This window comes from Ranitomeya imitator, chromosome 1 (genome assembly GCF_032444005.1).
Source record: "Ranitomeya imitator isolate aRanImi1 chromosome 1, aRanImi1.pri, whole genome shotgun sequence".
Taxonomy (NCBI): Eukaryota; Metazoa; Chordata; class Amphibia; order Anura; family Dendrobatidae; genus Ranitomeya; species Ranitomeya imitator.
This window is the reverse complement of record NC_091282.1, coordinates 70,563,810-70,635,898: the sequence shown is the minus strand read 5'-3', so window position 1 is coordinate 70,635,898 and position 72,089 is coordinate 70,563,810. Positions and strand designations below refer to the sequence as shown.

The 72,089-nt window shown below is 42.3% G+C and overlaps 1 protein-coding gene across 1 annotated transcript; it reads left to right on the top strand.

Moving 5' to 3' along the window:
- Positions 1-20,727: 20,727 nt before the first annotated feature.
- On the top strand, positions 20,728-63,827 carry LOC138662205 (aquaporin-3). Its single transcript, XM_069747529.1, has 6 exons — positions 20,728-20,900; positions 49,920-50,046; positions 52,519-52,656; positions 59,094-59,212; positions 61,197-61,414; positions 62,381-63,827. Exons 1-6 carry the CDS (start codon positions 20,793-20,795, stop codon positions 62,547-62,549), a joined length of 879 nt encoding a protein of 292 aa, XP_069603630.1. The 5' UTR covers positions 20,728-20,792; the 3' UTR covers positions 62,550-63,827.
- Positions 63,828-72,089: the final 8,262 nt, after the last annotated feature.

The following is a 72,089-nucleotide window of genomic DNA, read 5'->3' as shown; positions in this document are numbered from 1 at the left end:
CCTCATAGGGATTGCGATTGTGCAATTAATTTGATTCCTGGTAGTAAGTTTCCTAAGGGCCGATTGTTCAATTTATCTGTGCCAGAACACGCCGCTATGCGGAGTTATATAAAGGAATCCTTGGAGAAAGGCCATATTCGCCCGTCGTCATCACCGTTAGGAGCAGGGTTCTTTTTTGTGGCCAAGAAGGATGGTTCTTTGAGACCTTGTATTGATTACCGCCTTCTTAATAAAATTACAGTCAAATTTCAGTATCCTTTGCCGTTGCTGTCTGATTTGTTTGCTCGTATTAAAGGAGCTAGTTGGTTCACCAAGATAGATCTTCGAGGGGCGTATAATCTTGTGCGTATTAAACAAGGCGATGAGTGGAAAACAGCATTTAATACGCCCGAGGGCCATTTTGAGTACCTGGTTATGCCATTCGGGCTTTCCAATGCTCCATCAGTATTTCAGTCCTTTATGCATGACATCTTCCGAGAGTACCTGGATAAATTCCTGATTGTGTATTTGGATGATATTTTGGTCTTTTCGGATGATTGGGAGTCTCATGTGAAGCAGGTCAGAATGGTGTTCCAGGTCCTTCGTGCGAATTCCTTGTTTGTAAAGGGGTCAAAGTGTCTCTTTGGAGTTCAGAAGGTTTCATTCTTGGGGTTCATTTTTTCCCCTTCTACTATCGAGATGGACCCTGTTAAAGTCCAGGCCATTTACGATTGGACTCAGCCGACATCTGTGAAAAGCCTGCAAAAGTTCCTGGGCTTTGCTAATTTTTATCGGCGCTTCATCGCTAATTTTTCTACTGTTGCTAAACCATTGACTGATTTGACCAAGAAGGGTGCTGATGTGGTCAATTGGTCTTCTGCAGCTGTAGAGGCTTTTCAGGAGTTGAAGCGTCGTTTTTCTTCTGCCCCTGTGTTGTGCCAGCCAGATGTTTCACTCCCGTTTAAGGTTGAGGTTGATGCTTCTGAGATTGGAGCAGGGGCTGTTTTGTCGCAGAGAAGTTCTGATGGCTCGGTGATGAAGCCATGTGCTTTCTTTTCTAGAAAGTTTTCGCCTGCTGAGCGTAATTATGATGTTGGTAATCGTGAGTTGTTGGCCATGAAGTGGGCATTCGAGGAGTGGCGTCATTGGCTTGAAGGAGCCAAGCATTGCGTGGTGGTCTTGACAGATCACAAGAATTTGACTTATCTTGAGTCTGCCAAACAGTTGAATCCGAGACAGGCTCGATGGTCGTTATTTTTCTCCCGTTTTGATTTTGTGGTTTCGTACCTTCTGGGCTCTAAGAATGTGAAGGCTGATGCCCTGTCAAGGAGTTTTGTGCCTGACTCTCCGGGTGTTCCTGAGCCGGCGGGTATTCTCAAAGAGGGGGTAATTTTGTCTGCCATCTCCCCTGATTTGCGGCGGGTGCTGCAAAAATTTCAGGCTGATAGACCTGACCGTTGCCCAGCGGAGAAACTGTTTGTCCCTGATAGATGGACTAGTAGAGATATCTCTGAGATTCATTGTTCAGTGTTGGCTGGGCATCCTGGAATCTTTGGTACCAGAGATTTGGTGGCTAGATCCTTTTGGTGGCCGTCTTTGTCACGGGATGTGCGTTCTTTTGTGCAGTCCTGTGGGACTTGTGCTCGGGCTAAGCCCTGCTGTTCTCGTGCCAGTGGGTTGCTTTTGCCCTTGCCGGTCCCGAAGAGGCCCTGGACGCATATTTCCATGGATTTTATTTCGGATCTCCCCGTCTCTCAGAAGATGTCGGTCATTTGGGTGGTTTGTGATCGCTTTTCTAAGATGGTCCATTTGGTACCTTTGTCTAAATTGCCTTCCTCCTCTGATTTGGTGCCATTATTTTTCCAACATGTGGTTCGTTTACATGGTATCCCGGAGAACATCGTTTCTGACAGAGGTTCCCAGTTTGTTTCAAGGTTTTGGCGATCCTTTTGTGCTAGGATGGGCATTGATTTGTCTTTTTCCTCGGCTTTTCATCCTGAGACAAATGGCCAAACCGAACGAACTAATCAAACTTTGGAAACATATCTGAGATGCTTTGTTTCTGCTGATCAGGATGATTGGGTGTCCTTTTTGCCGTTGGCTGAGTTCGCCCTTAATAATCGGGCCAGCTTGGCTACTTTGGTTTCGCCGTTTTTCTGCAATTCTGGTTTCCATCCTCGTTTCTCTTCAGGGCAAGTTGAGTCTTCGGACTGTCCTGGTGTAGATACTGTGGTGGATAGGTTGCAGCAGATTTGGACTCATGTGGTGGACAATTTGACATTGTCCCAGGAGAAGGCTCAACGTTTCGCTAACCGCCGGCGCTGTGTGGATCCCCGACTTCGTGTTGGGGATTTGGTTTGGTTGTCGTCTCGTTATGTTCCTATGAAGGTTTCCTCTCCTAAGTTTAAGCCTCGTTTCATTGGTCCGTATAAGATTTCTGAGGTTATCAATCCTGTGTCATTTCGTTTGGCCCTTCCTGCTTCTTTTGCCATCCATAATGTGTTCCATAGGTCGTTATTGCGGAGATACGTGGCGCCTGTGGTTCCATCCGTTGATCCTCCTGCCCCGGTGTTGGTTGAGGGGGAGTTGGAGTATGTGGTGGAGAAGATTTTGGATTCTCGTGTTTCGAGACGGAAACTCCAGTACCTGGTCAAGTGGAAGGGTTATGGTCAGGAAGATAATTCCTGGGTTTTTGCCTCTGATGTTCATGCTGCCGATCTGGTTCATGCCTTTCATTTGGCTCATCCTGGTCGGCCTGGGGGCTCTGGTGAGGGTTCGGTGACCCCTCCTCAAGGGGGGGGGGGGTACTGTTGTGAATTCTGTTGTCGGGCTCCCTCCTGTGGTCATGAATGGTACTTCGGCTGGTTCTGTCCATGGACTTTCTCTGGTGGCTGTGGGTGTTTCTGAGTTTCCTTCCACAGGTGACGAGGTTAATTCGTTAGCTGCTGCTCTATTTAACTCCACTTAGATCTTTGCTCCATGCCACCTGTCAACGTTCCAGTATTGGTCTAGTTCACTCCTGGATCGTTCTTGTGACCTGTCTTCCCAGCAGAAGCTAAGTGACTGCTTGTTTTTCTCTGGTTTGCTATTTTTCTGTCCAGCTTGCTATTTTGATTTTTGTCTTGCTTGCTGGAAGCTCTGGGACGCAGAGGGAGCGCCTCCGCACCGTGAGTCGGTGCGGAGGGTCTTTTTGCGCCCTCTGCGTGGTCTTTTTGTAGGTTTTTGTGCTGACCGCAAAGTAACCTTTCCTATCCTCGGTCTGTTCAGTTAGTCGGGCCTCACTTTGCTAAATCTATTTCATCTCTGTGTTTGTATTTTCATCTTTACTCACAGTCATTATATGTGGGGGGCTGCCTTTTCCTTTGGGGAATTTCTCTGAGGCAAGGTAGGCTTTATTTTTCTATCTTCAGGGCTAGCTAGTTCCTTAGGCTGTGCCGAGTTGCATAGGGAGCGTTAGGCGCAATCCACGGCTATTTCTAGTGTGTTTGATAGGATTAGGGATTGCGGTCAGCAGAGTTCCCACGTCCCAGAGCTCGTCCTTTATTATCAGTAACTATCAGGTCATTCCGTGTGCTCTTAACCACCAGGTCCATTATTGTCCTGACCACCAGGTCATAACAGGTTTGTACTCTTTACTTTACTTTTCATGGTGTACTTTACTCACTCTGGAATCTTTCCTTTTTCAGCACACTTTCCCTTTTGCAGGTAGTTCACACTCTGCACTGCCCTCTGATTCTATATGAGGAACATGATGTGCTCTATGGTCTTGTAGGCTATTTGGATCAAAGCAGCCATATTCTAGTCTGTGGTTAGGACAATATCTGTTGATGCAGGAACCAATAGGGACTATGAGTCAGGATTTCTAGGGTGTTGGTGGGTCCCCCAGGAGTGCCCCATTTGGTAACTATATCATTACTTTTGTTATATATTCATGTGTTACAGCTATTACCTTATCATTTGTCTGCATATTTTGTACATGGTCACTTGCACATTTATTTACTTTTTTGCGTCAAAATATGATTGGGTTGATGTTTATATGATGTTACTACTTCATGGGGCTCATATCTGGGTTGCCCGCCTATTCCTGTGCTTTGGTGTATTTCCACTGTATTTTATATGTATATTTTTTATTCTTTCGATTGGTTAATAAAGTTACTTCAGTTTTACTGACCTTGTGTGAAGGCGGTTTTTTGGTGGTATAATTATATTCCTTCATGGTCTTTCTTTGGTGGATATATTTTTGGTGTTGTGCACGTTTTTTTCATGGATAACACTCGTGTCTGTGATAGTCTATGGGGCCATTCACGTGGCGGTCTGCTAAAGATCCTGGAGACATATCTGATTTTGATCCATTTAATACATTCTTTTACTTACGTTTTTAACATTAACATGTAATTAACAGATCATGTGATTCCAAGATTTCTCTTAGTTGTAATAAGTTTGCAACGAAAAGCACAATTCAGATTAACAACTGTGATTTTTAACACAGAGAAAAAAAAATGGAGATCTATGGGAGAAAAATGCCATAAATGGTTATAAAAAACATCATACAAGTAGTTTCGGATTACCAATGGTAGGTGCATACAAGATACAAACTTTCGCAATTTTCATGTTCTAACATGACCCCCATAATATACATGGTGGAATGTATGAGTTTCTAGTTTCATCATTGCCCACTGAAAATCCAAACGTCTGCACAGACATGTCATTTTTCACTGTCCTCCCCGCGTCACATTATCATCTTAACTCAGACATCTGTGATTTTTTTTTCTTATGTAAAATAAATATAATAAGTATGATCAGTGTTTGGTCCTTGTGTCAGTTTTTTATCAGCAGAGTTGATCGGTGATTTTTGTGTATGCAAATAATAAATTACAAAGATTCTCCTAGTCATTGCAATTTTGAAAATGGGCAGCAGCACACACATTACACATGGATGGTCGGTTCTAAAGAAGCAGGATTCCCGATGTGGCCCTTAAAAAAAGACGACAAATATGCGCTTGGTTTCGCTTCCATCCTGATGAGCCTGAGAAGGGTTGTGTTGCTGCCTGATTAACTTCGAGCTCTGGATGAGATTGTTCTTAAATACAATCTGACATTTGATGAAGCTGGCCATCAAGTGTCCTGGTGTATATCGATGTGCTTGACTGAATGGTTACCTCTCACTCATCTTGACGCTATGAGGGATTGACTTTATATACAAAAATAATTTTAGCATCTCATGGCAAAGTAACGTACATGTTTTCTCACCTGGTATCACAATCCTGGAGTATTTATGTGTTTGTGTGGCTGGACTTTTAGTGAATAATTTTAATTGCTAGATTAAAGGTTATATTTTAATAATCCCATATTTGCTATTCCTATATCATTTTCAGTTTTTCATAATTGAAAACTGAATTGCTATATTTAATTGTATTGGAACAAGACAAAATAACATAAATAACTGCAATCAATCGCTTCCTCTGACCATCTACACCTCTCAACTGGAATTTTGGACCACTCTTCGTTTGCAAACTGCTTTGAGGTCTGGGGTATATTCGATTACTCTCCTTCATGTGATATTAACATTTATCAACAGTAACCGCACACAAGGTACTAAGTTTTACAGTTGTCATGTTCTAACATGAACTGGTAACGAGGAAAAAGAAAGGAGGGCACTCACCGGTCAGAAGTTTGACTTGACTTTATTAGAAATCCATTAAAATTTTCATGGCCGGGAGAGTGAACAAGGAGTTCATGTGAGCAGGATAATGACGACGGCCGTTTTGTGCACTCTCTGCGCTTCCACGGGTCTACAGGATACAGACCCGTGGAAGCGCAGAGAGTGCGCAAAACGGCCGTCGTCGTTACCCTGCTCACATGAGCTACTTGTTCACTCTCCCGGCCATGAAAATTTTAATGGATTTCTAATAAAGTCAAGTCAAGCTTCTGACCGGTGAGTGCCCTCCTTTCTTTTTCCTCGTTACCAGTTGATTTTCATGCTATTCTCTGGAGGAGCACCCGTTGGCTTGAGGTGGAATTGGAACTGCTGATGTGAAAGCACTCAAACGTGCATAGGAGTCGGAGGTCTTAATGTGGAGGGTGGTGCCGTCCCTATTTCTGTTTCTTTTCTTTTTTTGGTATCATGTTCTAACATGACCCTCAGAATTTTTGGGATGGAATTTACTGGTTTCTAGATTCATCATCGTCCACTGGTAAAGTAACCTGCTACACAGACATGTCATTTCACTGTTCCTCCTGCTTCGTATCATCAACCAATCACAGACTAACTTTATACATGGACTATGTGACTTCACTCCACTCATTCTGTGACATCATCATCATCATCAAGTTATAAACTAAAGCCTTATTCAATCATCTGTGATTTTTCAGTTATGTGGAAAAATGGACTGATTTTCATCAATGTTTGGTCAACGTGTCACTTTTTACTATCAATGATTTTCTTGTTTGCAAAAAAACAAACAAAAATGAAAGCTTCTTCTACCCATTACAGCACATGGATTACACACAGATGACATCCGGGCACTGTCCAAGATTTCCACTGATCCGTAGACTTGTAAGGGTAATCTTGATTTGTGACTTGGATCAAAAATGGATATGTCTGCATGATTTTTTTTTTACTAGCACACAGTTTTCAAAAAAACATAGATATGTGAACAACTTAATAAACTTTGGGTGAGTTTTCTACCTGTGCTAAGATTTAAGATGCGAAACATGCTAATTTCCACTTCAACCAAGAAGGGGACAGCAGAGATTCTTCTCTGTAGGTGGCTCCTTTTTCTTCTCTATGATGTTGCCCAATCACAACATTGCAGCGTCATATAGGAGGGAAAAAAGTAAATGCCACCTCTAAAGGTGAAAGCAGAAATTTTCAGTGTGACCTGGTGAAACTGACCATGCTAAGAAACTCTTCACGACTGTCGCTTCCTGCTGTTATAGCACCAGGAGAAGAGGAGAGTTGCAGCAGGGAGCAACAGAGCTTTGAAGATCATCATGGGAGCAGGCTGGGAGCTGTGTTTATCACAACTCTCTGTAACTACGACACATAATAGGGAATAAGAAGGTTGGTGTGCCCCCATACTTGTAGTGCATCCAGAGCGTTGCATATGACAAATGCTGCTCCCAAGATGATCTTTTCTGCTCTACACTGCTGCCCTCCTCCTCTCACTATATTCGCTGGAAGCAATAGGTGTGAGAAGTTGTCAGTGTGGTCAAGTGAATACATCAAGTCTCATTAGATCACACTGAAAATCCCTGTTTTGACCTTCTATTAGGCATTAAACTAAGAGTAGGGCATTAGCTTTTTTTCTCCCTTGTATGAAGCTGCCTTCCTATAACTGGGCAAAATCATAGAGAGAAAACATAAACACCCCTAGAAGAGAATCTCTGTTAACACCCCTTTGGTTTGTAAGAGGGTGGTGCTGTTATGGACAGTAGGGAACACGCTGTCACTTTAAGAGGCTGCACCCCCTTGTCTGGCGGGATGGAATGTCCTGCTTCTCCCCTGCGATAATCATTGTAATGAACTAGTCGGTGCAGAGTGCAGGTGTGGAGCTGGAGCAGCGTGTGTGAGCTGAGGCTGCTGCAGAGAGGACTTGTGCTGATAGCTGAAAGAGAGAAGAACTGTGTCCTGATATAGCTGCAAGAGAGCCACGAAGATACAGAGAAAGGGATTTATAGTTTCCAGGAGCATCCCTAGGATCCAGAAGCAAGGAGAAGACCACGTTTTACAGAGCTGACAGAAAGCCGTGCGCACCACCGTATTAGACTGCTGGGGGCCCCCCTGGGACTGGACCTGATTCTCCAACATCACCGTGAGTTTGTTCCTGTTTGGTGCACCTGTTAGGGCCTAGTGTAGGCTTCAATAGTCAGTATATGGGAGCCGTGTCGCCTGCTATATGTAGAGTAGCATCATCACTCATTTATTGTTTAGATTTGCTTGCTAGACATATTTTGAGTCTGTTGTAGCTGGAGCACCGTGCTATTTTACGGAAAAGATAAAGTTTATTACTCTTGTAAATTGTCTTTTGCCATTGTAAACCCCTGTTTGCATCTTCCTCATTCCCTTCATTCCTTGCCTTCCAATAAATTTACCCTTTGTTGCTTGCACCTCATCTTGTGTACAGTAGTCTTCCTGCACCGTGGTGGTCCCCCCGCCATCACTTCAGGTTGAAAGGGAACTATGTATAGATCCATATCTCCATAATACAATGGAAAAAAAATTAATACTTTGTCAGCTATTTTGCCCCCTTTTAGTGATCTATACTGTACAGTTTAAGAGATAGTGAAAGGGCCTCTACAACAAAAAGCACACATATGCAACACGAATGATACCTGTCTGGTATATCAAGGACGCATTCTGTTTTTTCTCACTGACAGCACACAGAGCCATTATATTTTATGGGGCTGTTCACTTGTCTTCACGCTGACTAACTGACTGCATAAAAAAGGAGACATAGCCTATTCTGGTCTGTTTCACAGGTGACATTTGCCCATTCAAGTGAAAAGATTCTGATAAAAATGGAACGGACAACACATGGATGTCATTCTTGTTGCATTCTAGTCGTCTGATTTTTACTGAATGTTTGCTAGGACAAGCTCCCACCCTTTCTAACCTCAAACCCTGCGCCTTTTTATCTAAAAAAATTATCTTTGACTGAGAAAAATTATGATGTCGACAACAAGGAATTGTTGACGGTTAAGTTGGCCTTCGAAGAATGGAGGCATTTTTTGGAGGGGGCCGTCCATCCCATTACAGTCATCACGGATGATAAAAATTTGACCTATGTCGAGTCCGCTAAAAGATTGACCCCCAGACAGGCTCGGTGGGCACTTTTTAAAATTCATTTTATCATTACATTACGTTCTCACCAGGGTCTAAAAATGTAAAGGCAGATGCCTTATCCCGAAGTTTTGATTCTACATCCCCTCCAGAACCTCCTTCCTCTATTCTTCAACCGGGAGTGGTTGTGGCAGAAGTCTCATCTGAGTTACAGAGAGAGATTCTGGAAGCACAAGTACGAGCTCCCAGGAATACCCTCCCTCCCCCCCCTGTAAATTGCTTGTACCCAAACATTTCCGTCTAACACTCCTGCAGGAGTTTCATGATGCTGTGTTAAGTGCACATGCAGTGCCCCAGAGTCCTGGTCATTGCAGGGATGTCGTTCTTCCACCAGGGGGAGCGATGTTACGTCTGATGGCACCAAAGGAGTTCACGCTGCCAGGTATCACAGCCACACACACACTTCACACGCCGGCCACCAGGGGGAGCAAAAGGTTCTATCTATTAGGCCACTCCTCACACTTGGGTAAAACTGGGGGTTGGTTAGGAAGTGAGAGAGAAGCTGGCTGGAGTGAGTCAGGAGAAGGAGCCAGGAGGAGGAGAGGAGCAGACTGGGCTCGGCTCAGGAAAGGGAAAGAAGGACACGGAGCTGCGCCTGTAACCCATGCGGCAGTCTCCTAAGAAAGGACCCAAGAGGAAGTGTGCCTATGGTAGCTAATGGAAGTAGGGACCTACTACGTTACTGTGCGCAAGGGGTAGGCTACTGATTTCCACCTGGATAAGGGGACTCTGGAATTGCCATCAGACCGGCCGGACTCTGCCTACCCTGTCATCTGCACTCTGGACTGTGGATGCTGAAGCCTTCAGTAAAGGTAAAGAGACTGCACCCATTGTGTCCTCGTTATTCACCGCGCCCAGCACCATCCATCATCACTATCTACACTTCTGGGAAGCCCTGGGGATATACTTCACCTGTGGGAAGGTATACCATCTAGCTGCCATTCCATCACCCCAGCGGACCCCTAAGCAGCGTCGGTCACCCTGACCGAATACCACAGGTGGCGTCACGAACACTACCGTTATCTACGAACTTTGCCTTTTATTGGGCGCCCCTCATAGGGCCACGGTCCGGGTGGGGCCACCGTGACATCCCCGCTGAGGGAATTGAAGGACCCGGTACCGAGTGCCCCATTGACCTTACGTGGGGGCGATCCAAATCCCCTGGGATTGCAGCTACCCAGGGGGCAGTGGCTAAGGATTTTTGGTGGCCCTCTATGGTTGCTGATATCAAAATGTTTGTGAGTACTTGTGGGGTTTGTGCTCGCTCTAAATGCTCTCAGGTCTGGGGAATTGGTGCCTTTGCCAATTTCGGATAAGCCATGGACGCATCTGTCCATGGACTTTATCACTAATCTTTCTCCTTCCAAAGGCAATTCAGTGGTATGGGTGGTGGTTGATAGGTTTTCTAATCAAGCCCATTTTGTACTGTTACCGGCTGCTGAAACCTTGGCCCACTTATTTATACAGCACATAGTTCGGTTGCATGGGGTACCGGTGAATGTGGTGTCGGACAGGGGTGTGCAATTTGTGGCCAGGTATTGGAGAGCGTTTTGTAAAAAGTTGGGAGTCACGTTATCGTTCTCCTCTGTTTATTTTTTCCTTGCAGATTTGCATCAGATTAAAATCTGCATAATGTCAATTCTTAGAGTGTACTTCACCCGTACTAATGAGGAAAAATACGTAACAAAGGCATGTAAAAAAATGGAAAAAAGAAAATATTTTATCCAACTTTTTTCCTGCCAACACATTAGAATATGCAGCAGAATTTTCTCCTGCAAATCATGAAGTGTGCACATAGCATTAGTCCCTGTCCTGTGTCCACATCATGCACTATAATTACTTGATAGCATCATTATGAATTTGGGGGTGAGAAGATGCCATCAGGTGCTGAGCATCCTCCGCCACCTCCCAATTCATTACAAGTCCCTGCCAGCATCTTCTCCCACCTTTATATGGATACACCGAAATAAAATGGGGATGGTTGGTGATATCAACTTCCTGTTTGTGGCACATTAGTATATGGGAGGGGGAAAACTTTTCAAGATGGGTGGTGACCATTTCAGCCATTTTGAAGTCAGCCATTTTGGATCTAACTTTATTCAAGCTTATTGAGAATTTCACAAGAAAAACAATGGTGTGCTTGGTTTTAACTTAACGTTATTCTTTCATGAGTTATTTCCAAGTTTATGACCACTTTTAAAATGTGTTCAAAGTGCTGCCCATTGTGTTGGATTGTCAATGCAACCCTCTTCTCCCACTCTTGATACACTGATAGCTACACTGCAGAAGAAATGCTAGCACAGGCTTCCAGTATCCGTTGTTTCAGATGCTGCACATCTTGTATCTTCACGGCAGAGACAATTGCTTTCAGATGACCCCAAAAATAAAAGTTTAAGGGGGTCAGAGGGAGACCTTGGTTAGCCATTCGACTGGCCCACGATGACTAATCCACTTTCCAGGAAACTGTTCATGTAGGAATGCTTGGATCTGACACCCATAATGTGGTGGTGCACCATCTTGCAGGAAAAACTCATGGAACGTGCCATCTTCAGTGCATAAAGAGGGCAACACATCCTCATGTAGCAATTTCAGATATCCAGTGCCATTGAGGTTTCCATGGTTGAAAAATGGCCCCACTATCTTTGTACCCCATATACCACACCATACCATCAATGTTTGTGTTCCAAGAGTCTTGGATGGATCTATCCACTGTGGGTTAGTGTCAGACCAATAGTGATGCTTTTGTTTGTTAACTTCACCATTCACAAAAAAATTTGCCTCATCACTGAACATAATGTTCTGTTTAAACTGAACTGTTTTGCCCATTCTGCAAATTCAGCACGCTAATCTGGGTCATCCTCGTTAAGATGCTGCAGCAGCTCGATTTTGTAAGGGTGCCATTTGTGAGTATCTAATATCCGCCGAAGGGATGTTCGACTGATGCCACTCTCCAGTGACATGCGGCGAGTGCTACGCTGTGGGCTCTTGCTGAATGAAGCTTGGACAGCAACTGATGTTACTTCATTAGTGACAATTTTCTTGAGTCAACATTTTGGCAAATCCAACACTGAACCTGTTTCATGAAATTTGGCAAGCAGTTTGCTAACTGTAGCATGGGAGATGGGTGCTCTCGTAGGGTGTCTTGCATTGAAATCTGCTGCAATGACCCGGCTACTGCCTTCACCAGACATCAACACAATTTCTATTCGCTCCTCACGTGTTAACCTCGGCGATATGTCAATGACTGTAAACAAAGAGAAATTTGTAAATAATTCATAAAAGAATAAAGTTACATTAAAATCAAGCACACCATTGCTAAAACCAAGCACACCATTGCTTTTCTTGTGAAATTCTCAATAAGTTTGATGTGTCACATGACCCTCTTCCCATTGAAAAAAATAAAGTTGGATCCAAAATGGACGACTTCAAAATGGCCGCCACGGTCACCACCCATCTTGAAAAGTTTCCCCCCTCCCATATACTCATGTGCCACAAACAGGAAGTTGATATCCCCAACCATTTCCATTTTATTTAGGTGTATCCATATAAGTGGCCCACCCTGTAAAGGGTCCTATGCACCTTATCGCCTCCTCTCCCACTCCCCAATAAATTTTAAGTCCCCGATAGCATCACAATGAATTGTGAGATGGAGAAGGACACTATCAGGGGCTTTGCACTCTCCTCTACCACCCAATTCATATTACATCCAAATCTAACGTCCTCCTCCCCTGCCCCTGTTCCTAAGTTTCTTGCAACCTATTTCACCCATACTAATGAGGAAAAATACGTAACAAAAGCATGTAAAAAAATGGAAAAAAATTAATGTTTTATCCAATTTTCTTCCTGCCAACACATTAGGATATGCAGCAAAATTTTCTCCTGCAAATCCTGAACTGTGCACATAGCCTTAGTCCCTGTCCTGTGTCACTATAATTACTTGACAGCATCATTATGAATTTGGGGGTGAGAAGATGCTATCAGGTACTAAGCATCCTCCGCCACCTCTCAATGCATTACAAGCCCTTGACAGCATCTTCGCCCACCTTTCAGTTCATTATAAAGGGTCCTATGCAACTTATTGCCTACTCTCCCACTCCCCAATAAATTTTAAGTCCCGATAGCATCACAATGAATTGTGAGATGGAGGAGTACATTATCAAGGGCTTAGCACTCTCCTCCACCATTCATTTCATTTTACATCCAAATCTAACGTACTCCTCCCCTCCCCCTGTACATAAGTCCATTATAAGTCCCCCTTCCTCCCATCCCAGTCCCACACCCTGCATTGTCCTCTTCTCCCCGCATCCCATCATTGCCCTCTCCATCATTGCCTTTTCCACCACCCCCATCATTGCCCTCTCCACTACCCCCATCATTGCCCTCTCCACCACCTCCATAATTGCCTTCTCCACCACCCCAATCATTGCTCTCCCCAATCACCTCCATCATTACCCTCTCCACCACCTCCATCATTACTCTCTCCAGCACCTCCATCATTGTTCTCCTCCTCCACCTCATCATTGCCCTTTCCACCAACTCATCATTGTCCTTTCCACCACCTCCTTCATTGTCTTCTCCCCACTACCCCCATCATTTTCCTTTCCACCACCTCTATCATTGCTTTCTCACCCACCACCCCATCATTGCCCTTTCCATCACCTCCATCATTGCATTCTCCCCACCACTCCCATCACCTCTATTATTGCCCTCTCCATCACTTCTATCATTGCCTTCTCCCCATAACTCCCATCACTGCCCTCTCCATCACCCCATCATTGCCTTCTCCCTCACCACCCCATCATTGCCCTTTACACCACCTCTATCATTGCCTTCTCCCCCACCATCCCCTTCATTGCCCTCTCCACCACTTCCATCATAGCCTTCTCCCCCACCACCCCCATCATTGCCCTTTCCACCACCTCCATCATTGCCTTCTCCCCCACCACCCCATCATTACCCTCTATATCACCTCAATCATTGCCCTCTCCATCACCTCCATCATTGCCTTCTCCCCCACCACCCCATCATTGTCCTCTCCATCACCTCCATCATTGCCTTCTCCCCCACCACCCCATTATTGCCCTTTCCACCACCTCTATCATTGCCTTCACCCCCACCCCCCATCATTGCCCTCTCCATCACCTCCATCATTGCCTTGTCCAACACCACCCCATCATTGCCCTCTCCATCAATTCCATCACTGCCTTCTCCCCCACCACCACAATCAATGCCCTCTCCATCACCTCCATCACTGCCTTCTCCCCCACCCCCTTCATTGCCCTCTCCATCAATTCCATCACTGCCTTCTCCCCCACCACCCCCATCATTGCCCATTCCACCACTTCCATCACTGTCTTCTGTCCCACCGGCCCCATCATTGCCCTCTCCATCACCCCATCATTGCTCTCTCCACCACCTACACATTTACATACACATCTCTCTGAAAGTTCCCCCGCAGACGCGCACACACACCACTCACATCTCTGCACATTCCCCAGGAGCTGCATACACACACACCACTCACCTCTCCGTATGTTCCCCGCAGCCTGCGGTAGCTTTCTATCTGACACAGCTGCGTGCTGAATGCTTACGTCATCCAGCCGTGCTGCTGTGTCAGACAGGAAGCACGGCCAGGAAGCGGAGGATAGATCCCTGCAGCTCTGCTCTGCTGCCATTTTCTCCTCCTGTATGCAGGGGAGGTGCAGGGATCGCTCCCTCCCCCCTGCACATGAGGGCAATCTGGCCAGGGGCCCCTCGGGCCCAGATAAACAGGCCAGATTGCCCTCGGTGTTAGCCGCCCTGCATGGGCCCCCCTCCACTTCCGGACTCCGGTGCATTCGCACTGGCTGCATATGTGGTATGTCCGCCCCTGTTCTACGGTCTCACCCACACACAACATGATGCCCCCACATTCCCAACACATAGTATGATGCACCTACAGTTCCCAACACACTGAATAATGCCCCCACAGTTTGACCCACACAATAATGCCCCCCACAGTTCCACCTACACAGTTATGACTTCTCTCATTGTATGGAGTCTGGGCAATGCTCTGTTTTATTTCACTGCACTGATATACTGTAGCAAAGTATTAGGACAGTTGGGAGATTTGTGTTTTGTGGAAGTCTAAGAGTGGATGTCAACATTAAAGGGCAATTCTGTCTAAAATACAGTCATCTAAACCTCCAGGTGGTGCAGTCACTTAGGGGTATGTCTACTTTAGGGTATTGGTGTGACAAAACAACTGGGGTTCCTGGCACTAAAAAGTTGGCTTGATTACATTGCCTATTCAGCTAATCAAAAATTATATCCCCCAGTATGTCTTAACAGAGTCTGCTCCCTGTGACCCTCCCTGTAGGGAAACTACAACCTTGGCATTCCTTGACTAGTATTCAGGGAATATTGGGAGTTATAGCTAGGAAAACACAGGTTGTTGCCCAATGACATGCACTAGTGCCAGGGGTTTCAAACACTCTGCCTTGGGGCACTTGAAGAAGTTTTTATATTCTCCAAAAGGAGGAGTTTGTAGTATAGTTCTTCTGATTTGCTATGTCACTTACACCATGTGCAGGGCATTGCAGTAACTTAAGTATCCATGCTTAAAACCAATCATATAGTGACAGTTTGTTAGATGTTAGTGTTAGTAACCATGGATACTGTACCTAAGCTACTGCAATGCTCTGCTAATGGAGTAAGCGACATACTGAATCAGAAGAACTATACTTAATTTCTAATTGGAGGTATTTGCTAATATTATTATTGTTACACCTACTACATATTGGGATAGGATCATGGAGATGGGAATACCCCTTTAACCCCTTTCCGAAGTTGGACGTAATAATACGCCCATGTTGGAATGACCTCCTTTCATGTTGGCTCCGCGTTGAGCTCACATCTTTCCTGGCACATGACAACTGTTTTGAACAGCTGACATGTGCCTCTAACAGCCGCGGGTGGAATTGTGATCCACCCGCGGCTGTTAACTCACACTTACTAGAAGTGCGCCGGAAATTCCGCCCATCAGTGAAACCATCACATGACCGCGGGTCAACGATGGGTTGCCCTCCCAACCATATGTCTCCAGCAGATCTCTATGATTGTCATAGCTGGATTGCTATGAGCGCTACCCCGATGGTCAGCACTCATAGCAAGTGAGCATTTCTGCTACACACAGGCAATCTGATCATCGCCTGTATGTAGCAGAGCTGATCAGACAACTGCAGCTTCTAGCCTCCCATGAAGACTATTGAAGCATGGCAAAAAGTAAAAAAAAAAAAAGGTTTTAAAAATATTGAAAAAATAAAAAATATATAAAAGTTGAAATCACCCCCCCTTTCGCCCCATTCAAAATAAAAACATAAAACAAATCAAGCATACACATATTTGGTATTGCCGAGTTCAGAATCGCCCGATCTATCAATAAAAATAATAATTAACTTGATTGGTAAATGGCGTAATGAGAAAAAAATTCAAAATGCCAGAATTACGTTTTCTTGGTCGCCGCTACATTGCAATAAAATGCAATAACGGGTGGTGAAAAGATCATATGTACACCAAAATGGTATCAATAAAAATGTCTGCTCGGAGCGCAAAAAATAAGTCCTCACCCAGCACCAGAGCACGAAAAGGTGAAGACGCTACAGGTTTCTGGAAGTGGCGCCATTTTTTTTAAATCAAAGTTTGGATTTTTTTTTTCACCACTTAGATTAAAAAGAACCTAGACATGTTTGGTGTCTATGAACTCGTAATGACCTGGAGAATCATAATAGCAGGTCAGTTTTAGCATGTAGTGAACATGGCAAAAAAAACAACAACTGTGGAATTGCACTTTTTTTTTGCAATTTCACCGCACTTGGAATTTTTTTCCCATTTTACAGTACACTATATGTTAAAACCAATGGTGTCGCTCAAAAGTACAACTTGTCCCCCCAAAACATGCCCTCATATGACCATTTTGACCAAAAAAAAAGAAAGTTCTGGCTCTGGAGAGAAGGGGAGCAAAAACGCAAATATTTCCCTCATTGCTGGATTGTTGGTGGTAGGTGAATATGGAGAGGAGGAATATTTGTAACCCTTCCTTACATCCGCCGTACATGTTTGGTGCAGCGAGAGGCGACTTCCCACAAACCACCATACATGTACAGTGCAATCATAGCACTGGCTCACAAGCAGAGCCGGCACCAATATCAGTGGGTATCAGCTATACATCATTGCTGACATCCTGCTGGAATGGCTATGATCAGCTTTAGGACCGATCGCAAATGTTTAACCCCTTAGATTTCTCTGTCAGAAGTGGCAGAGGTATTTAGGTGTTAATTTGAGCGAAGGCGCTCCCTCTTCAAAGGGGTTGGCCATTACATGGAGAACCCCTTCTCAATCCTCATGTTTCCCCCTTGTAAAAACGAAAGCATGGAAAAACGAAAGCAAACAAATAATTACACCGTGTCTAGAAGGACCCCAGCTATAAAACTGTACTATAAGTCTTACAATGGTTAGCATAAAAAAATACACACACAAAAAATGTAGCTTGTTCATTATACTGACATACAAAAAAATGGAATAAAAAGTAATCAAAAAGTCATATACAGGTGCTTCTCACAAAATTAGAATATCATCAAAAGTTTATTTATTTCAGTTCTTCAATACAAAAAGTGAAACTCATATATTATATAGAGTCATTACAGAGTGATCTATTTCATGTGTTTATTTCGGTTTATGTTGGTAATTATGGCTTACAGCCAATGAAAAACCAAAAGTCATTATCTCAGCAAATTAGTATAATTTATAACACCAGCTTGAAAAAATATTTAAAATCTGAAATGTATGTTCAGTAAATGCTCTCAATACTTGGCCGGAGCTCCTTTTGCATCAATTACTGCATCAATGCGGTGTGGCATGGAGGCAATCAGCCTGTGGCACTGCTGAGGGGTTATGGAAGCCCAGGTTGCTTTGATAGCAGCCTTCAGCTCGTCTTCATTGTTGGGTCTAGGGTCTCATCTTCCTCTTGACAAAATCCCATAGAATCTCTATGGGGTTAAGGTCAGGAGAGTTTGCTGCCAATCAAGCACAGTGATTCTGTTGTTTGTAAGCCAGGTATTTTTACTTTTGGCAGTGTGGACAGGTGCCAAGTCCTGTTGGATAATAAAATTTCCATCTCCAGAAAACTGCCCACTAGACCTCCAGTAGCTTGGATTGTGTCTCTCCACTCTTCCTTCAGACTCTGGGACCTTGATTTCCAAATGAAGTGAAAAATGTGCTTTGATCTGAAAAACAACACCTTGGACCACTGAGCAACAGTCCAGTTCTTTTTCTCCTTGGCCCAGGTAAGATGCTTCTGGCATTGTCTATTGGTCATGAATGGCTTGACACAAGGATTGTGACACTTGTAGCCCATGTCCTGGATACGTCTGTGTGTGTGGTGGCTCTTGAAGCCATTACTCCAGCAGCAGTCCACTCTTTGTGAATCTCCCCCAAATTTTTGAATGGCCTTTTCTTAACAATCCTTTCAAGGCTGCAGTTATCCCAGCCTCTTGTGCACCTTTTTCTACCCCTTTTCCTTTCATTCAACTTTCTGTTAATATGCTTGGATACAGCACTCTGTGAACAGCCAGCTTCTTTAGCAATGACCTTTTGTGGCTTACCCTCCTTGTGGAGTCTGTCAATGACTGCCTTCTGGACATCAGTCAGCAGTCTTCCCCATGATTGTGGAGCCTACTGAAACAGACTAAGGGACCTATTTAAAGGCTTAGGAAGCCTTTGCAATTGTCTTTTGGAAATTATTCTAATTTACTGAGATAATGACTTTTGGGTTTTCATTGGCTGTAAGCCATCATGAACAATAACAGAAATAAACACTTGAAATAGATCACTCTGTTTCTAATGACTCTATATAATATATGAGTTTCACTTTTGTATTGAAGAACTGAAATAAATTCACTTTTTGATGATATTCTAATTTTGTGAGAAGCACCTGTAAAAACGAAAATGGTATCACCAAAAACATCATCTCAGTGCGCAAGGAATACGACCCATCAACTTAAATATTTTTTCTTCATGAGGTGATATTTACCCGGCCAAGATTGAGACCTTGGCATAATGTGGAAAAATCTTAGGAAACAAGCATAAGACACATAGAAATGTTGCTGCACATTTTTTCGACCGGAGTCTGCAAAGAGCAAAAACCACTAAATAATGTAAGACATGAGTTATATAATGGCCAGAAATAGAGTTATTTCTTATGTATATACATGACAGCTGATTAAAAAAAAAGTCACCGTAAAGTGCAATTACACTGTAATGATCCCACTGCCCTGCAGCTATCTGTATCCTGAATGTCAATCCTATATTGATGCAAATAGCAACATGCATAGTGCTGTGCAAAAGTTTTAGGCAGATGTGGAAAAAATGCTGCAAAGTATGACTGTTTAAAAAATAGAATTGTTAATAGTTTATTTTCATCTCAAAATGCGAAGTGAAAGAAAATAAAATAAAAATCTAATTGAAATCAATATTTGGTGACAGCCTTTTGCCTTCAAAACTGTATCAAATTTCCTAGATACGCTTGTACAAAGTCGGTTATTGTCAGGTGTATGATTAACCAATTATACCAAACAGATGATAATGATCTTCATTTGAATATATAGGTTGAATCAAGTAAATTAACAGGAACAGCTGCTTAGACTTAAAACTGGGTGAGAAATAGACAAACTCTACTATAAAGGTGAGGTTTTGGAAGACAGTTTCATGTCACAGGTCATACACCTTGGCAAGACCAAGCACAGCTATATGACACAGGGTAATTATACTGCATCAGCAATGTTTATACCAAGTAAATATTTTAAAGCAGACTCGGGTTTCAAGATGTGCCGTTCATGCTCTTGAGAAACCATCGGAAAACGCGCTACGTTGTGAACCAGAGACGTAGTGGTCAACCAAGTGCAGCAGATAAAAGATTCATCATGCTTAATTTCCTTCGCAATCAGAAGATGCCCAGCAGTGCCATCAGCTCAGAACTGGCAGTAACCAGTGGGACCCGGCTATACCCATCTAGTGTTCGTAGAAATCTGGATAGTTCAATTGGTGTTTAGGGGACAATTTGTAAACACCACTTTGATGGCCAAAAGATGTAAAGGCCACTGATATATGTCTTAAATGTGTCAAATCTTTAGTTCCAACTCTTTCGATATAGTAGCCATGGCTGAATGAGGGAGGCTATGTGTCACATAGACAACGTAGATGTTATGAGGAACATGGAGGCTGAATGCCTGCCCAACAAAACGGGCCCCAGCTTTGGTTGGTCATATCCAATTTTCTCATGGATGGTGTGAATCTCTGCACTTGAGCTTTTTCCAAAAGAGTGAAGATCAAACTGCCCAGCTGGAAGGTGAGCAAGGTTAGCAGAGGCATAGCCTCAGAGATTGCAGGGGTAGCTTTTGTAACTTGGTCCTGGCACCTGAGGCCTTTCTGACACCAGTATTATAAATAGTACTTTGTCGTTGAGGAGCCAGGATGGGTGGTGACGGTGGTGGGTTTCCCTCTCTTCCATATATCCCACATCCTGCGTTCAAATAAAAAGTAAAAATGAAGTAAACATCTCGGTCATAAAATCTCCTGTGATGAAATGTTCCTGATTGCACATTTATAATTTATTACAGTACAGAAGGTAAAATATGCGAAGAGATGACAATCAGTCACCTTCTAAGATTTCATCTTTATTGGGATTCTGGACTCTTCGAAGACAAGGGATGACTGGGGTGATGGTGAACACCCAGACAAGGAAAGGTAAAGTGCTCCAGATACTTGATGTGTGTACTGTATGTGCAGCTGTGGGTGGGGAGAGGAGTGCCTGTCTGCAGAGGATGGGAGGTGTCCGGCTCCAAACTTATAAGCTCACACACGACATACCACACACTCATATTCCCTACTCAGCCCGTAGCATCACAGCTCGCCACTGACCCAGAAGCTCAGCAGCATGGGGCGCCAAAAGGAGCTTCTCAACCGCATGTCTGAAATGCTGCGCATCAGGAACAAGCTGCTCCGCCAGGCGCTGTCCGAATGTCTAGGCACCCTCATCCTAGTCGTAAGTCACTTATATACTTGTGCATTTCTACCCATTATTAGCACTATTACGTATTCATTTATTATCATTTTTGTTATTGCACACATTAATATTTGTTACTATTATTGCTTTTAAGTTTATTTTATTATATTTTAGATCTATTTTTATGTTTTATATAGTTTTATTTTCTGTTATTATTATGTTTTATGCATTATTAGGTTTTTGTATTATTATTATTATTAGTTCTTTATTATTATATTATGATCATATTAATGGTCCTAAAGATCCACTCTCTCTTCTATGGGCTTAAGACCTAATATTTATACAGTGAAGCCTCTTCAAAAGACCACCTCTTTGAGGAGACCACTCTCTCACCCTGACCAGATTTTCAGTTCCGCCACATATTATGTATACTTTACATCTTCTTCGAGAAGACCACCCTCTCACCCAGAACAGATTTTCAGTTCCACCATATATAATATCTACTGGACATCTTCTTTGAGAAGACCACATCCCCACAAGCCCACTTTTCAATGCAATTTTTGGGTGGTCATCTCAAAGGTCCAGATATTATGTATACTGGACATCTTCTTTGAGACACGTCAGAATCCCTCCATTTGATGTGGGCTCTGGACATCTGTCAAGACAGCAGTCTTCCCCATGATTGTGGAGCCTACTGAAAAAGACCTTTTAAACGCTTAGGAAGCCTTTTGCATGTGTTTTTTTTGTTAATTATTCTAATTTACTGAGATATGAATTCTGGGCATCTTCTTTGAGAAGACTACCCTCTCTCCCAGACCAGATTTTAAGTTCCGCCATATATTATGAATACTGGAGATCTTCTTTGAGAAGATCACCAGGACACCCAGACCAGATTTTAAGTTCCACTATATATTATGAATACTGGACATCTTCTTTGAAGAGACCACCCTGTCACCCAGACCAGATTTTCAGTTCCATAACAAATTATGTATACTGGATATCTTCTTTTATAAGACCACCCTGTCACCCAGACCAGATTTTCAGTTCCGCCATACATAATATCTACTGGACATCTTCTTTGAGAAGACCACATCCCCACAGGTCCACTTTTCAATGTAATTTTTGGGTGGTCATCTCAAAGACTTATATGGGAAGGTGGTTGGAAAATGCACTAGACCAGACCATTATTTTTTAATAGGCTTTTTGATATTTGGCTGTTTTAACTCTTGGTGTCCCCAGCTAAAAATGAAGCTGTTCTTGCAGTTTAGTTTTGGCACATCCGATCATTTGCTTTAAATATGCAAAAGTCTAATGTCCTTTTTGGCCGTCCCCACAGGGTAAGTCAGGTGTATTGGCCATGTTGAATTTTTCTGCGGCTGAATGAGGGACGAGCGGTGCCAGAGGCGCCTGCCAGCTGTTATACCTCTCATTGTATCTGCACCACAGAACATAATGGCCGTGTTATTAGAGGGATTACAATTATTGGCCGGATGTTATCTAAAGTGATAGTGATTTCACCACATCGTTCCTTGTAATATTGCCGGTAGAGCGCACAGATCACTCTGCATTTTTTTTTACTTTGAAACTATCAGTCCAAGCAACACGTGTGAAATTGATACAGAAGTGCATGCTGAGACTTGTAGTTCATCCACATCTAAACCAAAGGGTCAGATGTGATAACTAAACATCACAACTGTTTTTTTTTATGTGTGATCTGCCAGCTGTGGCTCTCCAGCTACTCAAAACCTACAACTCCCAGCATGTCCACCTGCGCAGGGGGCGGCTCAGTGGGTAGCACTGTGGTTCGGGGGCCCTGTATTCATGTAGTGTGCATGTCCTCCTCGTGTTCTTCTGCCGCACTACAAAAATAGACCCATGGATTCCTATACAATGGTTCCTAGTCTGTGTATATCTGAGAGGTAATCCGTTCCCGGGGAGGAGAATGATACATTGCGGATTAGATTGTCAGCTCTTGGGGACAAAGACGATGCATTAGGTGAAATGGTGAGGATAGATTGTGAATTCCTGGGGTCAACGATGGCGATTGTGATCTCTTGGCACAGGGATGGCGGGTGTGTAAGATATTAGGATTAGATAGTAAGCTTATCATTTGGGGCATGATGGGAGTGATACATTGTGTGAAATATAGAGATTAGATTGTGAGCTCCTGGGTCAGGGATGATGAGAGTAATACATTGTGTGGGGTTAGATTGTGAGCTCCTGGGTCAGGGATGATGAGAGTAATACATTGTGTGGGGTTAGATTGTGAGCTCCTGGGTCAGGGATGATGAGAGTAATACATTGTGTGGGGTTAGATTGTGAGCTCCTGGGTCAGGGATGATGAGAGTAATACATTGTGTGGGGTTAGATTGTGAGCTCGTGGGTCAGGGATGATGAGAGTAATACATTGTGTGGGGTTAGATTGTGAGCTCCTGGGTCAGGGATGATGAGAGTAATACATTGTGTGGGGTTAGATTGTGAGCTCCTGGGTCAGGGATGATGAGAGTAATACATTGTGTGGGGTTAGATTGTGAGCTCGTGGGTCAGGGATGATGAGAGTAATACATTGTGTGGGGTTAGATTGTGAGCTCCTGGGTCAGGGATGATGAGAGTAATACATTGTGTGGGGTTAGATTGTGAGCTCGTGGGTCAGGGATGATGAGAGTAATACATTGTGTGGGGTTAGATTGTGAGCTCCTGGGTCAGGGATGATGAGAGTAATACATTGTGTGGGGTTAGATTGTGAGCTCCTGGGTCAGGGATGATGAGAGTAATACATTGTGTGGGGTTAGATTGTGAGCTCCTGGGTCAGGGATGATGAGAGTAATACATTGTGTGGGGTTAGATTGTGAGCTCCTGGGTCAGGGATGATGAGAGTAATACATTGTGTGGGGTTAGATTGTGAGCTCCTGGGTCAGGGATGATGAGAGTAATACATTGTGTGGGGTTAGATTGTGGGCTCCTGGGTCAGGGATGATGAGAGTAATACATTGTGTGGGGTTAGATTGTGGGCTCCTGGGTCAGGGATGATGAGAGTAATACATCGTGTGGGGTTAGATTGTGAGCTCCTGGGTCAGGGATGATGAGAGTAATACATCGTGTGGGGTTAGATTGTGAGCTCCTGGGTCAGGGATGATGAGAGTAATACATCGTGTGGGGTTAGATTGTGAGCTCCTGGGTCAGGGATGATGAGAGTAATACATCGTGTGGGGTTAGATTGTGAGCTCCTGGGTCAGGGATGATGAGAGTAATACATTGTGTGGGGTTAGATTGTGAACTCCTGGGTCAGGGATGATGAGAATAATACATTGTGTGGGGTTAGATTGTGGGCTCCTGGGTCAGGGATGATGAGAGTAATACATTGTGTGGGGTTAGATTGTGAGCTCCTGGTTCAGGGATGATGAGAGTAATACATTGTGTGGGGTTAGATTGTGAGCTCCTGGGTCAGGGATGATGAGAGTAATACATTGTGTGGGGTTAGATTGTGAACTCCTGGGTCAGGGATGATGAGAGTAATACATTGTGTGGGGTTAGATTGTGAGCTCCTGGGTCAGGGATGATGAGAGTAATACATTGTGTGGGGTTAGATTGTGAGCTCCTGGGTCAAGGATGATGAGAGTAATACATTGTGTGGGGTTAGATTGTGAACTCCTGGGTCAGGGATGATGAGAATAATACATTGTGTGGGGTTAGATTGTGGGCTCCTGGGTCAGGGATGATGAGAGTAATACATTGTGTGGGGTTAGATTGTGAGCTCCTGGTTCAGGGATGATGAGAGTAATACATTGTGTGGGGTTAGATTGTGAGCTCCTGGTTCAGGGATGATGAGAGTAATACATTGTGTGGGGTTAGATTGTGAGCTCCTGGGTCAGGGATGATGAGAGTAATACATTGTGTGGGGTTAGATTGTGAGCTCCTGGGTCAGGGATGATGAGAGTAATACATTGTGTGGGGTTAGATTGTGAACTCCTGGGTCAGGGATGATGAGAGTAATACATTGTGTGGGGTTAGATTGTGAGCTCCTGGGTCAGGGATGATGAGAGTAATACATTGTGTGGGGTTAGATTGTGAGCTCCTGGGTCAAGGATGATGAGAGTAATACATTGTGTGGGGTTAGATTGTGAACTCCTGGGTCAGGGATGATGAGAATAATACATTGTGTGGGGTTAGATTGTGGGCTCCTGGGTCAGGGATGATGAGAGTAATACATTGTGTGGGGTTAGATTGTGAGCTCCTGGTTCAGGGATGATGAGAGTAATACATTGTGTGGGGTTAGATTGTGAGCTCCTGGGTCAGGGATGATGAGAGTAATACATTGTGTGGGGTTAGATTGTGAGCTCCTGGGTCAAGGATGATGAGAGTAATACATTGTGTGGGGTTAGATTGTGAGCTCCTGGTTCAGGGATGATGAGAGTAATACATTGTGTGGGGTTAGATTGTGAGCTCCTGGGTCAAGGATGATGAGAGTAATACATTGTGTGGGGTTAGATTGTGAACTCCTGGGTCAGGGATGATGAGAATAATACATTGTGTGGGGTTAGATTGTGAGCTCCTGGTTCAGGGATGATGAGAGTAATACATTGTGTGGGGTTAGATTGTGAGCTCCTGGGTCAAGGATGATGAGAGTAATACATTGTGTGGGGTTAGATTGTGAGCTCCTGGGTCAGGGATGATGAGAGTAATACATTGTGTGGGGTTAGATTGTGAGCTCCTGGGTCAGGGATGATGAGAGTAATACATTGTGTGGGGTTAGATTGTGAGCTCCTGGGTCAGGGATGATGAGAGTAATACATTGTGTGGGGTTAGATTGTGAGCTCCTGGGTCAGGGATGATGAGAGTAATACATTGTGTGGGGTTAGATTGTGAGCTCCTGGGTCAGGGATGATGAGAGTAATACATTGTGTGGGGTTAGATTGTGAGCTCCTGGGTCAGGGATGATGAGAGTAATACATTGTGTGGGGTTAGATTGTGAGCTCCTGGGTCAGGGATGATGAGAGTAATACATTATGTGGGGTTAGATTGTGAGCTCCTGGGTCAGGGATGATGAGAGTAATACATTGTGTGGGGTTAGATTGTGAGCTCCTGGGTCAGGGATGATGAGAGTAATACATTGTGTGGGGTTAGATTGTGAGCTCCTGGGTCAGGGATGATGAGAGTAATACATTGTGTGGGGTTAGATTGTGAGCTCCTGGGTCAGGGATGATGAGAGTAATACATTGTGTGGGGTTAGATTGTGAGCTCCTGGGTCAGGGATGATGAGAGTAATACATTGTGTGGGGTTAGATTGTGAGCTCCTGGGTCAGGGATGATGAGAGTAATACATTGTGTGGGGTTAGATTGTGAGCTCCTGGGTCAGGGATGATGAGAGTAATACATTGTGTGGGGTTAGATTGTGAGCTCCTGGGTCAGGGATGATGAGAGTAATACATTGTGTGGGGTTAGATTGTGAGCTCGTGGGTCAGGGATGATGAGAGTAATACATTATGTGGGGTTAGATTGTGAGCTCCTGGGTCAGGGATGATGAGAGTAATACATTGTGTGGGGTTAGATTGTGAGCTCCTGGGTCAGGGATGATGAGAGTAATACATTGTGTGGGGCTAGATTGTGAGCTCCTGGGTCAGGGATGATGAGAGTAATACATTGTGTGGGGTTAGATTGTGAGCTCCTGGGTCAGGGATGATGAGAGTAATACATTGTGTGGGGTTAGATTGTGAGCTCCTTGGGCTTATACTGTGATCTCTTTAGGTCTGGGATGATGGGTGTGATGCAGTAACATACACACTGTATTCTGCATGCCCCCCAGCATACAGCTTGCCCCCCAGGCTCGCACTTTATCCCTACGTCACCATATGTTACATAGCAGCCTATTCTACATCACAGGCTGCTGCGGTCATGTCGCCTGTTGTACTGTAGCATTAGCACAAAGGGCTCCCTGATGGGATAAAACCAGTGATTTCAATGGGAACCCCGAGAGAATAAGTCTGCAGTGTTCTACAAAAAACCTCCCCACCGCGAGACACGTGCGCCATTCACAACCAGGGCTGGACGCTGACCCCGCTGCATAAACAGGGAGCCACAAAAATAACATGAGTATAACACCATGATGGGGAGAATAATCTGTGTATAACACCATGATTGGAGCAAATAATACTGTGCGTAACACTACAATGGGGGAGAATAATACTGAGCATAGCACCGTGATAGGGGGAATAACGCTGTGCATAATAACATGATGGGGGAGAATAATACTGTGTATAATAACATGATGGGGGAGAATTATACTGTGTGTAATAACATGATGGGGGAGAATAATACTGTGTGTAACACTACTAATATTACTGAGTATAACACTATGATGGGGAGAATAATCTGTGTGTAACACTACAATGGGGGAGAATAATACTGAGCATAACACCGTGATAGGGGGAATAATACTGTGTATAATAACATGATGGGGGAGAATAATACTGTGTATAATATGATGGGGAGAATAATACTGTGTGTAACACTACTAATAATACTGAGTATAACACTATGATACAACAAGAGGTAGTGAGATCTCCTTCAATGGAAGTCTTCAAACAGAGGCTGGACAGACATCTGTCTGAGATGGTTTAGTGACACGAGGAACCTGGAGGTCCCTTCCAACTCTACCATTCTATGATTCTATGGGTGGGGGGATAATACTCTGTTTAATAACATGATGGTGCAGAATAATACTGTGTATTAAACTATGATGGGGTAAAAAATACTGTATATCACACCATGATGGGGGGAGGAATAATACTGTTTATCACATGTATCATTAATAGCAAGTGCGGCTCATGCAGGCTGGGCACCACCTGGTGTGGTCTCCGAGACATCAGCTGGTATGTGGTTTATCTACATGCCAATGAATATTTATAATCCGTAACAGAGGACTGTCACATACATCATTTAAGGTGCCATTCACGTTTATGGGCATAGTGAAAATTTGGACATTAGTGGTCAACCGTCCATTGAGCACTAAAAATGCATTTTGGCTATAATTAGGGTATGTGCCAACGATCCGGAACTGGCAGCGATTTGTAGGCAGCACATATCAGCAGCATCCAAAGCGCTGCCGTCGTCTATTGAACGCAGGTGAATCCGCATGTGATCACTGAACCGTGCGGATTCACCGAATCCAATACATTGTATAGGTGAGATTTATCTTGCAGAGACTCACGTCTCTGCAAGAGAAATTGACATGCTGCAGTCTGGAGAGACGTGCCGCATGTCCATCTCCACAGGTGAGCTACGGGTGTCGGTGTATGCATACTGGATATGGGATTTCTTGAATTCCCATCCAATATGCTGTAACATCTGGACGCTATGGGTTGAACACTGCACAAGTACACGGCGTCCAATCCTCAGCATTTACTGATCGTGTGCAAATACGGTTAGAATGCTATGGGCACATGGAATTTGATGCTTTGGGGCCCAGATCTGCTTCATTTGTTGTCATTATACTTAAGGTCTAGTTAGATTTCTGCTCTGCTAAAGTGGTATTCCAAAAATAACAATGTGTTCATATAATATTGTACACATATATTTATTAATTTGTGCCTATATAACAAATTTTTCTTCCTCATTTTGCAAATATCACCCCCTAAGGATGCCCCTTCAGTTGCCATTGGAATCATCCTGTAGTTCCATGGGCCCAGGATGATCCCGCGCAATGTCCCTTAGCCACAACCTACCAGCATAGCTCTGAGGTGTTCAGGACCGTGGTTGGCGTATATGGTGCCCTCGGCGCTTTAAGTTGTCCCACCACCTACTAGTAATAACAATCCGAGAGAAAATGACCAATTTTTTCAACAGGTGTCATCCTAGTAGCTTTTCTCTTCCATTCTTTGTCACTGAAGAGGCGCTCGCTTCCAAGTGAATAAAAAACCCTCTGAATACCCCAAGTGAATAAATCTATTCTACACTATTGGGCAGAGTGCAGCCAAAGGGGGAAAAAAATTGGACAGCACTCAGACGTCTCACCCAGATGTGTGAATGGAGCCTTAACTTCCCTAAGTTTTTATCACAGTTTTTTTTCTCTAACTTAACTGACTGTCAATCACCTCATGTACCAGCAAAACATTTGTTCGTCGAGAGAAATAATTTTTAAACTTGCTTAAATATCATTGTTCTCGGCAGCAAATAATTCTGTTTAACCATGCTGCCGAGAACAATGCTATTCTACGTACACCGAATGGTCATATTAAGGACTGTGCACATGATCTTGCGGTCGGCCGGTCTAAACAGGCGATTAAACAACTGTCGATCGGCTTCATTTAGGTTATTTAGGTGCCGCGATTGACCAGTGTAAATGCACCCTTAGATTCAGGGACCTTACAGGTGACATGTTCTCTGATGGAAATTGTCCTCATCCTTTTCTAATTGATCTGGTCTTGATGCCAGGGTAAGTTTCCACATCCACAGCTCGTCTCCACAAATGTCCAACTAAACCATGTCCCCTCTCCATGCTGTGCCCCTCTTCACACTGTGCTCCCTCCATATTGTGTCCTCACACTGTCCCTAAATCTGTACACAGCTGTCGATTATCTCGTGCAAGAGAATTGCGCCGATTATGTGAATGACACTCAGCTCAAGTTCTGACAACAGTTCATCCAAGTGTCATTCTACTGAGGTCAGATTCCTTCACATGAGAGAATCAGAGCACAGGTGAGGCTAAGACTGAGAAAGTAATTTCTCCATCTTCTCCATTGCCGGCGTCCACGGTAATTGGCTGCACTCAGATGACATTGGTGCAGTCTGATGTTTCACATGTACCCATAGACTTGTATGGGTGAGCGTGATCCGAATATCGGAGCCATTAACAGCATGCCGATTCTGCAAGAGAAAACAATGGCAGATCTGCACTGCCCCATAATATAACATTGGTGCTAAAACATCAGATAGCACTCGGGTGTGCACCCCCATGTACCCCATACGCAGCTTGCACCCCCATGTACCAAATATATAGTCTGCACCCCCATGTACCAAATATATAGTCTGCACCCCCAGGTACCCCACATATAGTCTGCACCCCCATGTACCCCACATATAGTCTGCACCCCCATATACCACATATATAGTCTGCACGCCCAATGTACCCTACACACAGCTCGCACCCCCCGGGTACCCCATATATAGTCTGCACCCCCATGTGCCTCATACGCAGCTTGCACCCCCATGTACCCCACATATAGTCTGCTCCCCATATACCACATATATAGTCTGCACTCCAATGTACCCCACATATAGTCTGCACCCCCATGTACCCCACATATAGTCTGCTCCCCATATACCACATATATAGTCTGCACTCCAATGTACCCCACATATAGTCTGCACCCCCATGTACCCCACATATAGTCTGCACCCCCATATACCACATATATAGTCTGCACCCCAATGTACCCTACACACAGCTTGCACCCCCTGGTACCACATATATAGTCTGCACCCCCATGTGTCTCAAATACAGCTTGCACCCCACATACAGCTTGCACCCCTATGTACCCCACATACTACTGTGCAGTGACTCGCTGGCTTCAGCACAGAAGCAGTATGTAGACACTGCCATTAAAAGGGTGGATAAGGTAACAACGCAAGTGCATGCAGCTGCATGTCTCATGGTAGTGTGACGTGCATGGGAGGGGGTGGTATTGTAATGAAGAGAGGAGACAGAGATTTCTTCCAGGCACTACACACCCTGCAGCCTGAAAGAAATCTATCTATATAATCATCTAAGGGTACCGTCACACTATACGATTTACCAACGATCACGACCAGCGATACGACCTGGCCGTGATCGTTGGAAAGTCGTAGTGTGGTCGCTGGAGAGCTGTCACACAGACAGCTCTCCAGCGACCAACGATGCCGAGGTCCCCGGGTAACCAGGGTAAACATCGGGTTACTAAGCGCAGGGCCGAGCTTAGTAACCCGATGTTTACCCTGGTTATCAGCGTAAAAAACAAACAAACAGTACATACTTACATTCCGGTGTCTGTCCCTTGCCGTCTGCTTCCCGCACTCACTGACTGCCGGCCGTAAAGTGAAAGCACAGCACAGCGGTGACGTCACCGCTGTGCTCTGCTTTCACTTTACGGCCGGCAGTCAGTGAGTGCGGGAAGCAGACGGCAAGGGACCTGACGGACACCGGAATGTAAGTATGTAGTGTTTTTTTTTTTTACATTTACGCTGGTAACCAGGGTAAACATCGATGTTTACCCTGGTTACAAGCGAACGCATCGCTAGATCGGTGTCACACACACCGATCTAGCGATGACAGCGGGAGATCCAGCGACGAAAGAATGTTTCAAACGATCTGCTACGACGTACGATTCTCAGCAGGATCCCTGATCGCTGCTGCGTGTCAGACACAGCGATATCGTATGGATATCGCTGGAACGTCACGAATCGTACCGTCGTAGCGACAAAAGTGCCACTGTGTGACGGTACCCTAAAAGGGTCACTTCCATCTGTTTGTCTGTCTGTCACGGAAATCCCGCATCGCTGATTGGTCGCAGCCCTCAGGCCGCGACCAATCAGTGATGGGCACAGTCCGGCCGTAAATTCGCCCCTTCCTACTCTCTGTCAGTGCCCCCTCCAGTCAGCACTCACACAGGGTTAATGGCTGCGTTACACCAAGTTATGCCGCGGTGTAACATAGTCCATTAACGCTGCTATTAACGCTGTGTGACCAACCTTTTTCTATGGATGCCACCTATGCAGCATCAATAGTAAAAAGATCTAATGTTAAAAATAATAAACAAAATAAAAAATCATTATATTCTCACCTTCCGTCGCCTTTCCCGTTCCTCGTGACGCTTCGGTCCATGCATTGCGGTCTCGCGAGGAACGCCTCGCCTGGATCCGGGGGCTGACGGAAGGTGAGTATATACGGTAACTATTTTTAATTTTAATAATTTTTTTTTAACCGGGATATGGTGCCCACATTGCTATATGCTACGTGGGTTGTGTTATATACTGCATCTATATACTACGTCTCTGTGCTATATACTACGTGGATGTGGTTTGTATTACGTGGCTGGGCAATATACTACATCGCTGTGCTCTATACTACGTGGCCTGTGTTATATACTGCATGGGCTGTGTTATATACTACATCTCTCTGTGCTATATACTACGTGGCTGTGCTATATACTACATAGCTGTGCAATATATTATGTGGCTGTGCAATATATTACGTGGCTGGGCAATATACTACGTGTCTGTGCTATATACTACGGGGTTGTGCTATATACTACGTGGCTGGGCAATATACTACATGGGCTGTGCTATATACTATGTGGGCCGTGTTATACACTGCATGGGCTGTGCTATATACTACGGAGGCTGTGCTATATACTATGTGGGTTGTGTTATATACTACGTGGGCTGTGTTATACGCTACTTGGCTGTGCTATATTTCTCTGCTGTATCTGTGCATCATGAATCGTGGTATGTGTTAAAGAGGGGGGCCCACTGAGACTCTTTCGCCCGGGGCCCTCAAAAACCTGGAGCCGGCCCTGGCTTCACTGATTGTTCGTGACCAGGCATGACCAATCAGCGACAGGCGCAGTCCGGCTGTGAATTGGCGCAGAATTTGAACCACGCTTCGCTAATTGGTCGCGCCAGGCCGGCCGAATCCTGTGCATAAATTGCATTGTTCTGAAAACTTCATAAATAAACTACATACATATTCTAGAACACCCGATGTGTTAGAATCGGGCCACCATCTAGTCATTAACATAAAAGATTAAAAGTGCATTTCTCAACATCTACTCTGCAGCTGTGAGGCATACAAGTAAGACTAGTTTAAACATTCTATTACCTGTATGCCCATAGTAATAGCGTAACAACATCCCAGGGGGTGACAGATTCTCTTAAAATTAGCTTGATGATAACTAGAGATCAGAGAGATGGGGCTAGTTTAGAGCACAGTGAGAGGGAAGGAGGGGTCTGCAGCACTGAGGAGAAGCAAGTGCTGCTGCAAAGTAGCTATGTGAAGTCGAATGCACAGAGTGGCAAATGAAGAAGAAAATCCCTACACAAATATGCAAGAAAGAAGCTTTATGTTGGGCTTTAAGCATTTCAAGTGAGGTGGAAAGAACTAATTGCAGCCCTTCTGGAGATGAATGAGTTAACTAACACCTGTATGTAGTTTAAGATGAGATTTCACAAATGGTTTTGGACATGGCACATGAAGAACAGGTTCATTCCAGCTCATGTGCACTTTAAGAACTCCTCTTAGTGTCCAGATCTGTGCCAAAATCAACATCAGAGGACTGCCAACAAAAGTGCGATTGAAGAACAAACTTTATGTTATAATTTGCATTTGGCACAGGAAAAAACCTATAAGATGCACATAAAGAGTTGAGTTGGGGTGTTAATACCTCCTGATATACAAAGCTCTGAGCCAGAGGAGCTGTAAACTGCATCCGCTACCTGTACATCTATGTGGAGCAATTCCTTACTATTTTCATGATCTCTGTTTCATCTATAAATAAAATACCTATTTGCATTCACAGGCTGAGAATGTGTCCTAGTCCTCCTCACACAGCTGTAATTTTGTTATAATGTATAAGTGTAGTCAATTCTCTATGATCAGCACAAACCTCTCTCATGTTCAGGACTACAGCTATTACATGACTCTCCCTGGTGTGGGAGATCTGGGGTTAGGCGATCATTATGTATTGGGAATCGCAGGACTTCCATTTAGCCTTTGTGTTTTGTTCCTCATACTAAATGGACTTTGTTTCCTTAGGCGCTGAAGAGGTTAATGACTCTTTGTATGCCGGTTAGAAATCTCACAGCTGCTCCTGACCTTCTCATTTTCTCCCTGGCGAGACCTTTTCATCCCAACCTGTGAGGGTATGTTTCCACGGGGTGCATTCCTTCAGATGTTCCAGATGTTAGAGCATAGTGGAGGGGATTGTATAAAATCCCATCTCCACTATGCGTGCAAATACGCAGGTGGCAGACCTGCATAACCGGACATGCGGTGCGTCATTATAGACCGCAGCATGTCCATTTATCTTGCGGAGACGCTCAGTCTCCGCAAAATAAATAACAGTCTATATATAGGATGCAGTGATTCTGCCTGTGTTCAATGAATACAGGCGGAATCACTGCGTGTACAAAAGGGGACAGCTCTTTGGGCGGAGTGGGGTATCCGCTGCGTCCAAAGCGCTTGGTTTCCGGACCATGGACACATACCCTCAAAGTTCTACTTCCTGGCTTGCTGGAGTTGATGTGCTGAAGTTGGAGTTCATAGTTGCTGCTGGAGATTGTTGTCTGCTGTTTTTGAGTGTATGTTTTCTCCATAATCCTATCACCATTTGATTTGTACCTTCCTATCATTCCCTTTATTCCTCCCTACCCTTGACGAGTGTTTTTGTATGCAAGTTGCTTTTTGTTATCCCTGTTTGTCTTATGTGTTTATACACTAACATATCTGGAGGGGGAGTGGGCAGCTTAGGGCATTCCAGGAGTATAGTAAGATCGGAGACTCAGGCCTCTCTACCATCAAGAGTTCCCCTGGGACAGGAATAGTTACGGTCCCAGTTTCAGGGACAGTTAGAGGCGCCTTTCTTTACCGAAGACAGTTATAGTGTGACAATGACACAGTGTAACAGATCTGTATACGTTCTCTAGTCTGTATACATATTACCCCCCAAAGAAACACATAGTATCTGTATATGACCCTGATCCTGTAAGGTGGAGACATGAATTTGAAATTATTAGGAATATTCCATGCCCAGTTTAGGGGTTTCACTTTGGAAACTGTTGCCACATTGGTCATCCCCCACTTTTCTGGATTTCGTATGGTTGAGTATCATGGAGTAAGTAGATCAAGGTCCCACCAGTACACAGACTTAATTTGGATTTTGATCAGTCCTATATTGTTAGTTGACAAAATAAAGATGGTAAAAAAGGCACTGATAATAAATATTGCAAATGTGCAACATTTAAAGGAGCTTGGCCACTTTCCTGTTGCTGTTGCACCTTCAGTATAAAATGTTTTAAACATTTCGGGTAATTTGCTTCAGTAGAAGAAACATTTTCCTCCTGTTTTCAAAGTAGAAGGAAACCCATCACAGGGTTGAGCACTTACAGTTACCCGGCCTGATAAAGCTGGACGATTGGATACAACACATACTCTAAACTGAGGTTGTATAATGATTTACTGCATGTACTATTGTCATCAGCAGAGTCAACACACTAGGTGTTAGGTATTTAAGTAAAGTATGTGTTGAAACTTTTGTTTGTGCTTAATTATGTGCATTTTTGGCTAGGGTTTCAATAAAAATATTGCACCATTTGTCTTCAACAGCTTCTATGAATCACAGTACATAGAAAACTGCAGAACGAGCTATCAGTAAATTTGCCAATGGGCTTGTTCTGACTGAAAGGCTTGTAACCATCATCTCTTCTCTCCAAAATGTTCTTATATATTACAAGTCTGCCATCAAAAGGAGCCACAGACAAATTCACTTTTACCAAGACAGAAAGTCATCCCCAACCATTAGCATAGCTGGATCATCAAAATCTGACCACTGGGACTCTCCGTGATCTCAAGAGCATGCCTCTGTAGGGAATAACTTAATATCTTGGAAAAACCCCATTAACTCATTCTACAGAATGCTATGTTCTATGATACATAGAGGATGCAGAATTAAAATTATACTTTTTCATTAAACTTATATTTTGCGAAAAATACATGCACTAAATAAATAAAAAATCCCCCCCACACTACTCCTACTTCTGGAAATATGGACGCCAGTTTAACTTTTACTATTTTCCCAGTCTCCTGAATGGTTAGTTATGGTCCGAAAGTTAAAGATCAGTGACATCTTGTATGACAGCCACTACGGCACCAAGATTTCCTCGACTATCACCCAAGATTCTCAGATTTAGCGAATAAATTGCTAAACAGAATTTGGCAGAACATGACGATACAGGAAGTTTTATATACAGGGTAGGTCTTATTTTAGGGGGTAATGTTCTCCCTTGCGGACACATTTGGAAAGGTGAAGGTTATAAAAGTATTGTTTTTATTTCATTTTTGCACTTGTCTCGACTTTGCCACCTGGGCCATAAACTTTTATCAAGATTCAGCTTTAAATGTTTGCAAGTCGCCCTGGAAAAATGACAAGGGTCATAAGAACTTTATAGAGAAGCTTTGATGTGATCTGCTAGGACGTGGGTGTGATGGTCATGAAACGGTGAAGTTCGTGATGGCGAGGTGACAGTGCACAGTGACTCAGTGTTGTTTTTTTGGAAAAATGATCACAGTGCACAAATCTGTGAATTGAGCAATGAGAGGAAAGGGTGGAGGACACTTTGTCACTGAGGTGGGGGCACAACATTGCATAATAGTAGTATGAGGTGGTGGGTGCAGCCTATAATTTAAGAGGAAGGGGGGAAGGTGGTGGGAAAAATGTGTTATAGAAAAGGCAAGAGGTGGAGGTCAATGACCAATTTTGACCGAGACGTGTCACTTTAAGGAAACCTGGTGTAAGAAATATTGCCATTCATAAGTCGACCATAGAAGCTGCAGTATCATTTTTGGCCACTGGAGGCATAGCTCTAAAAGTTCATAATTGCATGAATTTGATTGGTCAAGTCCAAAAGAACCTTTACTAAAGTCGAAAAGGTGGAGATTAAACTTGTCTGTAAAATAAGATGCCAGGCCTGTGTCCAAAGCGGAAGAAATCCTAAATAAGAATATTTCCTCCCAAAAAACTCCCAAATCACAAGTAAATAGAAATCCTTGGCTTGTCCTCTTCTGACCTCTGCGATATCCAACTTTCCCGAAGTCCTGATATTAATATATAGCAATGTTGCACAGCGATGCCAGCCTTGCCCACTTTCTTCTCCTACGTCACCGGTTTCATGCTGCATGCCATCCGTGTGTTATCTACCATTCTTTTGCAATGCAAGGAACAATTAAAAAAGATTAATAAATTCCAGTTTCTGTCTGGGCAGGAAGCCATGATATTTAATCTGCTGATCGCTGTGTATACATTATAGGTGAAGAGTTTTAGGTTCATGAAAGCTCCTCTAAGTCACTGAGGAATTAGGAGAATCCCAGTTATACCAGTGTATGGTTTATGTCCACCATTAGCTATGGCCAGTGCAATGGTGAGCAACGGGAAACTGGGGGGTTTCTTAGGGATGTCTTAGAAATTAGTGAAAAGAGACTCATCTATTCATCCGGAGTCATCCTAAGCGGATGTCCCATGCTGGAAACTCTCCTACAGTAAAAGGCATCAGTTTCTAAGACTTTTGAAAAAAATAAATAAAAATAAAAAAAAACCTCAGTGGTTGATACCTTTTAAAGGTCAACTGTGATGACGTCTTTGAAAAAAATCTTCACCAATTTCTGTTTTTTGTCATATATAAATTCTACTTCTCAGCTACGTAAATCTGCAGGCAATGCATATACTCCAGTCACATCCAGAGCTGCATTCACAGTTCTGCCATATCTATCTATTATCTAAAAAGAAAAAAGAGAAAAGCAGCAGCAGGCAACAGTGTGTCTGGGTGCCGTGCCTCCAAGGTCGCAACCAAACCTCTATATAAGAGACAAAAAATGGAGGCAGCAAATCAGTATAAGGTGAAAAAAGTGCTTATTTATGGTAATAGGCCATAGTGGCGATGGTTCGGCTCAAGGACTGAGAGCCTTTCTCAAGCCGAAACATCGCCTCTATGGGCTATTAAATAAGCATTGTTTTCACCTTATACTGGTGTGCTGCCTCCATTTTTTGTTTCCTATCTATTATCTATCTATCATCTATTTATCTATCATCTATCTATTATCTATATATCTATTATCTATGATCTGTTATCCATCTATGTATTATCTATCTATTATCTATCTATCTATTATCTATCATTTATCTATTATGTATCATCTATCTATCTATTATCTATCTCCTATCTATCATCTATCTATCTATTATCTATCTATCTATTATCTATCTCCTATCTATCATCTATCTATCATCTATCTATCTATCTACCAATCATCTTTTATCTATCTATCTATCTATCTATCTAGCTATCTATCTATCATCTTTTATCTATTATCTATTATGTATCTATCTATTATGTATCTATCTATTATCTATCTATTTATTATCTATCTATCTATCTATTTTCTATCTATTTTCTATCTATTATCTATCTATCTATGAGATTACCAAGAAATCGTCCAAAAATATTAATTGGCAATGGCAATTCAAAGCAATTATCACCACAAAATGCCCTATTGTGATCAGACAGTGGACATTAATGAAGAGAACCATAGCGTACAATAAAAAGATAAACTTTTATTACTATTCATTAAAAATACCAGTACAGATACAACTAACAATATCTACCTGATTTCAGAAGGTCATAAAGTAGAAATGAAAGGTCCGGTAGTTCCCCTGCAATCTATCTATTTTCTATCATCTATCTATTATCTATCTATTTTCTATCACCTATTATCTATCTATCTATCTATCTATCTATCTATCTATCTATCTATCTATCTATCTATCACCTATTATCTATCCATTATGTATCTATCTATTATCTATCTATCATCGATCTATCTATCATCTATCTATCTATCTATCTATCTATCTATCTATCTATCTATCTATCTATCTATCTATCTTTCTATCTATTATCTATCTATCTATCACCTATTATCTATCCATTATGTATCTATCTATCTATCTATCATCTATCTATCTATCTATCATCTATCTATCTATCATCTATCTATTTTCTATCTATTATCTATCTATTATCTGTCTATCATCTATCTATTATCTATCTATCTATTATCTATCTATTATCTATCATATATCCATCTATCTATTATCTATCTATTATCTGTCTATCATCTATCTATTATCTATCTATTATCTATCTATTATCTATCTATCTACCTATTATCTATCTATCTATTATCTATCTCCTATCTATCATTTATCTACCTATTATCTATCTATCTATCTATTATCTATCTATCATCTATCTATCTATATATCTATCTATCTATCTATCTATCTATCTATCTATCTATCTATCTATTATCTATCTATCTATCTATCTATCTATCTATCTATCTATCTATCTATCTATTATCTATCTATCTATCTATCTATTATCTATTATCTATCTATTATCTATCTATCTATTATCTATCTATCTATCTATCTATCTATCTATCTATTATCTATCTATCTATCTATCTATCTATCTATCTATTATCTATCTATCTATTATCTATCTATCTATCTATCTATTATCTATCTATCTATCTATCTATCTATTATCTATCTATCTATCTATCTATCTATCTATCTATCTATCTATCTATCTATCTATCTATCTACCTATCTATGTATCCACTTATGGTCTGAAGCCTGAGGCTTGCTGTATGGTGTCTGAATTCTTCTGCAGCTATTGGCCTTTATCCTGATAACCTGAGTGTATATATAGTTTAGTGCCTGGCATAACTGGGATGGCACAGTCACATTCCTTGTCTCAGGTTCCGTCACACCGTACTATGGGTATGCATCTCTAGACTTCAAGGAAGCCACATGCCCTCCAGCTTCTGTATCAGTCTTTTTATGGACGTGGACATATGGCTTTTGTTAAATTTAGAAGAAAAGTTTTAGACAATTGGAGGATGGAAATTGCAAATAAGTGAACTTCTTTGAGAGTTTTGACTCCTCCTTTGGTCTTCTTGGAGAATCTTAAGATAAGATTGCTCTAAGTGTTGGTGTTTCCGTTGAATTAAGCCAAGACAGGTCAGAATTAGCCCATCCAAAGTCTGGCCCCCTTAGACACTCTTTAGCCCATTGACATGGTTACTCATGATCAGATGGATTTGCTCAACATTATGCAATCCCTTCAAATCTTTTTCATCCCAATATTATTCGTTAATGGAAGATAAAATATTATTGACAAATCCATAAATAAGTCAGAGGAAGTCCCTGGAGAGTGGAGGTTCTCGGTCACTGAGGATAAAGGAAGGAAAGGTCGAGGGGAGGAACTTGAGGTTCATGTCTTCTACTCACTTTGGGCAGAGACGAGTGGCTTCTTTCCCAGGAATAAGAAACCAAAAGAAGCAAAAAAGTTTCACTGCCATTTAATTAATGGAACTCCATAACATTTTATGAAGGAACCAAGTGAGTTGGAAGTATGACTTCTACCTGTGGTCGGGTCAGGGCTGCCATTGGGCATTGCTGTCAGAGAGTACTGCTTCCGAAAAGATGACCAAGCTCATCCAATGAGGCTCAGTTCACAAGGAAAAAACCTCATAAACGCTAAAGAATTGATTCTCTATGGTGGCAGAGTTGATGGACCCACTGAACGGCGCTCACAGTTTTTGTGTATGTTTTTTGGAATTTGCCATGACGTGAAATTTTCCACTCCTAAATATTGTATTGTCTACATGAGTCCATGTAGCGGTGCCACATCACACTCACCAAACAGTCCTCTGCACACATCATACAATGCAGTCTCAGCTTTCATATGGACTCATGCCCAACAGGATCCTCACTCAGCAAACAAGGACAGGATCCACAGCAGGCTGGCACTGACGGCCGGCTGCCAAGCCAAAAATATTCCACTCTCCATTTATCAAATTATAAAGAACTAATTGACCCCGCCAGGAAATAAAGTGACTTTGGGGTAATGTGTTTAAGAGATCATTAGCTGCAACATGTCACAAGTCTGTAAAGTTTCTCAAGTAGCCTTTGTTTGCCCAATCTATAAGTTTGTTATTTTCCATTGACTACACATTAGAGCACAATGGGGTCTATTGACTGACTGTGTTATGTGCTACTCACATGTACATTAGTCCAAGTGCTATACATTGCATGTCATGTCTGTGAGCGGACATAATAATTGGTGATTTGTTTACTGCCAGTGAACAGAACATGTATAAAGGGGTACATAAAGTCACTCACAATATATACGATTATGTGTAATATAATGTACTCCTATAATACTGTTATCTATGTACAAGTATATAACTACAATAATACTGATCCTATATACAAGAATATAACTACTATAATTCTGCTCCTATGTACAAGAATAAAACTACTATAATACTGCTCTTATGTACAGGAATATATCTACTATAATACTGCTCCTATGTACAAGAATATAACTACTATAATACTGCCCCTATGTACAAGAATATAACTACTATAATACTGCTCCTATGTACAAGAATATAACTACTATAATACTGCCCCTATGTACAAGAATATAACTACTATAATACTGCCCCTATGTACAAGAATATAACTACTAAAATACTGCTCCTATGTACAAGAATATAACTACTATAATTCTGCTCCTATGTACAAGAATAAAACTACTATAATACTGCTCTTATGTACAGGAATATATCTACTATAATACTGCTCCTATGTACAAGAATATATCTACTATAATACTGCCCCCTATGTACAAGAATATAACTACTATAATACTGCCCCTATGTACAAGAATATAACTACTATAATACTGCCCCTATGTACAAGAATATAACTACTATAATACTGCCCCTATGTACAAGAATATAACTATTATAATACTGCTCCTATGTACAAGAACATAACTACTATAATACTGCTCCTATGTACAAGAATATAACTACTATAATACTGCCCCCTATGTACAAGAATAAAACTACTATAATACTGCTCCTATGTACAAGAATATAACTACTATAATACTGCCCCTATGTACAAGAATATAACTACTATAATACTGCTCCTATATACAGAATATAACTACTATAATACTGCTCCTATGTACAAGAATATAACTACTATAATACTGCTCCTATGGACAAGAATATAACTACTATAATACTGCCTCTATGTACAAGAATATAACTACTATAATACTGCCCCTATGTACAAGAGTATAACTACTATAATACTGCTCTTATGTACAAGAATATAACTACTATAATACTGCTCCCTATGTACAAGAATATAACTACTATAATACTGCTCCCTATGTACAAGAATATAACTACTATAATACTGCCCCCTATGTACAAGAATATAACTACTATAATACTGCCCCCTATGTACAAGAATATAACTACTATAATACTGCCCCCTATGTACAAGAATATAACTACTATAATACTGCCCCCTATGTACAAGAATATAACTACTATAATACTGCCCCTATGTACAAGAATATAACTACTATAATACTGCCCCTATGTACAAGAATATAACTACTATAATACTGCCCCTATGTACAAGAATATAACTGCTATAATACTGCTCCTATGTACAAGAATATAACTACTATAATACTGCCCCTATGTACAAGAATATAACTACTATAATACTGCCCCTATGTACAAGAATATAACTACTATAATACTGCTCCTATGTACAAGAATATAACTACTATAATACTGCCCCTATGTACAAGAATATAACTAATATAATACTGCCCCATGTACAAGAATATAACTACTATAATACTGCCCCTATGTATAAGAATATAACTACTATAATACTGCTCCTATGTACAAGAATATAACTACTATAATACTGCCCCTATGTACAAGAATATAACTACTATAATACTGCCCCTATGTATAAGAATATAACTACTATAATACTGCTCCTATGTACAAGAATATAACTACTATAATACTGTCCCTATGTACAAGAATATAACTACTATAATACTGCCCCCTATGTACAAGAATATAACTACTATAATACTGCTCCTATGTACAAGAATAAAACTACTAGAATACTGCTCCAATGTACAAGAATATAACTACTATAATGCTGCCCCTATGTACAAGAATATAACTACTATAATACTATTTCTATGTACAAGAATACAACTACTATAATACTGCCTCTCTATACAAGAATATATCTACCATAATACTGCTCCTATGTACAAGAATATAACTACAATAATACTGCCCCTATGTACAAGATTATAACTAATATAATACTTCTCCTGTGTACAAGAATATAACTACTATAATACTGCTCCAATGTACAAGAATATAACTACTATAATGCTGCTCCTATGTACAAGAATACAACTACTATAATACTGCCTCTCTATACAAGAATATATCTACCATAATACTGCTCCTATGTACAAGAATATAACTACAATAATACTGCCCCTATGTACAAGATTATAACTAATATAATACTTCTCCTGTGTACAAGAATATAACTACTATAATACTGCTCCAATGTACAAGAATATATCTACCATAATACTGCTCCTGTGTACAAGAATATAACTACTATAATACTGCCCCCTATGTACAAGATTATAACTACTATAATACTTCTCCTGTGTACAAGAATATAACTACTATAATACTGCTCCTATGTACAAGATTATAACTACTATAATACTTCTCCTGTGTACAAGAATATAACTACTATAATACTGCCCCTATGTACAAGAATATAACTACTATAATACGGCCGCTGTGTACAAGAATATAACTACTATAATACTGCTCCTATGTACAATAATATAACTACTATAATACTGCTCCTATGTACAAGAATATAACTACTATAATACTGCCCCTATGTACAAGAATATAACTACTATAATACTGTCTCCTATATACACGAATATAACTACTATAATAATGCCCCTATGTACAAGAATATAACTACTATAGTACTGCTCCTATGTACAAGAATATAACTACTATAATACTGCCCCTATGTACAAGAATATAACTACTATAATACTGCCCCTATGTACAAGAATATAACTACTATAATACTGCTCCTATGTACAAGAATATAACTACTATAATACTGCCCCTATGTACAAGAATATAACTACTATAATACTGCCCCTATGTACAAGAATATAACTACTATAATACTGCCCCTATGTACATGAATATAACTACTATAATACTGCTCCTATGTACAAGAATATAACTAATATAATACTGCCCCTATGTACAAGAATATAACTACTATAATACTGCCCCTATGTACATGAATATAACTACTATAATACTGCCCCTATGTACAAGAATATAACTACTATAATACTGCTCCTATATACAAGAATATAACTACTATAATACTGCTCCTATGTACAAGAATATAACTACTATAATACTGCTCCTATGTACAAGAATATAACTACTATAATACTGCTCCTATGTACAAGAATATAACTACTATAATACTGCCCCTATGTACAAGAATATAACTACTATAATACTGCTCCTATGTACAAGAATATAACTATTATAATACTGCTCCTATGTGCAAGAATATTACTACTATAATACTGCCCCTATGTACAAGATTATAATTACTGCACGGATACAGATGCTGTACTCATTATTAGTCATAGTTTTTGCTCTTATGTTTTTTTATTTCTTTACCACAGAAACATATTGCATTACAACCAATGTTCCGTTTTTCATTTCACAATAATATGTTTTTGAAGAAAACAGTTAACTGACAATTGTGTAAGTGGAAGCGTCTTCTCCCCTATTATTCTGTGATGTCCACAGGATGTGTGTGATGGGTTTATGAAGTGATGTGCTGAGCTGTAGACATTTATGGTGACAGGTATCACAGCTTCATTACGCTCAGTGATGATCCCGTCACTCTCATGTATTTTATGAACACAATAGATAAAGTGATTGTAAATATAATCCGCGATCACTGTGAGTGCGAGCGATTAATGCAGAATGTTTCACAAGCGCAGCAACCAGTTCATGTTTACTGCAAGCACTTCATCTACTCAGCAGCTAAACGAAGCCCGGGCCGGGAGCCATGTCTGCTTAGCAGGGGCTACGTTTGCTCTGGTAATTGCTGTTTTCATCATCATCATCATATCTCCAAAAGTCTTAATATTTGCATAAATTCATCAAAAAAATGAATCTTCTAAGCAGAACAGAGAGTTTCATAACAGGAGTGTGCTGATGTTGTAGAATGCTCACATCTTGTTTTCTCATAACGTTTATATGATAATTGATATGGCCTATGTAAATGTCTGAAGTATGACGCTATTCTGCTGGTGCAGTCACTGTGTACATACATTACATTACTGATCCTGAGTTACATCCTGTATTATACCCCAGAGCTGCACTCACTATTCTGCTGGTGCAGTCACTGTGTACATACATTACATTACTGATCCTGAGTTACATCCTGTATTATACTCCAGAGCTGCTCTCACTGTTCTGCTGGTGCAGTCACTGTGTACATATATTACATTACTGATCCTGAGTTACATCCTGTATTATACTCCAGAGCTGCACTCACTATTCTGCTGGTGCAGTCACTGTGTACATACATTACATTACTGATCCTGAGTTACATCCTGTATTATACCCCAGAGCTGCACTCACTATTCTGCTGGTGCAGTCACTGTGTGCATACATTACATTACTGATCCTGAGTTACATCCTGTATTATACTCCAGAGCTGCTCTCACTATTCTGCTGGTGCAGTCACTGTGTACATACATTACATTACTGATCCTGAGTTACATCCTGTATTATACTCCAGAGCTGCACTCACTATTCTGCTGGTGCAGTCACTATGTGCATACATTACATTACTGATCCTGAGTTACATCCTGTATTATACTCCAGAGCTGCACTCACTATTCTGCTGGAGCAGTCACTGTGTACATACATTACATTACTGATCCTGAGTTACATCCTGTATTATACTCCAGAGCTGCTCTCACTATTCTGCTGGTGCAGTCACTATGTGCATACATTACATTACTGATCCGGAGTTACATCCTGTATTATACCCCGGAGCTGCACTCACTATTCTGCTGGAGCAGTCACTGTGTACATACATTACTGATCCGGAGTTACATCCTGTATTATACCCCAGAGCTGCACTCACTATTCTGCTGGTGCAGTCACTGTGTACATACATTACATTACTGATCCTGAGTTACATCCTGTATTATCCTCCAGAGCTGCACTCACTATTCTGCTGGTACAGTCACTGTGTATATACATTTCGTTACTGATCCTGAGTTACATCCAGTATTATACCCCAGAGCTGCACTCACTATTCTGCTGGTGCAGTCACTGTGTACATACATTACATTACTGATCCTGAGTTACATCCTGTGTTATACTCCAGAGCTGCACTCACTATTCTGCTGGTGCAGTCACTGTGTACATACATTACATTACTGATACTGAGCTACATTCTGTATTATACTCCAGAGCTGCACTCACTATTCTGCTGGTGCAGTCACTGTGTACATACATTACATTACTGATCCTGAGCTACATTCTGTATTATACTCCAGAGCTGCACTCACTATTCTGCTGGTACAGTCACTGTGTACATACATTTCGTTACTGATCCTGAGTTACATCCATTATTATACCCCAGAGCTGCACTCACTATTCTGCTGGTGCAGTCACTGTGTACATACATTACATTACTGATCCTGAGTTACATCCTGTGTTATACTCCAGAGCTGCACTCACTATTCTGCTGGTGCAGTCACTGTGTACATACATTACATTACTGATACTGAGCTACATTCTGTATTATACTCCAGAGCTGCACTCACTATTCTGCTGGTGCAGTCACTGTGTACATACATTACATTACTGATCCTGAGCTACATTCTGTATTATACTCCAGAGCTGCACTCACTATTCTGCTGGTGCAGTCACTGTGTACATACATTACATTACTGATACTGAGCTACATTCTGTATTATACTCCAGAGCTGCACTCACTATTCTGCTGGTGCAGTCACTGTGTACATACATTACATTACTGATCCTGAGCTACATTCTGTATTATACTCCAGAGCTGCACTCACTATTCTGCTGGTGCAGTCACTGTGTACATACATTACATTACTGATCCTGAGCTACATTCTGTATTATACTCCAGAGCTGCACTCACTAGTCTGCTGGTGCAGTTACTGCGTACATACATCACATTACTCATCCTGAGCTACATTCTGTATTATACTCCAGAGCTGCACTCACTAGTCTGCTGGTGCAGTCACTGTGTACATACATTACATTACTGATCCTGAGTTACATCCTGTATTATACCCTAGAGCTGCACTCACTATTCTGCTGGTGCAGTCACTGTGTACATACATTACATTACTGATCCTGAGCTACATTCTGTATTATACCCCAGAGCTGCACTCACTATTCTGCTGGTGCAGTCACTGTGTACATACATTACATTACTGATCCTGAGCTACATTCTGTATTATACTCCAGAGCTGCACTCACTATTCTGCTGGTGCAGTCACTGTGTACCTACATTACATTACTGATCCTGAGCTACATTCTGTATTATACTCCAGAGCTGCACTCACTAGTCTGCTGGTGCAGTCACTGTGTACATACATTACATTGCTGATCCCGAGTTACATCCTGTATTATACCCCAGAGCAGCACTCACTATTCTGCTGGTACAGTCCCTGTGTACATACATTACTTTACTGATCCTGAGTTACATCCAGTATTATACCCCAGAGCTGCACTCACTATTCTGCTGGTGCAGTCACTGTGTACATACATTACATTACTGATCCTGAGTTACATCCTGTGTTATACTCCAGAGCTGCACTCACTATTCTGCTGGTGCAGTCACTGTGTACATACATTACATTACTGATACTGAGCTACATTCTGTATTATACTCCAGAGCTGCACTCACTATTCTGCTGGTGCAGTCACTGTGTACATACATTACATTACTGATCCTGAGCTACATTCTGTATTATACTCCAGAGCTGCACTCACTATTCTGCTGGTGCAGTCACTGTGTACATACATTACATTACTGATACTGAGCTACATTCTGTATTATACTCCAGAGCTGCACTCACTATTCTGCTGGTGCAGTCACTGTGTACATACATTACATTACTGATCCTGAGCTACATTCTGTATTATACTCCAGAGCTGCACTCACTATTCTGCTGGTGCAGTCACTGTGTACATACATTACATTACTGATCCTGAGCTACATTCTGTATTATACTCCAGAGCTGCACTCACTAGTCTGCTTGTGCAGTTACTGCGTACATACATCACATTACTCATCCTGAGCTACATTCTGTATTATACTCCAGAGCTGCACTCACTAGTCTGCTGGTGCAGTCACTGTGTACATACATTACATTACTGATCCTGAGTTACATCCTGTATTATACCCTAGAGCTGCACTCACTATTCTGCTGGTGCAGTCACTGTGTACATATATTACATTACTGATCCTGAGTTACATCCTGTATTATACTCCAGAGCTGCACTCACTATTCTGCTGGTGCAGTCACTGTGTACATACATTACATTACTGATCCTGTATTATACTCCAGAGCTGCACTCACTATTCTGCTGGTGCAGTCACTGTGTACATATATTACATTACTGATCCTGAGTTACATCCTGTATTATACCCCAGAGCTGCACTCACTATTCTGCTGGTGCAGTCACTGTGTACATACATTACATTACTGATCCTGAGTTACATCCTGTATTATACTCCAGAGCTGCACTCACTATTCTGCTGGTGCAGTCACTGTGTACATACATTACATTACTGATCCTGAGTTACATCCTGTATTATACCCCAGAGCTGCACTCACTATTCTGCTGGTGCAGTCACTGTGTACATACATTACATTACTGATCCTGAGTTACATCCTGTATTATACCCCAGAGCTGCACTCACTATTCTGCTGGTGCAGTCACTGCGTACATACATTACATTACTGATCCTGAGTTACATCCTGTATTATACTCCAGAGCTGCACTCACTATTCTGCTGGTGCAGTCACTGTGTACATACATTACATTACTGATCCTGAGTTACATCCTGTATTATACCCCAGAGCTGCACTCACTATTCTGCTGGTGCAGTCACTGTGTACATACATTACATTACTGATCCTGAGTGACATCCTGTATTATACTCCAGAGCTGCACTCCCTATTCTGCTGGTGCAGTCACTGTGTACATACATTACATTACTGATCCTGAGTGACATCCTGTATTATACTCCAGAGCTGCACTCACTATTCTGCTGGTGCAGTCACTGTGTACATACATTACATTACTGATCCTGAGTTACATCCTGTATTATACCCCAGAGCTGCACTCACTATTCTGCTGGTGCAGTCACTGTGTACATACATTACTGATCCTGAGTTACATCCTGTATTATACCCCAGAGCTGCACTCACTATTCTGCTGGTGCAGTCACTGTGTACATACATTACATTACTGATCCTGAGTTACATCCTGTATTATACTCCAGAGCTGCACTCACTATTCTGCTGGTGCAGTCACTGTGTACATACATTACATTACTGATCCTGAGTTACATCCTATATTATACTCCAGAGCTGCACTCACTATTCTGCTGGTGCAGTCACTGTGTACATACATTACATTACTGATCCTGAGTTACATCCTGTATTATACTCCAGAGCTGCACTCACTATTCTGCTGGTGCAGTCACTGTGTACATACATTACATTACTGATCCTGAGTTACATCCTGTATTATACCCCAGAGCTGCACTCACTATTCTGCTGGTGCAGTCACTGTGTACATACATTACTGATCCTGAGTTACATCCTGTATTATACCCCAGAGCTGCACTCACTATTCTGCTGGTGCAGTCACTGTGTACATACATTACATTACTGATCCTGAGTTACATCCTGTATTATACTCCAGAGCTGCACTCACTATTCTGCTGGTGCAGTCACTGTGTACATACATTACTGATCCTGAGTTACATTCTGTATTATACTCCAGAGCTGCACTCACTATTCTGCTTTTTGGGGTCACTGTATGACATGACCTTTATTGTAAGCAATTCAGGAATTTTGCTCTGTAATCCCCATTTATTTTTGGGGGGAGGGGTATTCTTAGCTTTGTGTGAGTGCAGAGGTTTTGTGTTTGGAGACATACGTAGTAATGGCCGGTCTCTTTCTGTCCTGCAGATGTTCGGCTGTGGCTCGGTTGCGCAGGTCGTCCTCAGTAAAGGTTCCCACGGTCAATTCTTGACGGTCAATCTGGCTTTTGGATTTGCTGTGATGCTCGGCATCCTCATCGCTGGACAAGTATCAGGTACGAGCAATGTGTGAACCCCTCTTCCTCATAAGGTGCCGCCATTTTCTTAGCCCTGGCCTTGGCCTCTGCATTGTAGAAGGTCACAGCCTTAGGTTACAATTTGGGGGCAGACAAATCTATAGAGGGGCTTCTGCTGCATAATGAAAACTTGTACAGCTTGTTTCTCACCACTGTCAAGACCTCTGCTTACTGTCAGCGGCTGGAAACATCCAGACGTTCAGAATCTGTCCTGACCACCGAGCTGAGGGTTTGCTACAATTGTATCAAAACAAAGGAAACCTCTTTGCGCACCTGATACTTTAGTTTTGGCATTTCACAGATCACAAGAGATCGTCGACTACACTGGATACGTTGTAGCGAATGCAAAGTATTAGGCTATGTTCACACACAGCTTCTTTTTTTGAAGCTTTTTTTTTTTAAATCTGCTTTTACAGTTCCAGCAAAAGGTAAGATTTCTTAAATCTCACGCACACGCTTTTTTTCTTTTCCCGATTGTTTTTGAGAATTGTAGCACGTGGATTTTTTCATAGTTTTTGTAACATTCTTCACTTATAGAAAACAGTGAAAAAAAGAAATAGTGTAAAAAAAAATGTGTTTGTCGCTTTTTTGGTGAATAAGACTAAGTTAATTAAACATATACTGCAGATAAATGGCGCAGGCCATTTGCACCCAAAAAAGTTGGGAAAAAAGGGCCGAGTAAAGAATGCAGCATTTTTACTGCCAAAAGAGCAGATTTTGGCTGCAGAAAAATCCGCTACGTGTGAACATAGCATCGGGTACATGCACATGTGGAGTGTTTGCAGCAGCATTTTTTTTTTTTGCACTTTTTCGGTGTTTTTTACTAGCTTTTTTTCTCCTTTCATTTAAATAGATGAAAAAAAAAACGGCTTTAAGTATTTTTCCCTCTTTTAAAAAAAAAAAAAAAAAAAGAAACGAAAAACAGAATTTCGGCGTCTTAAAATGATTTCTATTCGCTGACAGTAAGCAGAATGAAAGAAAATTACTTTGGAAAGTGGCAAAAATAATCATTGTACAGTAACTAGTGATTCGACTTTCTTCACAACCCCTTTGAAGGATACGGACACATTCAGGGACAATTTTTTACATTATTTTTACATTAGGTTCCATTTAAAACTTTGCACTGTTTGGAATTTAAAGGCTTTTTCCCCCCCATTTCTATTCTATGATGTTGCATTTCTGTGGAATATCCAATAAAGACATTTCACATTTCTCTGGATGATGGGAGCTGGATGGTTTTTCATTTTCCACTTATTAAACGCAGTGACCCGTGCACCCGGTGGAGAGTTACATGGACTTTTCCATATCTTGTTTATAGCTCTTTTATCCACCTTTTTCTCACCTGTGAATGCGTCAGTGAACTCATAAATCAGGATAGAGGAAATTAAAAAAAAGATGGATAAAAAGAGTTACAAACTTTCGTCACTTTGTAACTTTCGCCATAACTAGCTCACTGACAGATTTTCAGTGCACTCATTCTGCAGCCAGCAATCTGCAGAAAAACGAGGAGCTTAGTAAAAGGCAAAAGGTGCAACTTTTATAATGCAAAAAAGTTTTTTGTGCTTTTTTTAGCCCCAAATTCATGCATTTAAGTAAAAAAACAACAACCCCTTTTTAAAATGACTATAGAAGCAGAGCCCCCAAGTATGAGCATCTTTCTGTGGCAGATGGACTACTACATTTTCCCTGAACCAACTGCAGTTTTTCCCAGGGAGGGGAAGGGGTTTCAGAAACCCACTCCATGGCAATCTGCTGATTGCTAAACTGGTCCTTTAAACAGAGACCCTTTAATAAAATCAGTTGCCAGAATTACCAGAATATTAAAGGAGTTGTCCAAGCTTGAAGTTCAAGTCCGCAGTCACTCAGTGACTTGTGAATCCATCAGCGCGCAGTGTGCACACTTCCAGCATTCTCCGGTGCCGGCGCCAGGAGCGGCTGAGCATGTGATCACAGGTGCGCAATTTGCATATATGCGGTCACATGCCGACTAGACGTGCGTGGCTTCACTCAATACAAGTGAAGTGAGAAAGGTAAGACACGACTAGTTGGAATGTGGCCGGAATGTTGCAAATCGCCCTCTACCAGCATCGGAGAATCCTGACAGTGCACACAGTGAGGATTCACAAGTCTACAGTCATATAGACTAGCTAGAGCTCCAAGCCTGGACAACCCCTTTAATAGAGGATTAGGCTATAGAAACCTCAAGTTTATTCATGTATATGGAAAATAATGGTGAAAGTATCCGAGCAATAAAGGGAATGTTAATGTTAGATGAAACGCTCCTTCTAGAAGATTTTTTTTTAGGTTTGTGTGCCTTTGATTGGCAGGTGAACTGTGTGAACCTGATGACTGATGTCAGACTATTGATCCTTAGATGACCTTGTGTATTGACATTCTGCACAGACCTCGTCCTCTTTCCATTGTGCCTGACAATGCCATTGTCTTCTGCAGGTGGCCATTTGAATCCAGCCGTCACTTTTGCCTTGTGCCTAATGGCGAGAGAACCTTGGATCAAGCTCCCCGTGTACACCTTGGCACAGACCCTAGGAGCGTTCCTCGGAGCCGGCATCGTTTACGGCCTGTACTTTGGTAAGTCAAATGCAGGGCATTCTGAGAGTTGTAGTTTGTCAGCAGGAAAGCCAAAAGGTGGGGAACATGGATTTAGGAGATGAGTAAGACATAAACATTAGATCATTGCCAGTTTTGGAAGAATTGGATGATTTTAGGCAATACTCTCATGGTCAGAAGAGCCGAGTCTGGGAGACTTGGGGTGGATGAAATCGATCTGCTGATTGAATGAATATGGAATAATTTATATCCCCCCACCATTCATATGTCCTTTAAGGGCATCTAAGATCAAAATAAAGGGCCACCCATGATGACCTCCTCTATGAGCCAGAAGAATAAGCAATCACATATGTCAGTGCACTATCCTGACACTGATTCTAAAAGGAGTCAATCAGCACAACATGACTATTCAAACCAAGTACAGCTGTTATATAATGTCCCCCATCTTATAATAATGTCCCCATCCTAAGCCCTTACTGGTATAATGTCCCCATTCTGCAATAATGTTCCCATCCTAGGCTCTTCCTGGTATAATGTCCCTATTCTGTAATAATGCCCCCATCCTAGGACCTTCCTGATGTAATGTCCCTATTCTGTAATAATGTCCCCATCCTAGGCTCTTCCTTGAATAATGTCACCATCCTGTAATAATGTCCCCATCCTAGGCCCTTCCTGGTATAATTTCCCCATTCTGCAATAATGTCCCCATCCTAGGCTCTTCCTTGAATAATGTCCCCATCCTGTAATAATGTCCCCATCCTAGGCTCTTCCTTGAATAATGTCCCCATCCTGTAATAATGTCCCCATCCTAGGATCTTCCTGGAATAATGTCCCCCATCCTGTTATAATGTCCCCATCCTAGGTCCTTCCTGGAATAATGCCCGCATCCTGTAATAATGTCCCCATCCTAGGTCCTTCCTGGAATAATCTCCCAATCCTGTAATAATGTCCCCATCCTAGGTCCTTCCTGGCATAATGTCCCATCCTGTAATAATGTCCCCATCCTAGGTCCTCCCTGGCATAATGCTCCCATCCTGTAATACTGTCCCTCATTCTGCACCCTCTGTGACAGCGATGGTTATGGCCCTGTTCTCACCTACTCTTTCTTGTCTACCATCACCCTCTCCTGACTCCTGTAAAGCCAGAACTGTCAATCAAGGAAGATGAAAGTGCAGATATACGATAAAAAGCAGGTACGAAGAAGCACCGGACTGCGCGGCCACGCCATGGGGCATCAAGCACCCATGCTTGGTTTGAGCAGTCGTTTTCTGCTGACAGCCTCGCTTTAATGGGTGAGGTGTGTTGCTTCAGACACCTGGGTGGCATCACTAAAACAAATTGCCAATGGTTGAAGCAATGGGATCTACAAATACTTCAATTCTATGCATTAATTGGACAAATTAGACACAAATCTGCTAAAATTAGAGGAAGGTAGAAGATAAAGTCTATACAAATAAGTGTAAGGTCACTTTGTATCATTGCGTAAATGGCAATTCCCCAGCGTTTCCACTTTAGATGCAGGCTGTGTATACTGCCGTCGTTGTGGTTCCATTAGTAGAATACAGAATCTAGTAACATTTTCACATTTCACTTCTGCTATTCAGATGGCACCACACACAGCGTATTCGGGAGAAGTTTATATAATGAGCGTATCCGAGTATAGTGTAATGGATGGAATTACATATTACGATTATAAGGACTGTTCTCCTGCACAACAGACACATTTCCACCCTTCTCCATCCCAAATATGACAACTATGAAATATATCATACGCGGCTTGTTCAGGTTTTCCCACTTCTAAGCTTATAATTTTCCTGCCAAATACAGCAGGTTCCACCCAAGACTGAGCCTTGTCCCACAAGTGATTTATGCTTCAGAAGTTAAAAAATAAAATAAAGTCATTAGGAAATTGCAGGAAGCGCTAATTATCTGGGCGCAGCGCTCACTGTTTAATGTCGGATCATTCTTTGTTAGGGGCCCAATTGGATGATAAACCAGAAAGAAACAGGTTCCACCAGCAACAGCTTGTTAGAAATAGCTGGATCTCAACCAAGGAACTAATATACAAATGGCAACAATGTTATTAAGTGTCATTGTGTGAATTCTCTATTTCAATTGGAAACAATTGAATAATTATAAGGTTGGAAACAATTACCGGTAACCCATCCAAATACCAGGCCTACAGTCCGATGCGCCCTGCTGCAATATTCATACCTGGGCCCACACCTGCATGTTGGTCAGATGTATGGACTCTTGTAGCATTTGAGATCCTATAAAGACATGCTTGTTTGGCCCCCCATGTAATATTGTCCCCCATCCTGGCCCCTTCTTGGAATAATCTCCCCTATTCTTGGCCCCATGCTATAATATTTTTCCTCAACCTGAGCCCGTTCCTGGTATAATGTCGCCCCTCTTGGTATAATGTTCCCATTCTGAAATATTGTCCCCCATCATGGTATACAGGTTTTTCTCAAAAAATTAGCATATAGTGTTAAATTTCATTATTTACCATAATGTAATGATTACAATTAAACTTTCATATATTATAGATTCATTATCCACCAACTGAAATTTGTCAGGTCTTTTATTGTTTTAATACTGATGATTTTGGCATACAACTCCTAATAACCCAAAAAACCTGTCTCAATAAATTAGCATATCAAGAAAAGGTTCTCTAAACGACCTATTACCCTAATCTTCTGAATCAACTAATTAACTCTAAACACATGCAAAAGATACCTGAGGCTTTTATAAACTCCCTGCCTGATTCATTACTCAAAACCCCCATCCATGGGTAAGACTAGCGACCTGACAGATGTCAAGAAGGCCATCATTGACACCCTCAAGCAAGAGGGTAAGACCCAGAAAGAAATTTCTCAACAAATAGGCTGTTCCCAGAGTGCTGTATCAAGGCACCTCAATGGTAAGTCTGTTGGAAGGAAACAATGTGGCAGAAAACGCTGTACAACGAGAAGAGGAGACCGGACCCTGAGGAAGATTGTGGAGAAGGACCGATTCCAGACCTTGGGGAACCTGAGGAAGCAGTGGACTTGAGTCTGGTGTGGAAACATCCAGAGCCACCGTGCACAGGCGTGTGCAGGAAATGGGCTACAGGTGCCGCATTCCCCAGGTAAAGCCACTTTTGAGCTACAGAGAAGCAGCACTGGACTGTTGCTAAGTGGTCCCAAGTACTTTTTTCTGATGAAAGCAAATTTTGCATGTCATTCGGAAATCAAGGTGCCAGAGTCTGGAGGAAGACTGGGGAGAAGGAAATGCCAAAATGCCTGAAGTCCAGTGTCAAGTACCCACAGTCAGTGATGGTGTGGGGTGCCATGTCAGCTGCTGGTGTTGGTCCACTGTGTTTCATCAAGGGCAGGGTCAATGCAGCTAGCTATCAGGAGATTTTGGAGCACTTCATGCTTCCATCGGCTGAAATGCTTTATGGAGATGAAGATTTCATTTTTCAGCACGACCTGGCACCTGCTCACAGTGCCAAAACCACTGGTAAATGGTTTACTGACCATGGTATTACTGTGCTCAATTGGCCTGCCAACTCTCCTGACCTGAACCCCATAGAGAATCTGTGGGATATTGTGAAGAGAAAGTTGAGAGACGCAAGACCCAACACTCTGGATGAGCTTAAGGCCGCTATTGAAGCATCCTGGGCCTCCATAACATCTCAGCAGTGTCACAGGCTGATTGCCTCCATGCCACGCCGCATTGAAGCAGTCATTTCTGCCAAAGGATTCCCGACCAAGTATTGAGTGCATAACTGAACATTATTATTTGATGGTTTTTTTGTTTGTTATTAAAAAACACTTTTATTTGATTGGATGGGTGAAATATGCTAATTTATTGAGACAGGTTTTTTGGGTTATCAGGAGTTGTATGCCAAAATCATCAGTATTAAAACAATAAAAGACCTGACAAATTTCAGTTGGTGGATAATGAATCTATAATATATGAAAGTTTAATTGTAATCATTACATTATGGTAAATAATGAAATTTAACACTATATGCTAATTTTTTGAGAAGGACCTGTAGTGTCCCAATTCTGACATAATGTCCCATATGCTTGTATAATTTCCCCCATCCTGGTATAATGTCTCAATTCTGGCAAAATATTCCCCAAGCTAGTATAATGTCTCCATTCTAGTATAATGTTCCCTATCCTGGTATAATGTCCCCCATGCTAGTATAATGACTCCATTCTGGTAAAATGTCCCCCATGCTAGTATAATGTCTCCATTCTGGTATAATGTCTCCATTCTGGTATAATGTCCCCCATGCTGGTATAATGTCCCCATCCTGGTAAAATGTCCCCCATGCTAGTATAATGTCTCCATTCTGGTAAAATGTCCCCCATGCTAGCATAATGTCTCCATTCTGGTAAAATGTCCCCCATGTTAGTATAATGTCTCCATTCTGGTAAAATGTCCCCCATGCTAGTATAATGTCTCCATTCTGGTAAAATGTCCCCCATGCTAGTATAATGTCTCCTTTCTGGTATAATGACTCCATTCTGGTATAATGTCCCCCATGCTGGTATAATGTCCCCATCCTGGTAAAATGTCCCCCATGCTAGTATAATGTCTCCATTCTGGTATGATGTCCCCCATGCTAGTATAATGTCCCCATTCTGGTATAATGTCCCAAATCTGGCAAAATATCCCCCATGCTAGTATAATGTCTCCATTCTGGTATGATGTCCCCCATGCTAGTATAATGTCCCCATTCTGGTATAATGTTCCCTATCCTGGTAAAATGTCCCCCATGCTAGTATAATGACTCCATTCTGGTATAATGTCCCAAATCTGGCAAAATATCCCCCATGCTAGTATAATGACTCCATTCTGGTATAATGTCCCCCATCCAGGTATAATGTCCCCCATGCTAGTATAATGACTCCATTCTGGTATAATGTCCCCCATCCAGGTATAATGTCCCCCATGCTAGTATAATGACTCCATTCTGGTAAAATGTCCCCCATGCTAGTATAATGTCTCCATTCTGGTATAATGTCTCCATTCTGGTATAATGTCCCCCATGCTGGTATAATGTCCCCATCCTGGTAAAATGTCCCCCATGCTAGTATAATGTCTCCATTCTGGTAAAATGTCCCCCATGCTAGCATAATGTCTCCATTCTGGTAAAATGTCCCCCATGCTAGTATAATGTCTCCATTCTGGTAAAATGTCCCCCATGCTAATATAATGTCCCCATCCTGGTAAAATGTCCCCTATGCTAGTATAATGTCTCCATTCTGGTATGATGTCCCCCATGCTAGTATAATGTCCCCATTCTGGTATAATGTTCCCTATCCTGGTAAAATGTCCCCCATGCTAGTATAATGACTCCATTCTGGTATAATGTCCCAAATCTGGCAAAATATCCCCCATGCTAGTATAATGACTCCATTCTGGTATAATGTCCCCCATCCAGGTATAATGTCCCCCATGCTAGTATAATGACTCCATTCTGGTATAATGTCCCCCATGCTGGTATAATGTCCCCATCCTGGTAAAATGTCCCCCATGCTAGTATAATGTCCCCATTCTGGTATAATGTCCCCTATCCTGGTATAAAGTCCCCCATGCTGGTATAATGTCCCCCATTTTGGTATAATGTCCCCCATGCTGATACCCTTTCGTTCTTCTCCAGAACATTTTAAAAAGAAACAAACAATACCACTCACCTTCCCGTGCTTCCATGCCATGCTGGGTCCTCTTCTGTAGCTAGTGCAGGAGCCGACAGCTAACTTCGGTGTGCCAGTATGAGCAGCGCATGACTTTTCTGCCATGTGTCACTAGCAAACCGACGTCTGCAGCATGTCTCTGATTGGCTAGCGGCGTGTATTGCAGTGTAGGGACTCAGCGGGTCTCTGCTTCCCTATACATTTCACCTGAATGTGCATCCAAGTATGCACATCCAGGTAAAATTGGCATTGACGGGCCCCCCTCCCGCACTGACCAAGTCATGGTCGCACCCTCTGCGTCCGCAGTCGTTACGCCCCTTCTCATCCATTACTGATTGTGTAATGGCAGCTTTCACATATGCTTTGTGTTTCAGTTGTTCACCATGTTTAAAATAGAGCTATTAATCTCTGGAACTCCTTGCGCAACGCGCTGTTATGATTCTCCATTGCTTCTAGACTTTATACAGCCTTGCTCAATTCACTTACGTGGAGCGATGCCACGCATGTCTAGTCTGCATGTGACTGCTTGAATGCAAATTGCACACGTGCCAGTCACTCATGGCGAATCCTCACAGCGTGCAGTTCACGAGATGTGAGGAGTCACAAGTCTGCAGTCACATAGAGTGACTGCCGACTTGCAGCCTAAAGTCAGATAACTCCTTTAATTCTACGTTCACATCTATAGTACAGATTTTGCATTGTGTTTGCCTTGATATTTTCTTATCAAGCAGTAGATAACATTTTCACTTTCCAATATTTCAGATGCCATCTGGTCTTTTGCAAATGACAGTCTCTATGTGACCGGTGAAAACGGCACAGCCGGCATTTTCGCCACTTACCCTACGGATCATCTCACGCTGCTAAATGGCTTCTTTGATCAGGTAACACAATTTCTCTCTTTTCAGGGATTTGCTGAACCTGGTTGGTTACTCAGAGGTCCAGAAGTGAGTGCAGGGCTAGTAAGGGTTGTCATAGGGACACCAACACAGAAAGTTTTTTCAGCACTGAGCCTAATGGTAGCTCGGCATGGGGAAAAGATATTTTAAAGGGTGTTTGCATCTTTTGACATGTCGTTGAGACATGAAAGAAGATGGTCTGCTGGCTGGAACTGACGATGAAAGAACGCACATAACAGACCTATTATGTTATGTAGCAAAACCAAAGAAATAAGGCGGAGTAAAAGTAGGTATAAATGCAATGTATAGGAGCATGTTCACACTGTGGCTATTTCACAGGCAAAACCCAAGAAAAAAACCAAAAATGGTCATATACCCTCATCCGATGATCCAAAAAACATAAAAGTCATCCCATTGCGTCCTCAATATAGATGGGGGCAGAGCAGAAGCCAGGCCCAACTGTTTAGACATGGGAAGCTATATAGATGTAATGCCTAGCTTACTACTACTAGGACAACCCCTTCTTGATCAAAGTTTTTGGCCCCCATAAAATAATAAAGCCTACACTCACCCCCCGTTTCGGCACTCACGCTCTCTGGGCTCTCGTTTGGTTGTTGTGGCACGTGACGCCGACCCCAATCAGTGCTGGCGTCACTGTCCTCGCCTGCGGACAAATCGAACATGTAGAGGAAGTCCGGGCTGCAGCTGATCACGGACTTCCTCTTCCTGCTCAATTCGACAGGAGGCGGGGACAGTGACACCAGCACTGATTGCAGGCCTCACGTGTCACAGCAACAGGACGGGAGCCCCGGGAGAGCGAGTGTCGACATAGCGGGAACAGTGCCGGCACCGCAGGAACAGTGCCGGCACAGGAGGTGAGTATAGGCTTTATTATTTTACTAGATTGTGGCCCGATTCTAATGCATCGGGTATTCTAGAATATGCATGTCCCCGTAGTATATGGACAATGATGATTCCAGAATTCGCGGCAGACTGTGTCCGTCGCTGATTGATCGAGGCAACCTTTATGACATCATCGTCGCCATGGCAACCATTATGACATCATCGTCGCTGTGCCCGTTGCTGATTGGTCGAGGCCTGGCGGATTTCCAGGACAGACAGACAGACAGAAAGACAGACAGACAGACAGACGGAAAAACCCTTAGACAATTATATATATAGATGGGGCCATGCAAGGGGTATAAGAAGAAGTTGTCCAAGTAGTGGACAACGTCTTAGTTATATAGGTTCACAATCAGCATAACTATGGTGTCACATGGTTAAGCATCAGGAACCTCCACCATTGCTGTTTTTCTCTTACCAAAATTAATTGCTGTCAACAAATGATATGTTGTAGGTTATTTTTTGACAACCCCTTCACCTTTAAGTTCCTTTTCATGATTATCTGAGTGATTGGTCCTGTTTTGCCTGTTACAATATGATATGCACTGTACACATATTTGTCTCAGATCAGTAGCTCTCAGCGACCTGATCCAGTCCTGTTGAGTCCTATCTCTTGACCTCCTACGACCTTGAAACATGTCTCCGTAATTAAATATCAGCCCTCACATGTCTTAAAAATTCCACCTTGACAACACACCAGATGCTTCTTCTCTGCTTCAGCTTCAATGAGTTCTTTGTTCAACTTCAAGAAAACAAACTTTCATTAAACCGTTAAGACTCCGGACTCTCCATGTCTCTGGTTAAAGAGAATGTCTCCCAAGAAAAATCTCTACTCTCTTCAAACAATGTGCTATAATTATTTTTGGGAAAGCTCGGCAATCACTAGTGGTGCCACCATTACAGATCTCACATCTTCTTTTCCCATGGTCAATATTGTTTTGCTTGGAGATATAATGGTGACCATACTGAATGCCGTTGGTTGATTTTTTTAATCTTTTAAAATTTTACTGAAAATTGTTTCCTAATATTTTTTATTCTAAAAACGTTTTCATTTTTTTTATTTCAGTTTATCGGCACTGCAGCTTTGGTCGTCTGCGTCTTGGCTATTGTTGACCCTTACAACAACCCTATCCCTCGTGGGCTTGAGGCCTTCACCGTTGGATTTGTTGTTCTTGTCATTGGATTGTCTATGGGCTTCAACTCTGGTTATGCTGTCAACCCTGCTAGGGACTTTGGACCACGTCTCTTCACCGCCTTGGCTGGCTGGGGCACAGACGTCTTTACGTAAGTGTTGGAAGTTTTTTCCTATCACAATAATAACATTAGTACCGTACCTAATTCTTCTCACCAAAAAAAACCCCAAATAATAGACTGAAAAGTTAATATGATCCCTGTTCACCTTTGCACAGAATATTTTTTATTCTTCATTTGCTATCAAAATGCAAAGTTAAACAGCGTTCTAAATGGTCTTCATTAAAGGGAATCTGTCACCTCTTTTTTTGGCCTACCAGCTAAAAATATCAGTTATTTGAGTGTCAGTGCATTCTACAACTACTTCTGAAACCCCCTGACTCCCCATGTATCACCCATTTTTATTGCTCCCGCACTGTATGGTATTGTGTTCGGTCCGGTCCAATGAGCGTTGCTTTGGTTCCCTCACTCCACCCCTCCTCGGCTTGCTGTATGCATTCCTTGCCGTGAATATCGCAGATTGCTTAGAGATTTTGAGCGTGCGCATTCAAATGGGGTCTCGCGCAGTATGCTTTGCCCAACTGCGGGCAAAGCCGAAAAGCAGTAGTGCGCATGCGCAGACGCTGGGGGGCACTATACCCTTATTTCTCAGTGCTGAAGAATAAGGCCCCTTAACTGCCCCCGTTAAAAGGCATATCGGCAGTCGTTAAGGGGCTAAACCTCTTACAGTAAATACAGACCCTAGACCACCTAAATTTAACATCCGCCTAGACCCTGTAAATACACAATGTAGACCCCTCAAAAATACACACCCTCAAACCAGACTCTCTCTTAATATAGCCTCCAGACCAGATCACGAAGTACTGGTAAGCCCAAACTTGTAAAAAGTGCTATCTTTCCACCTCCTCGGTCTCAGGATCAGTGACATTGACTTCAGTAGAGTCATTGACCTCAGGACACCATCTAATGGGGACTCTTGTAATTTTCCATTTGCACATTAAGTTATCATATTGTATTCTTTATATACAACACATTAATAAAATCACTTTGTTTCCATAGTGCTGGTGGACAGTGGTGGTGGGTTCCCATCGTTTCACCTTTACTGGGAGCCGTTGCTGGAGTTTTGGTCTACCAACTAATGATTGGCTGTCATATTGAGCCTGCACCAGCGTCTACAGAACAAGAAAATGTCAAGTTGGCCAATGTCAAACACAAAGAGATGATCTAAAGAGGCAGCCACTAGAAGACTAAATATTACGGCTGCCACCAGCCAAGAACAAAATAGTGGATGACCTCTGTGTGTCTTACACATTAGATATTCCTTGTATACCATTAGCAAATTGTCAGATGTGCAAAAATGTCTTCCCCTATCGAGCAAATCCGTCTTCCCTTACCATGCGCTGTACATAAAGCATATATGGACTTTGGCATTGAGCTATGTAAGAGCGCTGTATAAAGTCTCGTTAGACAATATTTTTGTCACTTTACAAGGGCAGGTACCATGTGATCCCTATAGCTACTATGGAGTCTTTGGAGAGAAGGAAAGAGCTCGGGTTGTGTCCATCAACGTCTCTTTCCATTCTCCATAATCAAATAGGGAGGAAAGTTGTCCAGGTGTCCAGGTTGCCCAGGATTGAGGAAGTTTGGCAGGACCTAGCATGAGGTTGGAGGACACTTCCCCTCTTGTCTATTCCTCATTATAGCACTGAATGCAGCTCGGAGCTTATAACTAAGTATTTACTCTTTCTGACTTGGATCACTGTCATTTTCTAATTGTTTTTTTTTACAAGTAAAAACCATTTGAACAAATATTAGAATGATATGCATATTGTCTTGGCCCAAAAATGTCATCTATTCTTAGAAGTCCAATAGGTGTTCCTTATACAGTGATCGACCACCTTCTCTGTATAACATATATACAGGCTTGGACTGGCCCACAGGGGAACAGGAGAATCCTCCGGTAGGCCGCTGTGAAAAAGTGCTAATGAGTAGTGCTGTTACACATGATTCACAATTTGCAGAAAAAAGGTATAGTCTAATCATTCATTAAACAAGCTAGCCAAATTAGCTTTATATAGAAGTAAAAGTAAATTTGTAAGGTTGTTTCTGCACGTAGCTGAACAGTGGGCCCCAAGAATCGATGTTACTGTGTCATGGCTGTACTGGATGCATATGCAATGGGTAAATCTACTGACTGCAATGTATGTGCTGCCCCAATGGGCATTTCTGTAATACTATGAGCCAGGCCGGACCATTGACTGCAATGACATATAAACTGGAAGCCACTATGGTGCATTACTGTGCTGTATCACTTACTATCTATTCATCAGACAATGCTTGTGGGGGGTTTTCTATGATGATTTTCTTTTTTTAAGAAGAGGTTGTGATTGCTTTAATATCACGCTAATGATGACGGCTGTAAGCTTTGTACATATACCTTGTTGCAATTGCTTGTGCATTGAATATATTTTACGTGCCATTAAATACAATATTGTTATAGAAAATATGAGATGTGTGTCCCTTTCATTCTTTGCACATTGTGTCCATACGTTGGCTCTGGTTTGACCATTTTTGCATGCGTGTATATTCAGCACGAACCATTAATGGACATTACATGAACGCTCCGGTCCCGGGTGCCGGCGGCAGTGCCGGGCATTGATGCAAGTTTCTCGCATTGCACTCGCAAGTGTGACCCCGGCCTTACAGAAGATTACCACTTTCGGAAAACCCATGTCCCTCAACTGCAGTTTCTACTCACCCTTCTCAGGTCAAGCGCTGAGTCTCCACCACTCCTTCATGTCTGTTATTATCGGCAGCACTGACGTCATGTCGACAGCGCTGCAGCCAATCTGAGCAGCTCAGCTGCTCTGACTGACTTAATGGTACAAGTCGCTCAGCTCACTGATCGTCTGCAGCACTTTCTATACAACCTCAGCCCTGCAAACAATAACACATACAGTTTAAAGTACACTGTGTCTGGGGGACAGAGTTTTTTTGAAGACCAGAAAATCAATTCAACACAAGTTTTTGAAAACCTTTTTCCCCAAGTTTAATCAGTATCGTGTGGATTTGTTCAAATGCATATATACATCGACAACATGGACAGGAGGTCATGGTTTGGCCATACTAGGTCACTTCTACCACGATTTCACATACTAAAGCACCATGATAGTGAAGAACCACATCTGAACTTCTCCTTAGTTAGGCTGGTCTTGATCCAGTTGATCTCCATTGTGGTTTGATTTGTTCTTGAATCTTGATTGTAACAAAATCTGGAGGAAAGATGAAGAGTCCAATAGGGTCTTATCCGGATTAAAAAAGGAACAGAGGCAGAGAAAATGCTCAGTTGGGGGAGTTGTAAAAGTCACAACCCCTATGTTAGCGTGAACTGATATAGACTGCTGCAGATCCGCAATGTATATCATATACAGACGAAGGCGGAAGCCGAAACGTGCGTCGGGGTGGACGCCACACGGATACAGGAACCTCTAACCGTAAGTTTGCACTACTTTATAGAGCATCGCTGACGTTATCTACCACTTTGGCATGTATATAGTTTACTTTATGTCACTTACCCCTGCTGCACGGGCATCTTATATGGACATAGACATGATTTAATTGCTATTATGCATTAACATGAGCGAGCTTTACAGCTACTTCTATGCACTTGCACCTTAACCCCTGTACTCAGTTATGTATCATAAGAATAATACAATCTTGTGCAATATACTTAAACCTCTATTTAGAGGAGTTTGATACTCAAACATCTGGTCACCTAACTTGGTGTGTGCCCCTTGTTTTTTTTTACTGTTTTTAACTAATGTGATCTGTTATCCTTGTATATTATTATCATTTATTTATATAGCACCATTAATTCTATGGTGCTGTACATGAGAAGGGGTTACGTACAGGGTTATAGATATCACTTACAGTAAACAAATTTACAATGACAGACTGGTACAGAGGGGAGAGGACCCTGTTCTTGCGGACTTACATTCTACGCGATAATGGGGAAGAGACAAAAGGTCAGGGGTGCGGCAGCTCAGGTGGTGGTGAGGCGGCGGCTCTGGCGGTGGTGAAGCGGCAGCTCTGGCAGTGGTGAGGCGGCAGCTCTGACAGTGGTGAGGTGGCAGCTCTGGCGGTGGTGAGGCGGCAGAATGGTTATTGCAGGCTGTAGGCTTTCCTGAAGAGATGGGTTTCCAGGTTCCATCTGAAGGAGCCGAGGGTGGAGGATAATCGGACGTGTTGAGGCACAGAATTCCAGAGGATGGGGGATATTCGGGAGAAATCTTGGAGGCGGTTGTGAGGAACGAATAAGTGTGAAGGAGAGTAGGAGGTCTTGGGAGGATCGGAGATGATGTGAGGGAAGATAGTGGGAGATTAGTTCAGAGATATAGGGAGGGGACAGGTTGTGGATGGCTTTGTAGATCAGTGTTAGTAGTTTGAACTGGATTCATTGGGGAATTGGGAGCCAGTGGAGGGATTTGCAGAGGGGAGAAGTAGGGGAGTAGCGAGGAGAGAGGTGGATTAGCCGGGCAGCAGAGTTGAGGACTGACTGGAGTGGTGCAAAGGAGTTAGCAGGGAGGCCACAGAGGAGGGTGTTGCAGTAATCGAGGCGGGAGATGATGAGGGCATGCACAAGAGTTTTAGTAGATTGTGGGCTGAGGAAGGGATGGATTCTGGCAATATTTTTGAATTGGAGGTGACAGGAGGTGGCAAGAGTTTGGACATGCGGTTTGAAGGACAGGGCAGAGTCGAGAGTGACCCCAAGGCAGCGGATCTCAGGTGCGGTAGAGAGCGTGATACCGTTTACCATAATAGATAGTTCAGGTAGGGGGGATACGCAAGATGGGGAAAGACGATGAGTTCGGTTTTGTCTACACTGAGTTTTAGGAAGCGAGAATACTATATTATTTTAGCATTTTTTAGTGTGTGGGGAACGCAGCACTCTGCCTTGTTACTCTTGAGTTATCTAAAAAAACGCTGATACTTACTCTAAGGGTGGGGTCACACTTGCGAGTTCAATGCGAGAAACTCGCGCATCAATACCCGGCACTGCTGCTGGCACTTGGGAACGGACTATGTGGCTGCATATATTTCTATGCAGCTAAACTCTCCGGTCCCGAGTGCTGGCGGCAGTGCCGGGACTTGATGCGAGAGACTCGTGCGAGTTTCTCGCATTGAACTCGCAAGTGTGACACCGGCCTAATATTGTATTGTGTTGGTTTGCAAGGGTTCTTAAAGCCACAAACTACTAGTACATTCATTAGGATAGACCTGTTGGAGATATACAATACAGAGCCTATGAAGGGACTGCATAGATCCATATCATCATCCCACTCATGAATAGCCCACGGAAAAATACTAAAATACTAAAATCAATACCAATATAGCTTCATCTCTTTTATCGTGATATACTACAGAACTCTACGAGGACTGCTTAGGGTTATATATCATACTAGATGGTGGCCCGATTCTAATGCATCGGGAATTCTAGAATATGTATGACAGAACTTGTTCAGTAAACGTAAATGTAGCATAAAACAGCCCACGTAGCATATAGCACAACCCATGTAGCATATAGCACAGCCATGAGAGTAAAACTAATCCCAAACTGTTCTTCAACTATATCAATAGTAAAAGAATAAAAACTGAAAATGTAGGCCCCTTAAAAAATAGTGAGGAAAGAATGGTTGTAGATGACGAGGAAAAAGCTAACATATTAAACACCTTCTTCTCCACGGTATTCACGGTGGAAAATGAAATGCTAGGTGAAATCCCAAGAAACAATGAAAACCCTATATTAAGGGTCAACAATCTAACCCAAGAAGAGGTGCGAAACCGGCTAAATAAGATTAAAATAGATAAATCTCCGGGTCCGGATGGCATACACCCACGAGTACTAAGAGAACTAAGTAATGTAATAGATAAACCATTATTTCTTATTTTTAGGGACTCTATAGCGACAGGGTCTGTTCCGCAGGACTGGCGCATAGCAAATGTGGTGCCAATATTCAAAAAGGGCTCTAAAAGTGAACCTGGAAATTATAGGCCAGTAAGTCTAACCTCTATTGTTGGTAAAATATTTGAAGGGTTTCTGAGGGATGTTATTCTGGATTATCTCAATGAGAATAACTGTTTAACTCCATATCAGCATGGGTTTATGAGAAATCGCTCCTGTCAAACCAATCTAATCAGTTTTTATGAAGAGGTAAGCTATAGGCTGGACCACGGTGAGTCATTGGACGTGGTATATCTCGATTTTTCCAAAGCGTTTGATACCGTGCCGCACAAGAGGTTGGTACACAAAATGAGAATGCTTGGTCTGGGGGAAAATGTGTGTAAATGGGTTAGTAACTGGCTTAGTGATAGAAAGCAGAGGGTGGTTATAAATGGTATAGTCTCTAACTGGGTCGCTGTGACCAGTGGGGTACCGCAGGGGTCAGTATTGGGACCTGTTCTCTTCAACATATTCATTAATGATCTGGTAGAAGGTTTACACAGTAAAATATCGATATTTGCAGATGATACAAAACTATGTAAAGCAGTTAATACAAGAGAAGATAGTATTCTGCTACAGATGGATCTGGATAAGTTGGAAACTTGGGCTGAAAGGTGGCAGATGAGGTTTAACAATGATAAATGTAAGGTTATACACATGGGAAGAAGGAATCAATATCACCATTACACACTGAATGGGAAACCACTGGGTAAATCTGACAGGGAGAAGGACTTGGGGATCCTAGTTAATGATAAACTTACCTGGAGCAGCCAGTGCCAGGCAGCAGCTGCCAAGGCAAACAGGATCATGGGGTGCATTAAAAGAGGTCTGGATACACATGATGAGCGCATTATACTGCCTCTGTACAAATCCCTAGTTAGACCGCACATGGAGTACTGTGTCCAGTTTTGGGCACCGGTGCTCAGGAAGGATATAATGGAACTAGAGAGAGTACAAAGGAGGGCAACAAAATTAATAAAGGGGATGGGAGAACTACAATACCCAGATAGATTAGCGAAATTAGGATTATTTAGTCTAGAAAAAAGACGACTGAGGGGCGATCTAATAACCATGTATAAGTATATAAGGGGACAATACAAATATCTTGCTGAGGATCTGTTTATACCAAGGAAGGTGACGGGCACAAGGGGGTATTCTTTGCGTCTGGAGGAGAGAAGGTTTTTCCACCAACATAGAAGAGGATTCTTTACTGTTAGGGCAGTGAGAATCTGGAATTGCTTGCCTGAGGAGGTGGTGATGGCGAACTCAGTCGAGGGATTCAAGAGAGGCCTGGATGTCTTCCTGGAGCAGAACAATATTGTATCATACAATTATTAGGTTCTGTAGAAGGACGTAGATCTGGGGATTTATTATGATGGAATATAGGCTGAACTGGATGGACAAATGTCTTTTTTCGGCCTTACTAACTATGTTACTATGTAGTATATAACACAGCCACATAGCATATAGCACAGCCCACGTAGCATACAACAGCCCACGTAGTATATAACACAGCCACGTAGTATATAACACAGCCACATAGCATATAACAGCCCATGTAGAATATAGCACAGCCACGTAGTATATAACACAGCCACATAGTATATACCACAGCCACGTAGCATATAACAGCCCACGTAGTATATAGCACAGCCACGTAGCATATAACACAGCCCACATATCATATAGCACAGCCACGTAGTATATAGCACAGCCACATAGCATATAACACAACCACATAGGATATAGCACACCGACATAGCATATAACAGCCCACGTAGTATATAGCACAGCCACGTAGTATATAACACAGCCACGTAGTATATAGCACAGCCACATAGCATATAACAGCCCACGTAGTATATAGCACAGCCACGTAGCATATAACACAGCCCACATATCATATAGCACAGCCATGTAGTATATAACACAGCCACGTAGTATATAGCACAGCCACGTAGCATATAACACAACCACATAGGATATAGCACACCGACATAGCATATAACAGCCCACGTAGTATATAGCACAGCCACGTAGTATATAACACAGCCACGTAGTATATAGCACAGCCACATAGTATATAGCACAGCCACATAGTATATAACACAGCCCACGTAGCATATAACAGCCCACATAGTATATAGCACAGCCACGTAGCATATAGCACAGCCACGTAGCATATAACAGCCAATATAGTATATAGCACAGCCATGTAGCATATAACAAAGCCCATGTAGTATATAGCACAGCCACGTAGCATATAGCACAGCCATGTAGTATCTAACACAGCCCACATAGCATATAGTACAGTCCACGTAGTATATAGCACAATCCACATAGTATATACTGAACAATAAAATACACTGGCGCTAAAACTATATGTGTAGGCTCCACAAGTGCCGCTGGTATCCCTATCGGATAATGTGCCCAATCCGACAGAAAGAACCAAAAAGAACCAATATACAACAATGGGAATACCGCGCTACAAGTGGCTAAAGCTGATGAACGTGCAGGATACTGTTATATCATATAGGAACTGCTAAAATTCCTGTGCGGCAGTTGCTATTAACTAAACAGGTGACTACTTAGGCTCTATACTTGTATGTATTAGATCGCACCCATTAATAGCAACTGCTAATGATCAATACCTTACTTGGTGTAGCTGTGTAGATGTCGATGCACTGGTGAGCTGTTAGCTTCAGACCCAGATGACGAACCTGCGCTCCTAAAAGTCCGCTGCACCGGAGAGAAGTCACGTTCTTGTAGAAGGTGGATGCGCAGGTGTCAGCAGCAGCCGTTGGTGGTGGCTGCGGGTATAGCAGGCGAGGACTGCTTGGGTAGCGTGTAGAGCCAGAGACGTCCCGGCCGGAGGCGTCCCTGGATACACGCGGAAGATGGCCGACACCGCCGAGCAGTGAGTGACGTCACTTGGCCTACGGGGGCTCAGTAGGGTCAATCCTAACCTACGCGTTTCGAAGTGTCACGCACTTCTTCATCAGGGTTACCGCCCACTGTCTCCAAACCCCTTTATAGCCCGTACCCCGCTGTGTGCTAACACCTACATGCAATTGTGTGTTCCTGAACGTTCGTAGTCCCTCCCCCCCCCCTCACCCACATTACCGGCAGTTCCAAATGTGCACACCTTACATGCGAGCAGGCATACATTTGCCCCATGTGTGTAGTATATAATTAAATGTTTATTTTGACCATACATTATGTATGACTAGACACAATGAGTGCCGAGAGATAGAATAAAAAGTCCAACTGGTAATATATTCGGTGCATGATATAAGTAGGTAATGTAGTTTGAAAAGAACGCCTAACATGACCGTAAATTAAAACGTCACTTTTATTAAGAACATAAATATAAAAACCCCGGTAAATATATAAAAGACATAAATAGATAAAAACGAAGGGTTAATTATAAAGACAATCAAAACAAAATTTAAAAATATTTGTATTTATGTTTGTAAAAATATATATGTGTATATAGTACAAATAATAGTAAAAATGCCCTATAGCAGTTTGGGGCATGCGTTAGTAATAAATAGCAGCTGAAGTCCCGACACGACCGCGGGAGCATGAGTCTATTCCCCCCGTGGCAGACTGACTGTTCATACTTAGGTCCCCCCCCCAAAAAAAACCGTGGCAATCAGCAAGTAGGGAAGGGGTTATAGTAATAGCTACATATACTAAATAGTAAAAGTCAGAAAGCATATACCGTAATTCTATCTCGCAGTTGAGGCCCTTCGGTTTTAAACTATCCAGGGTGAAGATCCACTGCGATTCTATTCTAGACATTTTTTTAATAAAATCACCCTCCCTCTTATTTGGGCGTACAGCCTGAATACCATAAAAGACTGCTCCTTTCAGGGATTGCCCGTGTTTTTCCTTAAAATGGCGTGATAGGGGGTGTTCCAGGAACCCTTTCTGGATGTTCTTAAAGTGTTCCCTGATGCGTATTTTCAATTGCCTTTTAGTTCGCCCTACATACAGCTTATTGCATGGGCATTGAATTACATAAATCACCCCCACGGAATAGCAGGATATATTGTCTTTTATGGAGAATATTTTCATGCCATCAGCATCCTGAAAAGTTGATATCCTGGTCTTCCTGAAGGTAGTCTGGGTACAACCATAGCATCCACCACATGGTAGAAACCCCCCTTTTGATATATTGATACTGGAATTTCCTCTTGGGCCGTCCGTGAGGGTCATTTTCGTAGTGGGAGCTATTAGATGGCCCAAAGACTGGGCTTTTCTATAAATGAATCTCGGATTATTAGGGAGTAGCTCACCCACCACTTTATCAGTTTGCAAAACTGACCAATGTTTGCGGATGATGTTAACAAATCTACGATGCCCATTGTGGAATTGTGTTACAAAAGACAAGTTCCGGATTTGTTCTTCAATGGGGCCATCTCCTGTCCTAGCCGGTTTACTATGCTTTTCCAGTATGGATTCTCTGGACACTTCAGTTATTTCATTTTGGGCTTTCTTCAGTACCGATTCGGGATATCCTTTCTCCAGAAATTGATCAGTTAGGTACTTGGCTTCCTCATTGAAATCCGCCAGATTAGAACAATTGCGACGTATTCTGGTGAACTGGCTTTTTGGGATGTTCGCCAACCATACTGGTAGATGGCAACTGTTTATATTAATAAAACTATTTGAGTCGACCTCTTTATGGTAGCACTTGGTGTATAGGTTGTCCTGTTCTACGAAGATGTTCAAATCTAGAAAGTTGACATTATTGGTACTGAT

Coding starts and splice junctions, on each gene's coding strand:
- LOC138662205 (XM_069747529.1), top strand. CDS start 20,793: ATGGGGCGCCAAAAGGAGCTTCTCAACCGCATGTCTGAAATGCTGCGC. Junction 52,657..59,093: donor CGTTTACGGCCTGTACTTTG/GTAAGTCAAATG, acceptor CCAATATTTCAG/ATGCCATCTGGTCTTTTGCA. Junction 61,415..62,380: donor TGGGGCACAGACGTCTTTAC/GTAAGTGTTGGA, acceptor TTGTTTCCATAG/TGCTGGTGGACAGTGGTGGT.